A 72089-nucleotide genomic window follows, 5' to 3' on the forward strand; every position below is an offset into this window, starting at 1 on the left:
AATGGGTTTTACTGTTCCCCGGCAGGCAGATTATGAAATCCAGGTGTGTGGCTGTTGTAGCAGATGAAAAGATTTTGTCCATCTTCTTTCTTTTTGCTACCTGATCTTGCTTTGAAGTAATCCCACCCCACCATGATGTGTGGTCTTAGGGCAGGTGGCAAAGAGAACCAGGAAGACCCATGCTCTGTTTCTACCTCTGTGGCAGCCAGGCATGGCGTGTGGCTCACACTCTGTGCCCAGGGCTTTGACGCCAAAGCAGCGGCCCCGAGGATGGGGCAGTGGGTGGGGGTTGGGGGGGACATCCATCACTGTAGCCACTGTGCTGTGCTCCTGTCCACGGCACACCTGGCCACATAGCATTTCCCTAAGTCCTAGAGAGCCTGCTAACACGGTCTGATTTCTGTTTCCCATGCTTAGGGTCAGCTTCTGTCATTTTCACCAAGATTTCTGGTTGATACCAATGTGCATATTTAAGCAGTGTGCTGTAGTACTGTGTATCACCCACCCCATCCTCTTTCTGGGCTACATGATACACCAGAGGACTTGGGATAAGTCTTCACAGGGTGCCCCAAAGTTAATCTACATTAACAATTGGCCACATCAAGGAAGAAAAAACAAACAGTTGCACATAAGGAAGCAAGCTGTGCCTTGCATGGGGCAGGGCCAGGCTCCCAACACATTCCTGTTCATCTCAAAGAAACAGGGAAGTGCTCTGAAGCATTGTTCCCTCACTGCCAGGTAGAGCTTTTTGTCAAGGGCCATGACAATTGTTTGCTTTCTGAAATACACAGACTCATCCAGTGTGGGGTAGGCAAAGAAGAACACCAGGATGGCAGAAGTCCTGTTTCTGTGAATACAGTTTTATTCGATCGTAGCCACACCTCTATACTTAGCTGTTGTCCTTGACTGCCCTCCTGCTGTACAAGCAGAGCTGAGTCCAGGCGACACAGAGAGTATAGCTTGTGAAGCAGAAAATATTTACTGTCTGGCTCTTGATAGTAAAGAGCTAGATCCTTCAAAGAAAAGGATCACCAGCTCCCAACCAAGGGCAGAAATCCCTAAAATAGCCAAGAGAAAGGCTGTATTTATGAGTGTCCAGTTTCTAGGTTGTTCACAATTTCTTCCTGTTCATGTTTTGAAAAGATTTTATTTATTTGAGAAAGAGAGAGCAAAAGCTGAAGGAGGGGCAGAGAGAGGGAAAAGCAGACTCCCCACTGAGCAGGGAGTCTAATGTAGGGACTTGATCCCAGGACCCTGAGATCATGACTTCAGCTGAAGGGAGATGCTTCGTGGAATATTACACAGTCACAGAGAAGATTGAAATCTTACCATTTGTGACAACATGGGTGGAACGTGAGCCTATTACGTTAAGTAAAATATGCTGGAGAAAGACAAATACTATATTTCACTCCTATCTGAAATGTAAAAAAACCAAAATGAAACAAAATAAAAACCCAAGAAACCCAATCCAACAAAATTAATCTCAAAGATACAGAGAATAGATTAGTGGTTACCAGAGGAGAAGGGGGCAAAGGGTGTGAAGGAAGCCAACTGTATGGTGATGCTTGGTAACTAGACTTGTAATGGGGATCACACTGTAGTGTATATGGATGTTGAATTATACAGCTATACATATGGACCTTACACACACCAAGATATCTATATACATACATATATATGTATATGTGTGTGTGTGTGTATATATATATATATATATATATATATATATATATATATGAACAGAGGATGCCTTAGTGATGTTGAGCATGTTTTCTAGTGCCTTTGGCCATCTGTCTTCTTTGGAGAAATGTCTATTAGGTTTCCTACACATTTTTTAATCAGGTTGTTTGTCTTTTTGTTGTTGAGTTGTATGAGTTCCTTATGTATTTTGGATATTAACCCATTATCAGATATACGGTTTGCAAATGTCATCTCCCATTTGGTAGGTTGCCTTTTCTTGCTTATGACTGATGGTTTTCTTTGCTGGGCAGAAGCTTTTTGGTTTGATGGAGAAATATTTGTTTATTTTTGGTTTTGTTTCCTTTGCCTTTGGAGTCATACCTGCAAAAATGTCACTAAAGCACATGACAAGGAGTTTAATGCCTTGGTTTTCTCCTAGGAATTTTATGGTTTCAGGACTCACATTCAAGTCTTGATTCATTTTGAGTTACTTTTTGTGTGTGGTGTAAGACAGTGTTCCAGTTTCATTCTTTGCATGTGGCTCTCCAGTTTTCCCAACACCAGTTGTTAAAGAAACTATCTTTTTTTCCATTCTATGTTCTTGGTTCCTTTGTAATAGATGCATTGTTGATATATATGTGGGTCTTTTCTAGACTCTCAATCTGTTCTATTCATCTGTGTTTGTGTTAGTACCAGTAACATACTCTTTGACTATAGCTTTGTGATGTAGTTTGAAATAAGGGAGGGTGATACCTTTCCTTTTTATTCTTAAGATTGCTCTGGTGGTTTGGGGATCTTTTCTGATTCCATACAAATTTTAGAATTATTTCTTCTACTCTCTGAAATATGCCATTGGAATTTTGATAAGTATTGCACTGAATCAGTAGACTACTTTGGGTAGTGTGGACATTTTAACAATATTAATTCTTCTCATCCATGAGCACAACGTTTCATTCCATTTATTTGCGTGTTCACAAATAGAAGAGGATCCTTCCTATTTGCTTTGGTAGAAGGGGATCCTTTCTATTCTCTTTGGTGTGCACTTTGAGTACCTCTTATAGTCTTTTGAGGTTCCTCTCCAGGCAAATAAAACACTCCGGCAGGGTAAATCGCCTTTACACCCACTGTGAAACCAGGTGTTCCTCATTCTGCCAAGATGCCCTGATAGTCCCCTTCCAGCTCTTCATTTTGCTGCTGACCTTCGCTCCCACCTTTTCCAGGTGGGTCCACACAGAAAAAAACGATCCATCCTAACTCATCCCGGTACTGTCTTTGTGCCACATCTAGTCCTATTACACAGAACGAATAGTTGGGTGTTTGTGGAATGAATGAATGCACAAGAGGGACACAGATAAAATGGGTGATGAATTGTTTCCTGATTGATTCATTGGCATGCGCTCAAAAATGCATAAGGGAAGTAACAAATTGTGCTATCTGGTTTTCCTATTGAAGTTTATTTTTTCTAATTTATTTTACATTTGAAATTAGTTTTAAAGGCTTTTTGGTGGAACAGGGACCCATACATGCTGTTTACACAGGCTTTCCTCACGTACATTTTATGTCCAATTATTCCGTAATCCATTTCCTTAAGCCTTGTCAGGGATAATCTTGCCTTCTTCAGTTTCCAGCTGGACCTGAGCTTAAACAGGCTGCCCTCACAAAGAAACGGACAAAAACAGTGAAACTCGATTCAGGAAAACCTGTGCTTAACACATTAACAAGAAAGGGACTCTTGTTATTTCTTAGCAAATTGTTATTTTTAAAAATCAAGACTATGTCTCTTTGCTGCCCCAACTTGTGTACAAATCTGGCACTGAATAAAATAAACCCCCCCTCCATGAGGCCCCAATGTGGCTCAGTGGATGAAGCCTGTGCCTTAGGCTCAGGTCTTGAACACAGGGTCCTGGGATTGAGGCCAGAGCTCCCTGCTCATGCGGCTGAAGCCACCTTAGTCTTCCTTCTTCAGGAACAGAAAAAAACAACATGGAAAGATCCAGTCTTTTTTTTTTTTAAGAAGGTTTTTTTTAAGAAGGTTGGAGAAGTCATGCAAGGAATCCTGTGTCAGAGCACCAGCATCCCCCTTATTTCTACTCCCCAATGCCCTTCATTACACGTGCCTGTGTTAGATTGTGTTCTAGATCTGAGAAGTCTCTCATGCCATGAAGTCAGGGGGTGTTGAGTTTTCCAAAAGAGGAATGCAAGAGTCCACGTACCCTGAGTTTCAAAGGATACCTTCCTGCTTGGGGAAAGAGCTAACTGAATGAAAGAAACTGATGGAACACACTTAAATTAGACACGAAACACATTTATTAGATGCAACCCTCAGTTTTCCTGAAAACAATAATCAGCCACTGTTACATATCTTCATGGAAGCAACAGCTCTGCAAGCAGAACTAACCACAAACCAGCAAGTACCTCATCCTAGTGTCATGATTTGGAGCACAATGATAGAAAAGATCAGGATAGCTTGTTAAGAAAACATTTTCCCCAGGCACCTTGATTTGTTCTGGTTTTCTCTCAAAGAGCTCAGTGGACGGCTACCTCATAGGTTGATCCTCTTTCCTTTCACCAGCCGCACTCTAAATCTAAGCACATCCTGGAAATAAAACAAAGCACAGTCAGTTGATGGAACACAGGGGTCTGTTCAGCATGAGGCAAAGTAGATTTCTAGCATCTTTAAGCTCTAGCACAGTTAAATGGGAAAACTCTGCACAGTAGTCCTATCAACGGGTAAATCAACCATATTCTAAGACTCCAAATAATGTACTTGCCCACATCTAGAATAGTGTCGAACAAAGTAAGAGAGCAAGTCCCCAGAAGGTCAGCCTGTGTTATTTGGCGCTGCTGTTGACCACAGGTGTCTTCAACCGGCAGAGCTCAGTGTTTGGTCACAACAGTCCACACTGCCCCTTGTCCAGCGTTCCTTTAGACACTGCCCCATTTACACTGATCTGCTCCTAAGTGCAAATGATGGCATGAGTTATGGCTTGATTTGGGTTTTTTTTTTCTTTGTTCTTAATAAAACAATCCAGACTTTTTTTTTCTTGTTTATTTTTGAACAAATAGCTAGAGAAGGTGGAAAAACCGGTTTTGGAATTGGACCTGACTCCAAAATGTAGCTCTGTCACTTACATCACTCAGGGCAGCCTCTTGGACTTTTCACGTTCTCCCTAAGAGCACGGAGTGAGGGGTTCCTGGGTGGCTCAGTCAGTTAAGTGTCTGACTCAGGTCATGATCTCAGGGTGCTGGGTTTGGGCCCTGTCTCGGGCTCCTCATTCCGTGAGGAGTCTGTTGGAGATTCCCTCCCTTTCCTTCCTTTCTGCCCCCGCTTGTCTGCACTCTCTCTCTCTCTCAAATAAATAAAGAGGTCTTTTTAAAAAAAGTGAGAATGGAATCCATCAGAATCCTAGAGGAGAACATAGGCAGTAACCTCTTCGATATCAGACACAGCAACTACTTCCAAGATATGTCTCCAAAAGCAAAGGAAACAAAAGTGAAAATAAACTTTTGGGACTTTTTCAAGATCAAAAGCTTCTGCACAGCAAAGGAAACAGTCAACAAAATCCCACGAAATGGTTGAAGGTGAAAGTACAGACAAAAGGTTGATATCCAGGATCTATAAAGAACTCCTCAAACTCAACACACACAAAACAGATAATCATATCAAAAAATGGGCAGAAGATATGAACAGACACTTCTCCAACGAAGACATACAAATGGCTATCAGACACATGAAAAAATGTTCATCATCACTAGCCATCAGGGAGATTCAAATTAAAACCACATTGAGATACCACCTCACACCACCTAGAATGGCCAAAATTAGCAAGACAGGAAACAACATGTGTTGGAGAGGATGTGGAGAAAGGGGAACCCCCTTTACACTGTTGGTGGGAATGCAAGTTGGTGCAGCCGCTTTGGAGAACAGTGTGGAGATTCCTCAAGAAATTCAAAATAGAGCTTCCCTATGACCCTGCAATTGCACTACTGGGTATTTACCACAAAGATACAGATGGAGTGAAAAGAAGGGCCATCTGTACCCCAATGTTTATATCAGCAATGGCCACGGTCACCAAACTGTGGAAAGAACCAAGATGCCCTTCAACAGACGAATGCATAGGGGAGATGTGGTCCATATACACGATGGAGTATTATGCCTCCATCAGAAAGGATGAATACCCAACTTTTGTCACAACATGGATGGGACTGGAAGAGATTATGCTGAGTGACATAAGTCAAGCAGAGAGAGTCAAGTATCATATGGTTTCCCTTATTTGTGGAGCATAACAAAGAGGACATGGGGAGACGGAGAGGAGAAGGGAGTTGAGGGAAATTGGAAGGGGAGGTGAACAATGAGAGACTATGGACTCTGAAAAACAACCTGAGGGTCTAGAAGGGGATGGGGGGTGGGAGTTTGGGGGAACAAGGTGGTTGGTATTAGTGAGGGCACATGTTGCATGGAGTACTGGGTGTGGTGCAAAAACAATGAACACTGTTATGCTGAAAAGAAAAAAAATAAAGTGATATATGTTTAAAAAATACTTTTTTAGGACTTTGAGCAAACAATAAATTTCTATTATGGTTGAACATTAAAAAAAAGGGGAATGACTGATGCGCTGGGATTTGGTGAAGAAAGTAAGACTAGAGATATGAAAGAGCTCTCATTACTCACAAAGAACTATGTACCAGAAATTAATATCATTATTCTAAGTAAAGCGGAGGAACTATATCTGCAAGACTAAGATTTTCAAATAAATACAGGTGGGGCACTAGGGTGGCTCAGTCCATTAAGCATCATTCTTTGGCTCAGGTCATGATCTCAAAGTCCCGGGATCTAGCCCTTCATTACGTTCCCCACTCAGCAGGGAGGCTGCTTCTCCCTCTCCCTTTGCCTGCCGCCCTTCCTGCTCACCTTCTCACTCTCTCTCTCTCTCTCAAATAAATGAAATAAATACAGAAGGCAATCACTTACCACAACCTGACAAACCACAAACATAGTATATGCATTTTTTTCCTGCTTTAAAATTCAGAGTGTTGCACGGAAGACCCACTTGACAAAATATGATGCATTTTAAGCACTGGACCAAGGGAGAAGGACAAGATGGTCTACCAACTACAGTGTGAAATGAGAGCCTTTGCAGATATGGGATAGAGTCATAGATGCTAAAGGGAGAAGGGGCAAGGGAGAAGTCAGATTCTTAAGCTGGGAAGGAGTTTCAGAAGATGACTCCTCATGGCACAGTAGCTTAGTGCTGGTGTATGGTACTCTTCAGAGTACTGGAAGGCTCTGAAGTTATCATGACACTCAATCTCCTTGGGGGTCTCCCTCATAGGAAATGCATGCAATTATGATTAATGCAAATTAAAACATAGGATAAGCTTCTTGGCTCAGCAGCTAAAATGGACTCATTTACAAAGTCAAATGCTTATTTCTGCTTTGACTACAGTTTGTCTGTTGACCATCATCATCAGCTTTGAATGTTCTAGTTACAAAGAATTTACAAGTGATGTGTATTAAGTAGAAAGGGGTATGAAATAATGCCTCTATCCCCATTGATAAGCATCAGAGTCTTCTGAAGTCTGCTCCATGAAACTCCAGATGCCAACTGACCGAAATGAAATCTGCTTGGGAATGGCTTTCTGGGAGTCTCCTTGGATTTGTAGATATGTAAATACTCTGCCCTATGCAAATAAAGGAGGCCCTGAAAGCCCAAGACTCTAACTTTCCTTCTGTGCGATCAGAAGGTAGGCTTTGTCCTTCAATTGCTCTCCTCCAGATCTGTTTTCCATTTCCACCTGTCCATCCTGGAACAGAACAGCCCGCATACCACAGGGTGGCCAAAGACATAAAGAAGCATGGGGTGCTCAGATGCCGCAACTGGGGAAGCGCGTGCAAGCTGAAATTCACTGTCATTCTTATTGGGTCTCAGCAATGCTTCTGCAAGGCACCCTAAACAAAGCACATTATCCTTCTAAATTACAACAGGTATGAGAGTTGTTAAGCATCTGAAGAAAAGAAGACAAAAAAGTCTTAACCTATCATCTCAGAAAAACATACCTGCAGCCTGGTGTCATCTGGAATTCCATATAATGTTTTTCCTATCCGTAAAAAATCCCTTTCAGTGACTTCTTGACTGGTGCCTTTCACATCAATGTAGTGGCAGTCCGCACTGGCGAAATGGCAGGAAATTGCCTGTGCAGAGTGACAGGGTTAATACTGGAAAAAACCCATTCCATTAACACCAGCAACCAAACCGGAAGACTTCTTTTAGAAAATCAGCTATTTCACTCAGCATTTGATTTCTAGAATGTTCCATGCTGTCCTGTATTAGTCTCTTCAGGGTTCAGTATCTCTTTTTCCACATGTACAGTTTAAGTCTGACTGAGCTATACAAGAGGTTTTTACCTCCCTGCAATACTTGTTTCAAAAGGGGTGGGGAACATGAGGACATGAGTAAGAGGACTTTAACTTTTTAACATGTGATTTTTCTAGTGTGTGGATGTCCTCAAGTCCTAAACAGGCATGTGTTCCAGGGTTCTTCACCATTTTCTTAGTCAGGGAAGTTAGTTACTCAGTTGAGTTTGTGGTGGGTTGTCCTTTCAATGGCTACGGATCATGAAAACAAACAAACACCACCCACAAAAATACCTTGCAAAGGACAATAACATACACACTACCCCCTTTGAAATAAAATGGACACTTTGAGTCCAATAGCATCACATACGATCCCCATCTTGTTTCTGTCTGAAGGTAAGATGGAGGTTACTTGGTTCTCCCCATTCTTGAAAAAGTTACAAGCTAATCTAAACTTCAAACTCACTTTCCTATTTTCCAGTTAGTTCTCTTGAGGAGACTGTCTACTGAAGGGACAGCATGCTTTGCCCAGAACATTGAATTTCCATGCAGTAGAGTCACAAACTCCATTTCCCACAAAGCCCCCACATCATGCCAAGGAGGAGTGACATCTGAGGCCAAAGAGGAAAAGGGCACAGCCATATACAAGTGTTTTTGTATTTTTTTAAGGGTTCATAGTTTCCCATTTAACTAGTTGAAAAACTACTGAAAAATGTGCAACATTGGTGTATTAGCATTCATAATACTTGGGGTGTTTCATGTTATATAACTTTCATTTTCATACAGTACTCATTTCATACTCAACTTTTTAACATGGAATCTTTTAATATGTAGCTATCCTATCTCAGTTTATGATCCTGATCATGTAGCACATGTTATAAGTTTCTGACGCATGTAAACTCTCAGATTATTGTCTTGGCTTCTGTTTTTTATACACACACATAAACATAAATTTCCATTTTTCATTCCAAGTTGAATTTTGGTACTAAGGATACATGATAAAGGGCCCACATTAGGGGCACCTGGGTGGCTCAGTTGGTTAAGTGTCTGGCTTAGCTGGGGTCGTGATCCTAGGGTCCTGGGATTGAGCCCCTTATCGGGCTTCCTGCTCAGTGGGGAGCCTGCTTCTCCCTCTCCAGCTCTCCCCTTGTTTGTGTTCCCTCTCTTGCTATCTCTCTCTGTCATAAATAAAAAAAATCTTTTTTTTTAAAAAGGCCCAAATTAGTGAAACTCAGGAACACTCAAATTATTTATGTCACTGTGTCTATACCTCCTGCTTGCACACTTCTGAGGGCCATGTTGGTAGAGAGTCCATTCTAGTCTTTCTTTAAAATGCTGGCTTTGTGCCCATCATGCATATTTCTTTCTTTTCTTTTTTTTTTATTGTTATGTTGTTCACCTTCGAGTACATCATTAATTTTTGATGTAATGTTCCATGATTCATTGTTTGCGTATAACACCCAGTGCTCCAGGCAGTCTGTGCCCTCCTTAATACCCATCACCAGGCTCACCCGTCCACCCACCCAACCCTCTGCCCTTCTAAAACCCTCAGTTTGGTTCCAGGAGTCCCTAAACTCTCATGGTTCATCTCTCTCTCTGATGTCTCTCCCTTCATTTTCCCCTTCCTTCTCCTAATGTCTCCATGCTATTTCTTATGTTCCATAAATAAGTGAAACCGTATGATAATTGACTTTCTCTGTTTGACTTATTTCACTCAGCATAATCTCTTCCAGTCCCATCCATGTTGATGCAAATCCTTTCTGATGGTGGAGTAATATTCCATTGTGTATGTGGACCACATCTTCTTTATCCATTTGTCTGTTGGAGGCCATCTTGGCCCTTTCCACATTTTGGCAATTGTGGACATTAATGCTATGAATATTGGGATGCATGTGGCCCTTCTTTTCACTACATCTGTATCTCTCGGGTAAATACCTAGTAGTGCAATTGCTGAGTCATAGGGTAGCTCTATTTTTAATTTTTTGAGGAAACTCCACACTGTTTCCTAAGTGGTTGCACTCATCTGCATTCCCACCAACAGTGTACGAGTGTTCCCCTTTCTCTACAACTTCTCCAACATTCGTTGTTTCTTGCCTTGTCGATTTTTGCCATTCTAACTGGCAATCTTCTGGAGGATTTGGAGATACCACCTTACATCATGGATATTTTTTCAATTAGTTTTGATTTTCTACATACTGCCCTAATATTTCATTGAACTTGAATGCTGAGGGTGTTTTTTTTTTTCACCGTTCCCCCACCCTCATTAAATTTTGATCCAGAAGAGTATCTTCCTGCCTCATCTTCATCATGGCCCTGTCAACCTGATGGAAATATGAATAAATAGAAGATGAAAACTGGAAACTAACCCTTGACCTCAGGGAGACCGTGGTAGTTGGTGTGAAAAACTGGAAAGTTTCACTCAGCCCCCAACACTCCCCAGTATTTAGTATGGAGAGCCATGTTCTATGGGGAAATGTAAGTCCACAGTACTGTCAGATCTGCTGAATTTTTGAGAAGCGAGAAATCTGGGACTATGAGAAATTTTGTCAGTTTTAAATCATTAGGTGTTTCAAACATTCTGAAGCTAAAAACAACTTCTGGGACTCAGGGATGAAAAATATGGCTGCCTGTGAAATCCGATGCCTGGGCAATCAATTCAAAACGTTTGCTTAGATTTGACCATGGTTTTCCAAATAACAAAGCTATTATAAACCTTCCTCTTAGTGGTTACTATGAGCTATATACATTCCAAATTTTATGATTTTTATATGTCAGCCTTTGTTTCTGCCTCCAAAAGCACAGGCTATGGGCTCCCAAGTATGTTCTTCTTCTGAAGCAATTCTATGAATGTTCATAATTCATTATCAGCAGGATGAGGATCCTGAGCTCACCTGGCTTCTTACTGATATGAGCAAAAAAGCATGAGGTAGCAAATAGATTTCCTGGTAAATAAACCAGACTAAAGGCCAGTTTCGTTCAATGTCACAAATCTCATGAAGTTTCACATATCTTGACATTTTTGGTTCTAAGGTATTCGTTGCTGGAAACTACAGTGATGTGAATGCATACCTTCCGGTATCCTTGAGTTCTGTTCCAACCAGATCCATGGATGAGCAAAGGATGAAAGAAAACAGTGTCTCCCTTCTCCATCACAAGATGCACTCGGGGGCAGTTTTCATCATAGTCCTGAATCCCGTAGAACATTATGTTAACTCCTCCCTAGATCACATAAGAGAACCAAAACTATATTTGAGGAACCCAATGATTAAAAATTTTATCAATGACTCATTAGGAAAAGCAAAGATTTCCTAAGATTCTTTTTTTTTTAAAAAAAAAAAAGAAAAGATTCTTTTTTTTTCCCATTTTATTTTTTCAGCGTAACAGTATTCATTCTTTTTGCACAACACCCAGTGCTCCATGCAAAACGTGCCCTCCACATTACCCACCACCTCTTCCCCCAACCTCCCACCCCTGACCCTTCAAAACCCTCAGGTTGTTTTTCAGAGTCCATAGTCTCTTATGGTTCGCCTCCCCTTCCAAATTTTTTTTTTAATAAACATATAATGTATTTTTATCCCCAGGGGTACAGGTCTGTGAATCGCCAGGTTTACACACTTCACAGCACTCACCATAGCACTTACCCTCCCCAATGTCCATAGCCCCTTCCCCCTCTCCCAATCCCACCTCCCCCCAGCAACCCCCAGTTTGTTTTGTGAGATTAAGAGTCCTTTATGGTTTGTCTCCCTCCCAATCCCATCTTGTTTCATTTATTCTTCTCCTATCCCCCTAACCCCCCCATGTTGCTTCTCCATGTCCTCATATCAGGGAGATCATATGATAGTTGTCTTTCTCCGATTGACTTATTTCACTAAGCATGATACGCTCTAGTTCCACCCACGTCGTCGCAAAAGGCAATCCCTATCAAAATACCATCCATTTTTGTCAAAGAAATGGAACAAATAATCCTAAAATTTATATGGAACCAGAAAAGACCTCGAATAGCCAAAGGAATATTGAAAAAGAAAGCCAAAGTTGGTGGCATCACAATTCCGGACTTCAAGCTCTATTACAAAGCTGTCATCATCAAGACAACATGGTACTGGCACAAAAACAGACACATAGATCAGTGGAACAGAATAGAGAGCCCAGAAATGGACCCTCAACTCTATGGTCAACTAATCTTCGACAAAGCAGGAAAGAATGTCCAATGGAAAAAAGACAGCCTCTTCAATAAATGGTGCTGGGAAAATTGGACAGCCACATGCAGAAAAATGAAATTGGACCACTTCCTTACACCACACACGAAAATAGACTCCAAATGGATGAAGGACCTCAATGTGAGAAAGGAATCCATCAAAATCTTTGAGGAGAATGCAGGCAGCAACCTCTTCGACCTCAGCCGCAGGAACATCTTCCTAGGAACAATGGCAAAGGCAAGGGAAGCAAGGGCAAAAATGAACTATTGGGATTTCATCAAGATCAAAAGCTTTTGCACAGCCAAGGAAACAGTTAACAAAACCAAAAGACAACTGACAGAATGGGAGAAGATATTTGCAAACGACATATCAGATAAAGGGCTAGTATCCAAAATCTATAAGGAACTTAGCAAACTCAACACCCAAAGAACAAACAATCCAATCAAGAAATGGGCAGAGGACATGAACAGACATTTCTGCAAATAAGACATCCAGATGGCCAACAGACACATGAAAAAGTGCTCCACGTCACTCGGCATCAGGGAAATACAAATCAAAACCACAATGAGATATCACCTCACACCAGTCAGAATGGCTAAAATTAACAAGTCAGGAAATGAGAGATGCTGGCGAGGATGCGGAGAAAGGGGAACCCTCCTCCACTGTTGGTGGGAATGCAAGCTGGTGCAACCACTCTGGAAAACAGCATGGAGGTTCCTCAAAATGTTGAAAATAGAACTACCCTATGACCCAGCAATTGCACTACTGGGTATTTACCCTAAAGATACAAACATAGTGATCCGAAGGGGCACGTGTACCCGAATGTTTATAGCAGCAATGTCTACAATAGCCAAACTATGGAAAGAACCTAGATGTCCATCAACAAATGACTGGATAAAGAAGATGTGGTATATATACACAATGGAATACTATGCAGCCATCAAAAGAAATGAAAAGATTCTTTTTTTTTTAAAGATTTTATTTTTTTATTTGAAAGAGAAAGAGAGAGATTACAAGTAGGCAGAGGGGTAGGTGTGGGTGGTAGGGGAGCAGGCTTCCTACTGAGCAGAGAGCCCAATGTGGGTCTTGATCCCAGGACCCTGAGATCATGACCTAAGCCGACGGCAGAGGCTTAACCCACTGAGCTACCCAGGTGCCCCGAAATAAAAAATTATTAAAAAAAAAAAAGATTCTTAAAAGCAACTGTAAATATCCAAACCGTTGGGGCACCTGGGTGGCTCAGTGGTTTAAACCCTCTGCCTTCCGCTCAGGTCATGATCCCGGGATCCTGGGATCGAACCCCAGGTTTGGCTCTCTGCTCAGCAGGGAGCCTGCTTCTCCCTTTCCCTCTGCATGCCTCTGTGCCTGCTTGTGATCTCTCTGTGAAATAAATAAATAAAATCTTAAAATATATATATACAAAACTTCTCAGACATCTGGTTGTAAAAATCATGGATTTGGGGGACCAAATGAAGAATCTCAAATTTCTACTTATCCGTCATTACTGAATCATAAATAAAGATCTAGACCAACTTTGCATTTTGCAGTTAACATGGGAGATACCCTTTTCAGCATTAATCTGTAATCACACTTTCCCAACATGATATTCTTCTCCCCCATAACTTTGCCGAAATCATTCTTCTATTATTTAGGAGTACCTCTGGGAAGCAAACTGTTTTCTCAAGCCAGAAGAGACAAAATGTTCAAGTTTCCTCAGCTCATAAAGCACTCATGTCACAACCAGAGTAAAGAAAGAATAGTACATTACAACACTGTGCTTTTTTAGAACTACTTCCAATGTTAGTTATTGCTTTAAGTAATGGTTACGGGGGGACCACGGTATCCCAGTCCCCTTCATAAGACTGTCCCAAAATCTTCTGGAGGAAGGATTCTTTCCTGCTGGACTGTTGGGACTTTCATCCAGTGTACTTCTCTCCTGGCTAGGTGGATATGTAACCTCTGCTAAGTCAATCTGACCTCCCACTGTCATCACTTTGTATCTGAACAGAGGATCGATCAAAGGCATTGGTCATGGTCAAGGTTCAACTGCCCCCACCAGGTGCCCCATCCTGACTTCCCACTGTCACACTCCCACTTTCCTGCTTACCAGTGTCAGCCAGCCTTTCCATGGACTCAGCATGTGCCTGCGCCCCTCCAAGACACTCTCTTTGGCTTAAGTCAGCCACAGCCCACTTCTATTGCCTGCAACAAACTTTCCCTAAACCTCAACTCAGTTTTTCCATAAACCTCAACAGTTTATGAATCTCAAAATTTCAGATTTTGTATCAGAATGCAGACTCAAAGAATTTCAGTTGGCACCATTCCTCAGAGTAAGAATTCTAACTAACTGACACAGAAGTCCTGAAAGCCATATTCTTTACTTCCCACAAAAACCCACATGCATTCTTCCCACCTGAACAACACGGGCTCTTCTGTGGTTTTCAGACTTTATTGTCTGAGGCCTACAACACTCATCGTCTCCTCTCTGCCTTCTCTGCCTCTGGACTCCTCACTTCCAGTACCTCCTGCTCTAGATCTCAAGATTCTCATTCTTGAAGAGCCGATTTGATCTCACCATTCATGGGTTCAAATGCATTCAATAATTCAATCAATAAACCATGCAACATACTACTCATCCTTCCACAGAGCCATCGCTGGTCTCTCTAGCAGGGAGAAGATGATTCCTCCGTCGTCTTTATCCTGACATCTAGCAATCAGTGGGTAAGAATTGCTTGGCAGCTGATACATGCATCTGGTGTTGTGGGTGTTTATGTCTGACCTCTGCAATGAGGCTTGATGATTTTAGGTCCTAAACAGTGCCTACCAGAGATCCCCACACTGGTCAGCTTTCCAAAACTTGTTGAAAGAAAAATGATTATTCTACCTAACATCTTTGAATTTTCCCTGATCCTGGTTGCAAAACCTAAAACAATGTTTTGCTAAGAAAGGAAATGCCATCTCATTGTTAAAGTTCTGTATGGAATCTGATCTAAAATTTTTAAAAAAAAGGCAACTGGGTGGCTCAGTGGTTTAAGCCTCTGCCTTCAGCTCAGGTCATGATCTCAGGGTCCTTGGATCAAGCCAAACATTAGACTCTCTGCTCAGTGGGGAGCCTGCTTCCCTCTCTCTCTCTGTTGTCTCTCTGCCTACTTGTTACCTCTCTCTTTCTGTCAAATAAATAAATAAAATCTTTAAAATTAAATAAATAAAAATCAAAACAAATCAACAAACATTCTGGTAAAGATTTATCTTCTAGGGGCACCTCGTTGGCTCAGGGAGTCAGATATCAGACTCTGGATTTGGGGATCAGGTTATGATCTCAGGGTCACAAAATCAAGGTCCATGTTGAGTTAGTGCTCACCAGAATCTCCATGTCCGTGTTCCTCCCTTTCTGCCTCTCTCCACCCCCGCCACCTCTCACAAGTATCACGACCAAATATCATGAGCTGTCTCCCTTTATCCCTGTCTCTCTCTGTGTTTGACTCAAATAAATAAATAAATAAAATCCTAAAAAAGAAAAGGAGGGAGGACGGAAGGGAGAAAGGAAGGAAGGAAGGAAGGAAGGAAAAAGATAAGGAAGGAAGGAAGGAAGGAAGTGATTTATACCTCCCACTTGGGATAAGCATGGGGCTTCAGGTCGCCTTTGTGACTGCCCGGGAGCACACACAGGCAGCCATTGTTCCGGTCGATGTGCTCCATGGCTGTCCAAACACCAACTATGTTATTGCTGGGCCTGACGGGGAAATAGTGCAGATCCTGATGCAAGGGGTGGCGGGATGTCTTCTTGCCTGAAACAGAACCTGCTGTTAAACCACACTTGAACCTCAGAATTCATCTCCTCTGCCTGAAAACCAGATCAGTGACTATCCCTCCAAAACTCAAAGACGTAAAACCACAGTACAGACAATCAGCCTGGAGAGATAAGCACCAAACTGGAATATCAAATCAACAGGGTAACTCCAGATCCTACACTTTTTTTCTGGGTCTCTGACAGCCAGGGATTCACACCATTCTCTGGCAACTCATAACATGTTACGATCTCTATTGTGCTTTATTCCTTTGTAACTCTGGTTGGTGGACAACTAGTATGTTCCCAGAAAAGTTTGGTCAACTGAAGAGAATAACCAAATTTGAAGTTCCCCATTAGCCCTCTAAGTGGCTGACCCAAACACTATCAAGTAACTAAATTAATAAAAGGCTTCCAAGAAATTCTTCCCAGAACTAAGAGCACTTGCCGGACAGTCACTATGTAGAAACAGAGATCAAAGAACCACATTTACGTGGTTCCCTGTTTTGTACTCTGAACTTGGTACTGTTCCCCTATGCCCAACCCCAACCTCTCTATGCAAGACATCCAGGGTAGGGAGATTTCGTGGTGCTACACTATAACCTAGTCACATAAAGCTCTCCTGGCCTCTTTTTCTCCAGAAAAAGTGGAAAACATAAAGAATTCTGAAGGACCAATTTATTACTCCTACTAGAGTAGAATTTCTCAGCATGGACCAAGAGCTGTTGGCTTTAAAACTGCAGATATTTGGGGGTGCCTGGGTAGCTCAGTCAGTGAAGCATCTCTTGATTTCAGCTCAGGTCTTGATCTCAAGGTTTTGAGCTCAAGTCCCATGTTGGGCTCCATGCTGGGCATGTAGCCTATATAAAAAAAATTTTTTTTAGTGCACATATCTGGGCTTTAGCTTCCAAATCAATTTCTTTGGGAGTGAAATCTTAGGAGCTACATTTTAGCAAGCACAAGACATTTTAAGTCAAGTGATGTATGTGATTTATAAGAAAGCTTTAATTTGATAATAATAATATTTTCAATCAGGAAAACAGAATTCACACCATCATTGGTGAGAATAGTTAACAAAGCTTAGGGATGATAATTATAATAATAAGAGCCTATGGTATATGAGCAGTCATGTTTATAAAACCAAAATTTTGAGCAGCAAGCCAGTCAGTTGTCCAGAAATCTAACAATAACCCTACAGTTAACATCTGAAATTGCTATTCTAACTCACTATTCTTATGATGTATGCTATTTTGAGACAAATAAAAGGACATATATATTTAGTTATCCAAATTTAGCTGTTACATATACAGCTAGAGTTAGAACACCTTAAACTCTCTCATTTCCTCTTTTTTTAATTGTGGTTGGGGGGGGGTGCTTCTTCGTAACAAATAAGAGCCCTTTACCAGAATCTGGAGGTTTGTTTATCAGCATTGTATGCAGGGCCACAATATCAGGTCCAGTGAAGCACTCCACATATTTCAGGATCTAAGGGAAAGAAGAAAAAATTTGATGAGAAATCCAATGCACAATAGTGGCACAAAGTACAATTATCTGTACAAGAGCCAAGATGCCTTCATTCAACACCTGGTAGGAGTGCCTGGGTCGCTCAGTCAGTGAAGCTTCCAACTCTTGATTTCTACACAGTCACTGCACTGGGCCCTTTGTTCAGTGGGGAGTCGACTTGAAATTCTCTCCCTCTGCCCCTCCCCTCCAAACAAACAAACAAATAAATATATATATATATATATATATATATATTTTTAAAAACCACTTAGTATTTCACAACATTGCAAACAAAGCTTGAAAGCAGGAAAAAGTTGTAACAGCAAGTCTGCAACACTCTGAAATAAACAGGCTTTTCCAAGCCAGTGGAACCCTAACCAATTCAATGAAATAGATGGTATTGAATCTCCAATTCTCTCTGACTCCAAAAATGAAACATATTCTACTGCTTTCTCATTGTTTGATCCTGTGTAGAAGGAATATTGGCAACTTGAGCAGGAAATGCTTGAAATGAAACCAAAATCCTAGAAATCAGGCCTCCTATTTATTTGTTTGTAAAGCATGGTAACTTTTGCAGTTTTCTTCAGCAGTATTTTCTTTCTTTCTTTTTTAAATCCCTAATCCCACCATGGGGCTCGAACTCAGGACCTTGAGATCAAGGGTCTCTTGGTCCCACAGCTAAGCCAGCCAGTTGCCTCTGACCAGTATTTTCTCAACCTCAGTGATATTCATGAGCCATTTTACCATTTCTATCCTACTTTACAGAGGTGCCCAGTAGAGTTAGTCAATAATTTTTCCAAAATAACTTACATCTTATCCTGATTAATAATATTCCTGAGGTCATAGGTTGGTTGTGCTGTTTATTTTTTCCAATACACATGAAAATAAATACCTAACTACTAAAAGGATGATCTACTGCCTAAAAATCATTGCATGAACCAGCAAGAGCATGGTTCAGATTTTAGAGGGGGGGAAACCTGGATGTCAAAGTCCTGTGCTGCCTCTAACTTCAAGATTTTTCTCCTTGATGCATGCACACAACTTCCATTTCCAGAGCAGGACTTGAGGTTGGGAAGTCATATCCCCTCCTGTCCCCGGCCCAAGGGGTTGGACATCATAGTTGGCTTACCTGTACACAGTCTTTTTTATGAGGCAAATTTTCTTTCTTTTTTTAAATTATTTTAAATGTGTTTTATTTTTAAGATTTTATTTATTTGTCAGAGAGAGCAAGAAAGAAAGCAGTAGGTAGAGGGAGATGCGGGCTCCCTACTGATCAAGGAGCCTGATGTAGGACTCCATCCCAGGACTGAGGGATCCCGACCTGAGCCCAATGCTGATGCTTAACCAACTAAGCCACCCAGATGTCCCATTTTAAAAAAATTGTTTTTAAATTTATTTATTCATTTATTTGACAGACAGCGATCACAAGCAGGCACAGAGGCAGGCAGAGAGAGAGAGAGGTAGCAGGCTCCCTGCTGAGCAGATAGCCCAATGCGGGGCTCTATCCCACGATCCTGAGATCATGACCTGAGCTGAAGGCAGAAGCCTAACCCACCTAGCCACCCAGGCACCCCTAAAAAAAATTTTTTTTAAGTTATTAGTAACCTCCACAACCAGCCTGGGGTTCAAACTCACAACCCAGAGATCAAGAGCCACATTCTGGGCCACTTGGGTGGCTCAGTCGGCTAAGCAACTGAGTCTTGGTTTCAGCTCAGGCCATGATTTCAGGTCCAGATATCGATCCCTATGTCAGGTTTGTGCTCAGCAGGGAGTTTGCTTGAGATTTTCTCTCTCCCTCTCCCTCTGACACTCCCACTCCCCCACCCTCTCTCTCTCTAAAATAAACACATAAATCTTAAAGAAAAAAAAAGTAGCATGCTCTACCAATGGAGCCAGCCAGGAGCCCCCCCCCCCATGAGCAAATTCTCTAATAGCACTTGGGGATATAATTTCTAGCATGTACTATATGCAATATGTCCTTTAAAACCATTCTAAATAAATTGTTCATAAACTGTGATACATTGATGCAACACGATGTTATTTAATAGTGTATAACTATGATACAGATTAATGTATATGTGATATAGAAAGATGTGTAAGATCTACTATAAGTGTAGAAACTACACTTGTAAAGTGGACAACCAGTATGTTCCGACATGACACGAAAGGTGGGGGTGGACAGATGCACCTTCATAGCCACGAAAGACTTCTAGTTGAATACACCAGAAATCTTGGCGGTGAGTGGGGCTGTAGTGGGAGATTTCTTTTTCATCTCATGCCCTTCTGGACTATGAGGATGTCTTCAGAAATCTGAACTACTCTTAAAGAATATTGATTTTTTTAAAAATTAGTTAAAATCTGAACACAAACCTTAACCCCTACGGACCAGTTCATAAGACAAAAGAAACAGTAAACAGATGTCCAGTGAATAGGATCTGCAATGTCCCTCCTGTTGATTTGCCCATAGCCACAGTGAGAGAGGATCTGTCTCTAAGGCAGAATTCCTGCCCTTCGCAACCAAGAATAAGGACCAGACTCCAGAGGAGGGTTCTCCATCTGCCCACTACTGATATTTGGAGCTGGATAAGTCATCATTTGGGGGAGGGGACTATTCTGCACACTATAGGTTCCCTGGGCTCCATGAGCAGCTCACCCACCCACCATGCCCACCTCTACCTCGAGAGAAGCACACGGTCCCCACCCTGTGCCAACCCAACACGGGTCCAGGCACTGCCAAATGTCCACCTCCATTTGAGAACCACAGCTCACCAGCCACATAACAGAGGGGCCAGATAAAGTGTAAGCAATTCCAGAGGCAAGCATGTAGGTGCGTTAGTCACTAAAAAAGAAAATGCAGGAATGTTCTCGAACCTCAGGGAGAGTGCAGTATCTGAAGAGTTCCTTATCTTCTTGGAAATCTTGGATCTTTGAAACCATCTTTTCAGTTGGAGTAAATTCTGATTTTGCAATGGTTACATCTCTCATTATCATCATTCCCTCTGGTTTCACCTCCCCTTTGCAGATCCTTTCAAACTCATTCCTAGAGAATTAAATTGGCAGATGATGTCATTACTGCAGGTTCCAGGCACCTGTCTGGCCAGTTCTGGGGAAAGAGTCTCAGAGATTGAGGAGGGTGGTGTCTCTGGACCAGACTGACCTCCAGGTCAGGCTGAGTAGTTCTGAGGATGGAGAGGAGAAAATGACCAGCGCAGCAGCCCTTGTCTCCTCACTGTGAGGCCGGAGCTCACTGCGGGGACTCACTTATTCCTTAGCCTAGCAGAACAGTGAGGAACCGTCTGTGATGTGGTGTACCTGAGTAATAATGGCAAATAATTTCTCTCATGCTTACCATGGGCCAAGGCCCGGGGTTCAAGGCATCTGTGTGTACTTCACCTTATCCAGTCCTCACAACAACACTAGGGTGTAAATATGATTATCATCCCCATTTTACAGGTGTGAAAACAGAAGAGTAGAAAGTACATTGCTCCAGGACACACAACAGAAGAAGTCTGGCTAACATTAAAGCAGCCAGTCTGGCTCCAGATCTCATGTTCCTAACCGCTTCCCAATGAACCAGTCACTGAAAAATATCTGAACACACACGCTAATCTTACTCCCATTCCCACTGTAGACACAACATTTTTTTGTAAAACAACCAAGGGTTACTGTACCGAAAGCGTGCAATATCAGCATCAGACACCAAATTCTTAATGACAAGAAACCCATTTTCTTCATAAAATTTTCTCTGTTCTAAGCTTAGAACATTATTATCCCGAGTATACCTAAAGGAGAAAAAGGAATTACAAATAAGTGTAACTGAAAAATCATAACCCAACAACATGTATCAAGAGCCTGAGAAATGTTCATACTCTTCCACCCAGCATTTCTATTTTTTATTTACTCTCAGCAAATAGTCTGAACTTTTTTCTTTAAACAAGTCTAGGGGTGAGGGTTTATCTATTTTTTTTAAGTACTCTCTATACCCAATGTGGGGCTCGAACTCACAAACCAGAGGTCAAGAGTCACATGCTCTTCCCACTGAGCCAGCCAGGTCCCTAATCTGAACATTTTTTTTAAAAGTTTAAATCTAAAATGTTAACTAGTACTGTTACCAAAAAATAGAAGAATCATTAATTATATCCACTCAATGGGATAAGACTCGGGCCTTAGAAATGAAGAGGTTGGGACCCCTGGGTGGCTCAGTCAGTTAAGCATGGGCCGGTTATTTCAGCTCAGGTCATGACCTCATACGTCTGAGATCGAGCCCCCAAATGGTCTGTGGGCTCAGTGGGGAGACTGCTTGAGATTCTCTCCCTCAGCCTCTCCCCCAACTTGCAATGTGTGCATTTTCTCTATTAATTAATGAATCTATTAAGAAAATGAAGAACATATAATAGCATGTATAGTACTTATTATAATAAAATATACCTAGATTTGTGTAAAACCAAGACACAGGGTACCTGAGTAGCTCAGTGGGTCGAGCATCTGCCTTGGGTTAGGTCATGATCCCAGGTTCATGGGATCCCACATCGGACTCCTTGCTCAGCAGGGAATCTGCTTTTCCCACTGCCCCTCCCCCTGTTCCAGATCTCTCACGTGCACGCGGTCTCTCTCTCTCTCTCTCTCTCTCAATTAAATAAATATGATCTTAAAAAGGGTATTTGAAAAAAAGGCTAATAAATTAAAAAAACACATTTTTTAAGTGATTACTCTTATGTAATGGAATTGTGAGTGAATTTTCTTAATTCATCTTCTTCTCTTTCAAATTTGTTGGATAATGACTATGTATGGTTGTTCGGGTAGGAGACAAATTCAATAGATTTTATACTTTAAATTTTCTAGATCATATGCTCTCAGAAGAAATCAAAGGGACAAAATCCAAGTAAGTACATAGAATATGCACAAACTCAGATCACCCAGTCCATTCTTCTCAATTGGAAATGTGGCTCTATGAGAATACTCCATGGAGATTGATGTCTTCCCTTACAAAGGTAATTTAAGATAAACCAAAGACACTAGCTAAGATAGCAATAGGACCACAAGCCATAGGCTAACTTGAATGAGGTATAACATGTCTGGATTTGAACAAAATCTGATTATACACCTCTGATATTATTCCTCTTTCTGAACTTTAAAATACATATAGAATTAAAGTCGTCTTCAAATTTTTTGCTACTTCTAATTAGAATTTGTCCTGGCAACACATGATTTGTGTAATGAATTTTTGGTAAGAATTTATTTATTCTCTGTAGAGATAGGGAGAGAGAGAGAGGGCAGGGGCAGGGGCAGAAGGAGAGGGTGAAGCAGATTTCATGCTGAGCACAGAGTCTGACCCATGACGGATCCCACAGCCCACGAGATTCACGACCTAAGCCAAAATCAAGAGTTGGATGCTTAACCCAGTAGCCACCCAGGTGCCCCTGTGTAATGAATTTTCATCAGACAACATAAGATGTTGTATTTTATATCTTAATTACCACTAGGAAATGCTTTATACACATTGTATGGTTAAGAATGACAATTTGAGGGGCGCCTGGGTGGCTCAGTGGGTTAAAGCCTCTGCCTTCAGCTCAGGTCATGATCCCAGGGTCCTGGGATCGAGCCCCGCATCGGGCTCTCTGCTCAGCAGGGATCCTGCTTCCTCCCTCTCTCTGTCTGCCTCTCTGCCTACTTGTGATCTCTGTCTGTCAAATAAATGAATAAAATCTTTAAAAAAAAAAAAAGAATGACAATTTGACCTACTTACTGGAATTGTGGAGGATGGAAACTGTTAGGAGAAACAGCCCCTGAAGTGGAGTGGGCTACCTAGGTAGTGAATTAAGGCAAATAAAATGAAATTTAGGAGTCAACCTTTTCGAGAAACAACATTCTTCCCTGAATTAGCTCTCATCAGGGAAGACTGGGTTACACACACAGCTGCGGACAGGTACGCACAGTTGCTTACATCATCTCATTTCACTGAGCCCAGAGCAGGGTCTGGAAGTCCCAAGACCTTGATCACCTTTCCTGCTGCCCAGAACAGGTGAATAAGACTCACACGGCTCAGTAACTGGGTCCAAGATCATCCAGCAGAAAATGCCTCAGGCCAGACTCAACCCATACTCTTTACTTTATAGCTTTCACCAGTTTCTTCCACATACTATTCCTTCCACTAAACTGCCGAACAAATAAAAATTGTAAGGTTCAAATCTAACAGTAAGAAGAAATGTGATCTTCCAAAGAGAAATTGAATTTAGTGGGAATCCATTCTGAAATACAAGAAACCATTAGTCTTGTTACTCTTTAAAAAAAAAAAAGTCTATTAAATAGTGGTTAGGCTCTATGAAAAGTATGATCCACATAGTTTAGTATAATTTTAACTATCTTAAAGAGCTAGAAATTCTTTCTAGTTTTCATTCCAGGGAACGACAGAAAACTTACTTAGCTTCTTCTCAATTGTTTTCAATGTTTCTTTAGCTTAGGAGTGACTGTAAGAATGTCATAACTCATTTTTTCATGTTTTTGTCATGTCTTTATGTAACTGGGGACAGTATAATCCTGTTTCCCTAGGCAAAGAGTTAATGACCTTTGTCAGCTACTAGCAAGATGTGGTGGTCAAAAGGCAATATTTCAGTCCACAATTCTTCTCCTTACCATTGTGGGTTCTGGTGGTGGTGACTGCTTTCCTCGGAGAGTTTGTTTAATGATGTGGAAAAGTTTCACGTCCTAACTACATAATATTAGTAAACATGAAAAAATGGGTGCAAAAAGCTGTCTCTACAGGATGGCTGTAATTATGTAAATGCACAGAAAAGAAACACACCAAAACGTTGACTGATAATGGTCCGTGAGAGTTGGAATTACAGGTCATATTTGGTTTCTTCTCGATGCATCTCTGCATTTAAAAAATGCATTGTGTTTTATGCATTAAGACCACTGCCTTATGCCAGAACCCACATCTCTTTAGAACCAGGTAAGTCTGGGATGAGAAGGCCACATGATTTCCAGGATTGTTTTTCATTTATTTATTTTTTTAGATGTTTATTCCACAGAGAGAGAGCAAAGTAGGCAGAGAGGCAGGGAGAGAGAGAGGAAAGCAGGCTGCTTGCTGAGCAGAGAGCCCAATGTGGGGCTCGATCCCAGGACCCTGGGATCATGACCTGAGCCAAAGACAGAGGCTTTAACCCACTGAGCCACCCAGGCACCCCCAGGATTGTTTTTAAGCCCCAACCATATGCACGTTCACTGACTGTTTCAGCAGAGTTGTCCAATATCAGGGTCCCTGGCCTCATCTGTCTCTTTAAATTGAAGAGAATGAAGGAGCGCCTGGGTGGCTCAGTGGGTTAAAGCCGCTGCCTTTGGCTCAGGTCATGATCTGGGGTCCTGGGATCAAGACCTGCATTGGGTTCTCTACTCAGCAGGGAGCCTGAATCGTCCTATCTCTCTGCCTGCCTCCCAGCATACTTGTGATCTCTCCCAAATAATTAAATGAAATCTACAAAAAAAAAAAAAAGGAGAATGAAAAGGAAAATGCCCCTAGCCATATTTCAAGTGCTCAATGGACACATGGGGCTCGCAGCAATGGATCTGGATAGTGCTGGTGTAGAACATCTCCACCATTGCAGAAGGTTGATAGGATAGTGCTCTTCTAGGAAACACAGATGAAAAAGAAGCTCTAAACTCAACACTATTAGAGAAGCACCAGTAGGATCTGAATATTTTTTTAATTATTATTATTTTTTAAGTAGGCTCACTGCCCAGCATGGAGCCCAATGCCAGGCTTGAAGTCACAACCCTGAGATCAAGAGCTGAGCCAGAATCAAGAGAGGTCTCTGGGACTGAGCCACCCAGGCACCCCAGAATTTTCATAGTAGTCCCAGACTGGACCTGGAAATCTTCATTCTGGTTCCAGATACCCCCAGTCCCCATAGGTTGGTGGTTCTCTCCGGTGGGCATGTATCAGAAACAAGTGAGAACAGATTGCTGGGCCCCACTCCGGGGTATGTAGAGTCCACATGAGCCTGGGAATCCGCATGTCTAACCAGTTTCCAGGGGATGTTATTGTTGCTGCTCCTAGGAGCACACTTTGTCAATCACTGGTTTCGTTAATTAAATGTCTTTGGTCAAAAGTTTTAATGTCTCCTGGCCTGGGTTTCTGCGTTTCCACTGGTCAAATGAGATTACATATTCACCTTGATCTGGGACAGATTCCAGGTTGACAGTGGTTCTGCTACATCCTGGCTGGTAGTAAAAGTGAAATAAAAGTAACAAGAGACATTCGTAGAATCATTTTTAGGAAGGACGTCAGGATCCTGCACACAGCAACATAGAACCTAATCCCATCACTTACGGGGAAATCCCACGCAGTGTCCTCCTTGCACCCAAAGTACCCCCTGAAAGAGAACACTTAATCGGAGCAGGAGAAACAATTCATAAAGCATCTGACGTCCGTGTCCCCTAGTGACATTTTCCGGGATCCGACACGGATGGCGCACACATCGCCTCCCAGAGTAACACCAAAAGGCCAACCGGGAGAGATCTTATCCACTCCTGCAGGGTTCAGGGACACCCTGGTGTAGCAGCAGGCACAGCTCTCCTCAAGGAAGAGCCAGAGGGTGCCGGCCCTGCCTCCATCCCAACCCCCGCCAGAGTGCGCTGCTGCCTTAGGGTCCTCCCGCCCGCCTGCCCTGCGCTCCTGTTTAGGAGCAGCTGTGACTGTGCTTCCGTGCCTTGGGCTCTGGGCGGTCAAATCATGCAAATGCAGAAAAAGCCACACTAGCTGAGATCAGGCCCTCAGGAAGAACTTCCACCCTCCCTGGGCAAGGCAGGGAAACCGGGCTAGGTGGGCCGGGAACCCTGGGGCAGCGCCACATTAGCCCCTGAGGCCGGCATTGTCATGAGGCAGCCCCGCGGGCACGTCGGGTCCCCCGCTGGGAACTTGGGGCTCCCCGCGCTGGGAACCTTCTAGCTCAGGCTCCCCTGCCTCCCCGCCCCCGGGCGCCCAGAACTTCTGACACCAATACCTGACGCGGGCGCGGAGGAAGGGGGAAGAGACCTCTTGCAGCTGTGCCATGAGCCCTGGAGGCCACCACACTTGCAGCCCGAGACCCGCGCAGCCCAAAGGATACGCGGACGCTGGCGGAGCGCCGGCCCAGGTGTCCCAGCACCATCCGAAGGCGGGTGCCTGCGTGGGACTGGTTCATGGCTCCCGCGAGGATAGGAGTCAGCCAGGCCTCAGTCTTCACTCGGAATGGAGGGCGGGGCGACCAGCCAAAGGGGACTGGCCCAGCGCTAGGAACTCCTGGGATTCCGTCTTGTATGGGGATGCACGGGGCCTCCACGGTCCACGCACTGGGCCACCGTCCAGAGCGGACTTCGTGTTCGCGCGTCTAGCTCCTCCGCGATCACAGAGATCCTGCCGCAAAAAGTAGGGAAACTGATTTGGAGGGTTTAGCAACAGGGTTAAGGTCGCCCAATGAGAAATGAGCCAAAACATGACCCACATTTCCAAACTCTTCAGTCTAGTTTACCCCCACGTGTCTGTCTCTCTGCTGCTGAAGTAGCAATTCAGATGTTCAGCCCTATAAGTAATGTGCTGTTCAGAAAATGCGTTTAATGTATTGGGAATCCAGTGTGAAATATTAGAAACCTGTAAGGTGCTGTTCAAAAAAGGCGTTTAATTTGTTGGGAATCCAGGGTGAAATATTAGAAACACATTGGCTTTCATTGAAAAAGGAAAAAGGGTACATGAAATAAATGACTTTGTGAAACGCGTCTGATCCACATAGTCTAGTATTATTTCAAATTTCCTTAAGAATTACAAGTTCTAGGGATGACTGGGTGTCTCAGTGGGTTAAAGCCTCTGCCTTTGGGTTAAAGTCATGATCCCAGGGTCCTGGGATAGAGCCCTGCATCAGGCTCTCTGCTCTGCAGGGAGCCTGCTTCCTCTCTCTCTCTGCCTGCCTCTCTGCCTACTTGTGACCTCTGTCTCTCAAATGAATAAAATCTTTTAAAAACGGGGGAATAAAAAAGAACTACAAGTTCTTTTTCTTTCTTTCTTTTTTTCTAAGTTTATTTGAATAATCTCTACACCCAACTTGGTGTTGGAATTCATGATCCCAGCGTGAGGAGGTACCCTTTCCACCAACCAAGCCAACCAGAAACTCCTTCCTTCTTCCCTTCCTTTCTCCCTCCCTTTCTCTTTCTCCCCCTTCCTCGCTGCTTTCCTTCCTTTCCTCCATCTTCCCTCCTTTCCCTACCCCTTCTTCCTTCTTTGTCTCATTTATTCTCTTTTTCCTTTTTTTCTTTTCTTTCTTTCTTTCTTTCTTTCTTTCTTTCTTTCTTTCTTTCTCTTTCTCTGTCTCTTTTTCTTCTTTTTCCAACAGGTTAAATACTTCAGGGACATGTAACCAGGATTCCGGCCACCATCATCAAGGTCATACACATCCATCACCTCTCAAAGTTCCCTCCCACACTCTTGCCCTCATTATTTTGTGTGTATGTGGTAAGGACACAACCATAAGATCTACTCCCTTAGCAAATTTTCAGTAGATAATGCAGCATTGCGACCTAGGGACACTATACTCTATTGTAGATCCTCAGAACTATGTACTTAGCATACCTGAAACTTGGTAGCCTTAAACAATCCCATCTCCATTCTCCTCTCCCTTCACCCCTACTATCCACCATTTTCTCTGCTTCTAGGAGTTTGGCTCTTAAATTCCTCCTATAAGTGGTAGCGGGTAATATTAATCCTGTGATTGGCTTATTTTGCTTAGCATTGTGCCCTCAAGCTAAATCCATGTTGTCACAATGTCATTTGTTGTCACAAACTGCGGGGTCTCTTCCCTAATTAGGGTTGGATCACATTCCATTGTGTGTGCCTACCATATTTTCTTTATCTTTTCACTTGATGACAGAAGCTGAGGTTGTTGCCATATCTTGGCTCTTTTGAAAAGTGTTGCAATGAACATAGGAGTGCAGATATCTCTTTGAAATCTAAACTCAGTTCCTTTGGAACTGGAATCCAGTGGGATTCCTGGATCATATGATAGATCTATTTTTAATTTGTTGAGGACCTTCCATACTGTTGTCCATAATGGCTATAAGAACTAGAAATTCTTTCTGCAATATCTTTCCCATCCAGTCTCTGCAGGTGACTGACACGGCATGTCACTGTTTCTTTGCTCTCCCTCATTTTTCCCATTATTTCTTCATCTTAAAGAGTAACTTCCAGAATGTCTCACCTTATAAACATGTTATTTCTTTTTTTAAAGATTTTATATATTTATTTATTCATTTGAGAGAGAGAGAAAGCAGGGGGAGGAGCAGAGGGAGAGGAACTGGCAGACTCCCTGCTGAGTGCTGAGCCAGAGGCCAGGCTGTATCTCAAGACCCTAAGAACACCACCTGAGCTGAAATCAAGAGCCAGCCAGTTCACACATTGAGCCACCTGGATGCCCCTAAACATGTTAGAGTTTCTTAATGCATGTCTTTATGGAATGTGGTGAAACTGCCATACTCACGGACAAAAGCAGGCCAGGACTCAGAAGAGATTTTCTTAGCTGCTGCCTATTTCCTCTGAGTCAGGGTGGACAATCGTCAACACCCAGAGCAAGGCTAGCCCTTTGGCCTTCATCTTTGGGTTCTCTCTCCTTTTTCCATGATTCCTCCCCACCCAGACTCTCAGATTTGTTTAGGTTGACAGAAATGTCCTGGGCCTTCCCTCATTAGTGCTTCACCTCATCGCCCACAAATTGATCATCCCAGGGCTGGAACCTGATCCTGAACTCATTGACTGGACTGCCAGGGGTCTTCAGGAGAGGCGCTTATGTTTATCATAGTTTAAAGTGAAGTATCTGGCCTTTGGTAGGTAAAGGAAAGGGATTCTCTATCTTTCTGCTTCTGAGAAAAAGGACTCCTATACAGGGCATGGGTGAATCTGTGAGTCCTTACCGCCCTCGCCTGGTGGAAAGTGGGCACTGCAAATGTAAATTAAATTCAGGCCAACCCAGATTATTTAAAGGTCAAGGCATTTACCCACACAGGCCCTGAAAGTTATTGACTTCCCTGACCAATGGGAAAGACAGTGAGATGAGACTACCTACACCTGTAGTTTTAATGCCCGCCCCCACCAAATTCCTCGTTTTACAAGTGCGTATATCCCTTACCACTCTATTGTGAGCTGGTTTAAGTGGATGGTTTTTAAGAGAGATGAAGGAAATGGAATGCTTCCAATTGTTGTCTGCCTCTTTTAAATTAAAGGATGATGGGTTTAAAATGTCTCATTGAAGATCCCATGGGGGAATTAGAACAATAATTTCTCTGTAGGTAATTTGATGAATGTTCCCAGTTTTAAAAACAGTGATTTGGATTATGTGGAAATTCCTTAAGTTCACATCTTTAATCATTGTGCTATTAAAATAAAAATATCTGAGAACATTTGAAATGGAAACACTAATGAAACCAACATTATCACAAGAATGATCATTTCTTTCTCCTTCAGCATTTGGTATTTATTCTTATTAAAGTTGGAATTTTGAAGATCACTTCAAAACCTTTTCCCATCCTCTTCAAGCAATGTGCTACGTTTCCCCAAGCACCGAAAGTATCCTTGAAGACAAATATTGAAACACAACGGTTTTCAAAACCATCTGAGGAATACTTCTCCCCAGATGTGTAAGAAGTTAAAGATGATTTTTAAAGAATAGACTATTTGAGCAGTTAAAAAAAATTAGCAAAACCAAAGAAACTTGAATTAAATTGTTTAAGAGTTGGGCACACTTATGACCATTTTTTAAAGATTTTATTTTTAAGTAATCTCTGTACCCAGTTCAGGCCAAAGCTCAGATCCTCAGACCAAGCATTTCACGCCCCACCAACTGATCCAGCCAGGGGCCCCCAAACTCTTTCATTATATGAAGGAGAAATTGCAATCAATCCCAGATTCCAATATGCCATTCTTCCCTGAGAAGAAGAGATGATCGTATTCCAGTAATTCAGGACCAAGGTTTAAAGTTGGTCAGATTCATTCATACATCAAACAGAAGCCAGCATCTTGGCCATTACCTGCAGCTCTCCCCATCCTGGACTATCTCAGCTATGGGGGCAGTTCAGCGCTCCCAGCGAAGGCCAGCCCTCCCCTTGGGCAGTGACACCTATCTCCTGTCTTGACTATTCCAGAACCTTGTGCAAGCGATTCTCCTTTTCTTTTCCACCCTGTTGGATCCCCTCTTCCACCATTAGCATAGAAGCTTGCTGTCAGCTTCCCATCTCTTCGAGGCTCCCTGCCTTCAAGATACCATTTCCTCCATCTCTCACTCACACATTTCTCCATTCTTTCTGCAGCAAAGCTTGAAAAAATTGTGTACATTCCCTGTCTCCAGTTTCTCTCCTCTCCTTTTCATTGGAAGCCCATCCATCTCCCATTCTGCCCAAAGTGCCGGTCAAAGTGGACCAGCGATTACCATGTGGTGCACCCAAAGGGCGATTCTCATTTTGGAGCTTATTAGACCCCAAGCATCACAGGACCAAGCAAAACACACATGCAACTTCCCTCCCTGTTCCTTCTCAGCCTCCTTCACTGGGTCTCCCTCATGCCCAGGCTCCTTTGACAATTCTTTTCTATACACATCGCTTTCCCAGTAATCTCCATCTTGTGACTTTAATTTCCTTCTGTAACCTGATGATCCCCAAAGTTATATCTTTGGCCTGAACTCTCCAGAGGATTCCAGACCCTGCTTCCACATCGTCTAACAGACATCTCAAGACAGAATTCCCAAACTTCTCCCCTCAACAGTCATGCTCACCCACACAAAAAAAGGATGTTTATGTCCTACCCCCCAAAAAGGGGGAAAGTGACCTTGTTTGGAAAAAGTGTCTTTGTGGGTATTATTAAGGATCTCAAGATGAGATCATCCTGGATTATTTGGGTGAGCCCTCAATCCCAAGGAAAAAATCTCTCCAGGTAAGGACATCTGACCATCCCCACTCCCTTTCTGCTGAGCACCGCTGATCTCTCCTTTTTGTGATGAAACAGAGAGGGAGGAAAGAAGCAAAGAAAAATTGGAGGAAAGGAAGAAACACACACACACACACACACACACACACACACACACACACACGTACCCAAGCAAACACTCCACTCATTTCCATTCCTTTGGACTCGAATTACAGTTTTAGAATCTGTCCCATGAAGATCATGGTCTTTGCACAGTCCTTGAGCACCTCACTTGTGGACAGCCACCCTTCCTGTGAGCAGAGCATTCATGCCCTAGCTGGGGAGAAAGACAGTAAGATTCTCACAAGGGCAGGCATGCTGCAGGTGGAACTTCTTCCCCGGGCATGTGTGCGGCCAGAGGAGAGGGAGACACGCACCAGGAGACTCTGCTGGGGGAAGCAGGGTAAACGGTCCTGATGACAAATTGCCCAAGAATGAAGAGACCTGTCAGTCCTGCTGGAACATTCAGCCTTCCATGGCCCCTTGTGTATATTCCAGCACGGCATTTATAATTTTCATATATGTACACATGTTCGGGGGCGTCTGGGTGGCTCAGTCAGTTAAGCATCTGCCTTGGGCTCAGGTCGGGATCCTGGGGTTCCAGTGGGGAGTCGGCTTCTCCCTTTGTCTATTCCCCTCCACCCGCTTGTATTTTCTCTCACTCACTCTCAAATGAACAAATAAAACTTTAAAATATATATTTAAAAATATATATGTGTGTATATACATATATATATTTAAAGTCTGATGTTTTGTGATCAAATGTACATATGCATTGTAGAAAAATGGAAACTAGAGAAAGAATTTTTCTAAACTAATATTCACTCATGATCCTGCTCTCTGGGAGAAAACGTGTGTTAAAATCCCTTGTATTTTTCTCCTTTCGTATATAGTTGGAACAAGGAGCCTGACGAGGGACTGGATCCCAAGACACTGGGATCAAGCCCTGAGCTGAAGGTAGATGCTTAACTGCCTGAGACACCCAAGAATCCTAAATAGCTACTTTTAAAATCCTCAGATCTTGGGGCACCTGCCTGGCTCAGTCTAAGGAGCATGTGACTCTTTGTCTCGGGCTCATGAGTTCAAGCCCACGTGGGGTGTAGAGATTAATTACATAAACTTCAAAAAAAAAAATCCTCAAATCTTACTAGCTAGGGTATGGATGTACAATATTGAGGTTTTCAACATTCCTAGGATTAGTACTGAAAAAAACTTAAGGTAATGGACTGGAGACATTTGGGAATATCTTCAGTATTTATCTATATTTCAGCAACTGAGTATCCTGCAGCCATACAATGGAAAACCACAGGGGCGTCAGGGTGGCTGAGTGGGTTAAAGACTCTGCCTTCAGCTCAGGTCACCATCTCAGGGTCCTGGGATTGAGCCCCGCATCGGACTCTCTGTTCAGCATGGATCCTGCTTTCCTTCCTCTCTCTCTGGTTGCCTCTCTGACTACCTGTGAGATCTGTCTGTCAAATAAGTAAATAAATAAAATCATAAAAAAACACACCCTACATTAGTGTTAAAATGAATGTGAATATTTCTGTGATCTATGATTGGGAATTGTGATAGAAAATAATAGGAAGTTATGTCTAGGACATAGTAACTGAGAAGAAACACTTTGCCCAACAATATATATGTATACATTATGTAAAACTAATTATATATGTGCCTATATATATACATAATTACATGCCAATTTTTAAAAAAAGATTATTTTAGAAAGACAGATAACATGAGTGGGAAGGGAAAGAGGGAGAGGGAGGAGGAAAGCAGACCTCCTACAGAGCAGGGACCAGACTCAAGGCTCCATCTCAGGACCCTGAGATCAGGAGCTGAGCTGAACTCTTAGATGCCCAACCGAATGAGCCACCCAGGGGTTCCTATGCCAATTTTTTGAAAGCTGCACCTCTCATTTGGTATTTCTCTTAGTTTAGCTCACCTCAGTGATTCTTTTTAAGATTTTATTTATTTATTTGACCGACAGAGATCAAAGTAGGCAGAGAAGCAGGCAGAGAGAGAGGAGGAAGTAGGTGTGCCACCAGGCAGAGAGCCTGACAGGGGGCTTGATCCTAGGACCCTGGGATCATGACCGGAGCCAAAGGCAGAGGCTTTAACCCACTGAGCCCCCCAGGCGCTCCTTACCTCCGTGATTTTATAGCCGGAAGTTCTCGCATACTATAAAATCTGCCATGGTAATGCTGTAGCTAGATTCATGGCACTCTGATCACCTGAAATCATCTGATCATCTGGGGATGTCCCCACCCGCCACTTGACAGTGTCACTATGTCTTCAGTTTACTTATGACAGTGACCCTACCAAAACAACAAAGGAATGTTTACGTCTATGTCCATATGTGTGCGTGTCTGTGTGCATATGTTCTACATACGCAGGTGTGGTAAGATATCAGCAACTTAACATTTCTAGAGGTATCTGTTCTACTATTGTGTTAGTTTTTGCTTAAACTTGCTCAAAATAAAAAGTTGGGAAACAGAAAGAAATGTCATCTGGATTTTAAGCACCCCACAAACTTACTGGAAGGGGATTTACTAGACTGATTCGACTCTCTGAGGTGGATGATGGCTATTTAATTTTACTTTTAAAATTTTTAAGGATGTCTTCATTTCTTAGAGAGAGACTCTCATGCACCTGTGCAGGGGAGTAGGGGAGGGGGAGAAGGAGAGAATCCAAATAGACTTCCCGCTAAGTTCTGAGCCCAATGTGGGACTTGAACCCATGACCCTGAGGTCACAACCTAAATGGAAACCAAGAGTCAGATGCCCAACCAACAGAGCCACCAGGGTGCCCCTTTATTGATAACTTTCTAATATCCTGGTTAACAGTATCATATTAATACTTGAGAAATCTGTTATAGATGTAATTGATTCGTGTGTGTGTGTGTGTTTTAGATTTTATTTATTTATTTGACAGACAGAGATCACAAGGAGGCAGCAATGCAGACAGAGAGAGAGGAGGAAGCAGGCTCCCTGCTGAGCCGAGAGCCCAACACGGGGCTGGATCCCAGGACCCCGACATCATGACCTGAGCTGAAGGCAGAGGCTTAACCCACTGCGCCACCCAGGTGCCCTTGGACCTTATTTTTTATGATCTTCTTTGTTAAAGTGAAGTCTGAGTAGATGTCTCAACAAACAATAAGAACAAGAAAAAATTTAGCCAACACTCTTATTTCATTCCCTAACTACCCTCTTGTAGCTCCATCTTGTAAATGAAGGAACTGAGGTCTAAGATGTGGAGGGACAGGCACAGCGAGTAAATAACACAGCTGGGATATCACCTCTGGCCTGTCTGAGGAGGATTCCTAAGGGAATCTCCAAGAAAAGCTGAGGACTGTTCTGGTTTTGCTTTGGCTTCTTTGGTGCTGTTGCTGGTCTGGGACATCGTCAGGAAATGCAGGTTTTAGACCATGAGGAGAGACTCCAAGGCACCTGGTTAGGAGAAAAGTGTTTCTTCAGAGGGTGAGCCACCCCTGCAGGACTGAATCACAAAGCACCCGGAGTCTGTGCTGAACTGTGTGCAGAACAGACTGTTCTGCCTCTGCTCAGGACTGACTGGCACTACATGGCCCTAAAGGCAGGAGCACCCAGCTGTGGGCGGACTTCCTACGTGGCCTCTTTCGAAATCTTTGCAAGTGGGGAGAAGGCTTTGCCATCAGATAATTAGGGTGGGGTGTTGCAACGGTCCCTCAGAACCACGTATTACTTAAAATAGAACCCATGGGAAATTTTACTCGTTACCAAGGATGATTAGATATAGCCTTAAGAAAAACACATACTGGGGCACCTGGGTGGTGCAGTGGGTTAAAGCCTCTGCTTCCACTCAGGGCATTATCCCAGAGTCCTGGGATAGAGTCCCGTATTGGGCTCTCTGCTCAGTGGGGGGCTGCTTACTTCTCTCTCTTTCTCTCTCTCTCTCTCTGCCTGCCTCTGCCTGCCTGTGATCTCTGTCAACTAAATAAATAACATCTTTCTTTAAAAAAAAGAAGAAAAACACATAGTGGCAACAGGCCTTTGGGGGAGAGGACGATATACGGCCTTGAAGCTGAGCAGCGGGGGAAGCTTCATTTTCCCGTTATCTCCCCTTTTTCCCCGGAGAGCACCTGTGGCTACTTAGATAAGTCCTTTGAATGTGCTTGTTCAACTATAAACTTTCTACTGCTTGACCAGACATATTTTGCCTTCCTTCTTGTTTATCTACAAGGCTAAATTTGGCCTTCTTCAGCTCTTCTGTGGGTTACTGTTTCTATCAAATAAAAGAGGGACTGAGGAGTTGTTCAGGACAAGTCTTTTCTACTGCTGTCCCCTGCTCCCTTTCTTTGTGGCTGACTTGTTTGTGCCTCTTTCTTCTCCCGTGCACCGTCAGGAAGTGGCAGAGTGTATACTCCTTTCTAGTATCTTAGGACATTTGAGTGTTTTCTTTTTTCTGTATTAAAATTTTTTTATTTTGTTTTTTAAGATTTTGGTAAAATGCACATAATGGAGGAGTTACCATTACATTACCATTAAGTAAAAGTTACTATGAACGCCTCAACCGTTACACTTAGCCCTTTCTACACCCATCACCCCATTCACGTAGGCCTCCCTCCATTTTCCCAAACTGAAACTCGTGTCCCTATGAAACACTAACTCCCCATCCTCCCTGCCTCCAGTCCCTGGCCATTCTGCTGTCTCTATGAGCGTGACTGCTCTAGCTACCTCATAGAGATGGACTCATGCACTGTTTTTGCTTGTGAATGGCGTTTTTTTCTTTGGCATAAAGTCCTCTTGGTGCATCGACGTGGTCGCATGAGTCAGAATTTCCTCCCTTTTTAAGGCTGAATAATATTCCACTGTGTGTGTACTCATTGGTTTATCCACTCACCTCTTGATATACAGTTGCTCCTGCCTTTTGGCTACTCTAAGTAATGCTGCTGTGAACACAGGCATACAGACATCTCTTGGAGACTTTGTTTTCAGTTCCTTTAAATATCCACCGAGAAATGGAGCTGCTAGATCGGATCAGTGCCTTTTTTTTTAAAGATTTTATTTATTGATTTGAACATGAGAGAGAGAACACAGATGCAAGCATGAGTGGAGGGAGGGGCAGAGGCAGAGGGAGAAGCAGGCTCTCTGCTGACCAGGGAGTGTGTCGTGGGACTCGATCCCAAGACCCCAGGATCATGCCCTTAGCCAAAGGCAGAAACAACTGACTGAGCCACTAGGTACCTCCAGTGCATTTTTTTTCAGAGATTTTTTTCAGATTTTATTTACTGAGAGAGATCACAAGTAGGCAGAGAGACAGGCAGAGAGTGGGGGGAAACAAGCTTCCCACTAAGCAGAGAGCCCATTGCGTAGCTCGATCCCCAGACCCTGAGATCATGACCTGGGCCAAAGACAGAGGCTTAACCCACTGAGACTCCCAGGCACCCCACATTAGTTTTTAATGCAAGTTTCTTTCTTTCTTTCCTTTTTAAAAAAATTCAGTTAGTTAGTTAGTTAGTTAGTTTGCTTTTAGTAGTCTCTAATCCCAATGTAGGACTCAAAATCCCAACTCCAAGATCAAGAGTTGAATGCTCTTCCGATTGAACCAGCCAGGTACACCTGGATCAGTGCATTATTTTTTAATTTTTTTTCCATTTTATTTATTTTTTCAGCGTAACAGTATTCATTCTTTTTGCACAACACCCAGTGCTCCATGCAAAACGTGCCCTCCCCATTACCCACCACCTGTTCCCCCAACCTCTCACCCCTGACCCTTCAAAACCCTCAGGTGGTTTTTCAGAGTCCATAGTCTCTTATGGTTCGCCTCCCCTTCCAAATTTTTTTTTTTAATAAACATATAATGTATTTTTATCCCCAGGGGTACAGGTCTGTGAATCGCCAGGTTTACACACTTCACAGCACTCACGATAGCACTTACCCTCCCCAATGTCCATAGCCCCCTCCCCCTCTCCCAATCCCACCTCCCCCCAGCAACCCCCAGTTTGTTTTGTGAGATTAAGAGTCCTTTATGGTTTGTCTCCCTCCCAATCCCATCTTGTTTCATTTATTCTTCTCTTATCCCCCTACCCCCCCCATATTGCTTCTCCATATCCTCATATCAGGGAGATCATATGATAGTTGTCTTTCTCCGATTGACTTATTTCACTGAGCATGATACGCTCTAGTTCCATCCACGTCATCACAAATGGCAAGATTTCATTTCTTTTGATGGCTGCATAATATTCCATTGTGTATATATACCACATCTTCTTTATCCAGTCATCTGTTGATGGACATCTAGGTTCTTTCCATAGTTTGGCTATTGTAGACATTGCTGCTATAAACATTCGGGTACACGTGCCCCTTTGGATCACTATGTTTGTATCTTTAGGGTAAATACCCAGTAGTGCAATTGCTGGGTCATAGGGTAGTTCTATTTTCAACATTTTGAGGAACCTCCATGCTGTTTTCCAGAGTGGTTGCACCAGCTTGCATTCCCACCAACAATGGAGGAGGGTTCCCCTTTCTCCGCATCCTCGCCAGCATCTGTCATTTCCTGACTTGTTAATTTTAGCCATTCTGACTGGTGTGAGGTGATATCTCATTGTGGTTTTGATTTGTATTTCCCTGATGCCGAGTGACGTGGGGCACTTTTTCATGTGTCTGTTGGCCATCTGGATGTCTTCTTTGCAGAAATGTCTGTTCATGTCCTCTGCCCATTTCTTGATTGGATTGTTTGTTCTTTGGGTGTTGAGTTTGCTAAGCTCCTTATAGATTTTGGATACTAGCCCCTTATCTGATATGTCATTTGCAAATATCTTCTCCCATTCTGTCAGTTGTCTTTTGGTTTTGTTAACTGTTTCCTTGGCTGTGCAAAAGCTTTTGATCTTGATGAAATCCCAATAGTTCATTTTTGCCCTTGCTTCCCTTGCCTTTGCCGTTGTTCCTAGGAAGATGTTGCTACGGCTGAGGTCGAAGAGGTTGCTGCCTGCATTCTCCTCAAGGATTTTGATGGATTCCTTTCTCACATTGAGGTCCTTCATCCATTTGGAGTCTATTTTCATGTGTGGTGTAAGGAAGTGGTCCAATTTCATTTTTCTGCATGTGGCTGTCCAATTTTCCCAGCACCATTTATTGAAGAGGCTGTCTTTTCTCCATTGGACATTCTTTCCTGCTTTGTCGAAGATTAGTTGACCATAGAGTGGAGGGTCGATTTCTGGGCTCTCTATTCTGTTCCACTGATCTATGTGTCTGTTTTTGTGCCAGTACCATGCTGTCTTGATGATGACAGCTTTGTAATAGAGCTTGAAGTCCGGAATTGTGATGCCACCAACTTTGGCTTTCTTTTTCAATATTCCTTTGGCTATTCGAGGTCTTTTCTGGTTCCATATAAATTTTAGGATTATTTGTTCCATTTCTTTGAAAAAAATGGATGGTATTTTGATAGGGATTGCATTAAATGTGTAGATTGCTTTAGGTAGCATAGACATTTTCACAATATTTATTCTTCCAATCCAGGAGCATGGAACATTTTTCCATTTTTTGTGTCTTCCTCAATTTCTTTCATGAGTACTTTATAATTTTCTGTGTATAGATTCTTAGTCTCTTTGGTTAGGTTTATTCCTAGGTATCTTTTTTTTTTTTTCTCATTTTATTTATTTTTTCAGCGTAACAGTATTCATTCTTTTTGCACAACACCCAGTGCTCCATGCAAAACGTGCCCTCCCCATTACCCATCACCTGTTCCCCCAACCTCCCACCCCTGACCCTTCAAAACCCTCAGGTTGCCCCAACCTCCCACCCCTGACCCTTCAAAACCCTCAGGTTGTTTTTCAGAGTCCATAGTCTCTTATGGTTCGCTTCCCCTCCCCAATGTCCATAGCCCGCTCCCCCTCCCCCAATCCCACCTCCCCGCAGCAACCCCCAGTTTGTTTTGTGAGATTAAGAGTCATTTATGGTTTGTCTCCCTCCCAATCCCATCTTGTTTCATTTATTCTTCTCCTATCTCCTACCCCCCCATGTTGCTTCTCCATGTCCTCATATCAGGGAGATCATATGATAGTTGTCTTTCTCCGATTGACTTATTTCACTAAGCATGATACGCTCTAGTTCCATCCACGTCGTTGCAAATGGCAAGATTTCATTTCTTTTGATGGCTGCATAGTATTCCATTGTGTATATATACCACATCTTCTTTATCCATTCATCTGTTGATGGACATCTAGGTTCTTTCCATAGTCTGGCTATTGTAGACATTGCTGCTATAAACATTCGGGTACACGTGCCCCTTCGGATCACTATGTTTGTATCTTTAGGGTAAATACCCAGTAGTGCAATTGCTGGGTCATAGGGTAGTTCTATTTTCAACATTTTGAGGAACCTCCATGCTGTTTTCCAGAGTGGTTGCACCAGCTTGCATTCCCACCAACAGTGGAGGAGGGTTCCCCTTTCTCCACATCCTCTCCAGCATCTGTCATTTCCTGACTTGTTAATTTTAGCCATTCTGACTGGTGTGAGGTGATATCTCATTGTGGTTTTGATTTGTATTTCCCTGATGCCGAGTGACGTGGAGCACTTTTTCATGTGTCTGTTGGCCATCTGGATGTCTTCTTTGCAGAAATGTCTGTTCATGTCCTCTGCCCATTTCTTGATTGGATTGTTTGTTCTTTGGGTGTTGAGTTTGCTAAGTTCCTTATAGATTTTGGATACTAGCCCTTTATCTGATATGTCGTTTGCAAATATCTTCTCCCATTCTGTCAGTTGTCTTTTGGTTTTGTTAACTGTTTCCTTTGCTGTGCAAAAGCTTTTGATCTTGATGAAATCCCAACAGTTCATTTTTGCCCTTGCTTCCCTTGCCTTTGCCGTTGTTCCTAGGAAGATGTTGCTACGGCTGAGGTCGAAGAGGTTGCTGCCTCATTCTCCTCAAGGATTTTGATGGATTCCTTTCTCACATTGAGGTCCTTCATCCATTTGGAGTCTATTTTCGTGAGTGGTGTAAGGAAGTGGTCCAATTTCATTTTTCTGCATGTGGCTGTCCAATTTTCCCAGCACCATTTATTGAAGAGGCTGTCTTTTTTCCATTGGACATTCTTTCCTGCTTTGTCGAAGATTAGTTGACCATAGAGTTGAGGGTCGATTTCTGGGCTCTCTATTCTGTTCCACTGGTCTATGTGTCTGTTTTTGTGCCAGTACCATGCTGTCTTGATGATGACAGCTTTGTAATAGAGCTTGAAGTCCGGAATTGTGATGCCACCAACTTTGGCTTTGTTCTTCAATATTCCTTTGGCTATTCGAGGTCTTTTCTGGTTCCATATAAATTTGAGGATTATTTGTTCCATTTCTTTGAAAAAAATGGATGGTATTTTGATAGGGATTGCATTAAATGTGTAGATTGCTTTAGGTAGCATAGACATTTTCACAATATTTATTCTTCCAATCCAGGAGCATGGAACATTTTTCCATTTTTTTGTGTCTTCCTCAATTTCTTTCATGAGTACTTTATAATTTTCTGTGTATAGATTCTTAGTCTCTTTGGTTAGGTTGATTCCTAGGTATCTTATAGTTTTGGGTACAATTGTAAATGGGATTGACTCCTTAATTTCTCTTTCTTCTGTCTTGTTGTTGGTGTACAGAAATGCAACTGATTTCTGTGCATTGATTTTATATCCTGACACTTTACTGAATTCCTGAACAAGTTCTAGCAGTTTTGGAGTGGAGTCTTTTGGGTTTTCCACATATAGTATCATATCATCTGCGAAGAGTGATAGTTTGACTTCTTCTTTACCAATTTGGATGCCTTTAATTTCTTTTTGTTGTCTGATTGCTGAGGCTAGGACTTCTAGTACTATGTTGAATAGCAGTGGTGATAATGGACATCCCTGCCGTGTTCCTGACCTTAACGGAAAAGCTTTCAGTTTTTCTCCATTGAGAATGATATTTGCGGTGGGTTTTTCATAGATGGCTTTGATAATATTGAGGTATGTGCCCTCTATCCCCACACTTTGAAGAGTTTTGATCAGGAAGGGATGCTGTACTTTGTCAAATGCTTTTTCAGCATCTATTGAGAATATCATATGGTTCTTGTTCTTTCTTTTATTAATGTGTTCTATCACATTGATTGATTTGCGGATGTTGAACCAACCCTGCAGCCCTGGAATAAATCCCACTTGATCGTGGTGAATAATCCTTTTAATGTACTGTTGAATCCTATTGGCTAGTATTTTGGCGAGAATTTTTGCGTCTGTGTTCATCAAGGATATTGGTCTGTAGTTCTCTTTTTTGGTGGGATCCTTGTCTGGTTTTGGGATCAAGGTGATGCTGGCCTCATAAAATGAGTTTGGAAGTTTTCCTTCCATGTCTATTTTTTGGAACAGTTTCAGGAGAATAGGAATGAGTTCTTCTTTAAATGTTTGGTAGAATTCCCCTGGGAAGCCGTCTGGCCCTGGGCTTTTGTTTGTTTGGAGATTTTTGATGACTGTTTCAATCTCCTTACTGGTTATGGGCCTGTTCAGGTTTTCTATTTCTTCCTGGTTCAGTTGTGGTAGTTTATATGTCTCTAGGAATGCATCCATTTCTTCCAGATTGTCCAATTTGTTGGCGTAAAGTTGCTCATAGTATGTTCTTATAATTGTCTGTATTTCTTTGGTGTTAGTTGTGATCTCTCCTCTTTCATTCATGATTTTATTGATTTGGGTCCTTTCTCTTTTCTTTTTGATGAGTCTGGCCAGGGGTTTATCAATCTTATTGATTCTTTCAAAGAACCAGCTCCTAGTTTCATTGATTTTTTCTATTGTTTTTTTGGTTTCTATTTCATTGATTTCTGCTCTGATCTTTATGATTTCTCTTCTCCTGCTGGGTTTAGGGTTTCTTTCTTGTTCTTTCTCCAGCTCCTTTACGTGTAGGGTTAGGTTGTGTACTTGAGACCTTTCTTGTTTCTTGAGAAAGGCTTGTACCGCTATATATTTTCCTCTCAGGACTGCCTTTGCTGTGTCCCACAGATTTTGAACTGTTGTGTTTTCATTATCATTTGTTTCCATGAATTTTTTCAATTCTTCTTTAATTTCCTGGTTAACCCATTCATTCTTTAGAAGGATGCTGTTTAGTCTCCATGTATTTGGGTTCTTTCCAGCTTTCCTCTTGTGATTGAGTTCTAGCTTCAGAGCATTGTGGTCTGAAAATATGCAGGGAATGATCCTAATCTTTTGATACCGGTTGAGACCTGATTTGTGACCCAGGATGTGATCTATTCTGGAGAAGGTTCCATGTGCACTAGAGAAGAATGTGTATTCTGTTGCTTTGGGATGAAATGTTCTGAATATATCTGTGATGTCCATCTGGTCCAGTGTGTCATTTAAGGCCTTTATTTCCTTGTTGATCTTTTGCTTGGATGATCTGTCCATTTCAGTGAGGGGAGTGTTCAAGTCCCCTACTATTATTGTATTATTATTGATGTGTTTCTTTGATTTTGTTATTAATTGGTTGATATAGTTGGCTGCTCCCACGTTAGGGGCATAGATATTTAAAATGGTTAGATCTTCTTGTTGGACAGACCCTTTGAGTAGGATATAGTGTCCTTCCTCATCTCTTATTATAGTCTTTGGCTTAAAATCTAATTGATCTGATATAAGGATTGCCACTCCAGCTTTCTTCTGATGCCCATTAGCATGGTAAATTGTTTTCCACCCCCTCACTTTAAATCTGGAGGTGTCTTCGCGTCTAAAATGAGTTTCTTGTAGGCAACATACTGATGGGTTTTGTTTTTTTATCCATTCTGATACCCTGTGTCTTTTGATTGGGGCATTTAGCCCATTAACATTCAGGGTAACTATTGAGAGATATGAATTTAGTGCCATTATTAGCCTGTAAGGTGACTGTTACTGTATATTGTCTCTGTACCTTTCTGATCTACTACTTTTAGGCTCTCTCTTTGCTTAGAGGACCCCTTTCAATATTTCCTGTAGAGCTGGTTTGGTGTTTGCAAATTCTTTCAGTTTTTGTTTGTCCTGGAAGCTTTTGATCTCTCCTTCTATTTTCAATGATAGCCTAGCTGGATAGAGTATTCTTGGCTGCATGTTTTTCTCGTTGAGTGCTCTGAATATATCATGCCAGCTCTTTCTGGCCTGCCAGGTCTCTGTGGATAAGTCTGCCGCCAATCTAATATTTTTACCATTGTATGTTACAGACTTCTTTTCTCGGGCTGCTTTCAGGATTTTCTCTTTGTCACTAAGACTTGTAAATTTACTATTAGGTGACGGGGTGTGGATCTATTCTTGTTGACTTTGAGGGGGGTTCTCTGCATCTCCTGGATTTTGATGCTTGTTCCCTTTGCCATATTAGGGAAATTCTCTCCAATGATTCTCTCCAATAGACCTTCTGCTCCCCTCTCTGTTTCTTCTTCTTCTGGAATCCCAATTATTCTAATGTTGTTTCGTCTTATGGTGTCACTTATCTCTCGAATTCTCCCCTCATGGTCCAGTAGCTGTTTGTCCCTCTTTTGCTCGGCTTCCTTATTCTCTGTCATTTGGTCTTCTATATCACTAATTCTTTCTTCTGCCTCATTTATCCTAGCAGTGAGAGCCTCCATTTTTGATTGCACCTCATTAATAGCTTTTTTGATTTCAACTTGGTTAGATTTTAGTTCTTTAATTTCTCCAGAAAGGGCTTTAATATCTCCAGAGAGGGTTTCTCTAATATCTTCCATGCCTTTTTCGAGCCCGGCTAGAATGTTCAGAATCGTCATTCTGAACTCTTGATCTGACATATTACCCATGTCTGTGTTGATTAGGTCCCTAGCCTTCGGTACTGTCTCTTGTTCTTTTGTTTGTGGTGATTTTTTCCGCCTTGTCATTTTGTCCAGATAAGAGGATATGAAGGAGCAAATAAACTACTAAAAGGGTGGCAAAGACCCCGGAAAAATGCGCTGTAACCAAATGAGAAGAGACCCCAAATTGTGGGGGGGAGAAAGGGGATAAAACAGCTTCTGAAAAAAAAAGAAAAAAAAAAAAAGAAAGAAAAAAATTTAAAAAATAAAACAAATTAAAAAATACAAAAAAGAAAGAAAAAATATATATATTTAGATGAACTAGTCAAAAAATGTTAAAAAAGAAAAGGGTAAAAGTTTTAAAAAATTTAGCAGAAGAAGAAAAAAGAAAAAAGAAAAAAAAATTGAAAAAAGAAAAAAAAATTGAAAAAAGAAAAAAAAAATTGAAGTAGCCGCAAGACTAAAGAATCATGGGGAGAAAGCCATGAGTTCCGTGCTTTGCTTTCTCCTCCTCTGGAATTGCTCTGCTGTCTTAGGAATTGAATCTGCTTTCTCCTTGATAGATGAAATTCGTTCTGGCTGGATATTTTGTTGATCTTCTGGGGGAGGGGCCTGTTGTAGTGACTCTCAAGTGTCTTTGCCCGAGGCGGGATTGCACCGCCCTTACCGGCGGCCGGACTAAGTAATCGGCTCGGGTTCGCTTTTGGGAGCTTCTGTTCCCTGAACGCTTTCCGTAGAGTTCCGGAGGACGGGAATGAAAATGGCGGCCTCCCAGTCTCCGGCCCGGAGGAGCCGAGAGCCTGGGGCCCCACTCCTCAGTGCGCCCCCAGAGGACAGCACCCAATCACTCCCGTATCCCCAGCCTCTAGCCGCGCTCGGAGGTCACCCAGCCCGCGACCAGTTCAAGGTAACCCCGAGCTGAGAGTTCAGTCCTCGGCTCTGTCTTGGCAGCCGGCTTCTCCGTTCTAATAGCTGCGAGCTCTCCGACACTCCGACACCCCCGATCCTTCTGTGACCCTGCGGGGCCTGGGGCCACGCTGGCCCCGCGTGGGCTTCACCCCGGTTTAGCCCCTGGAGCAACGTCCCTCAGTGGAACAGACTTTTAAAAGTCCTGATTTTGTGCTCCGTTCCTCCGCCGCTTGCCGGGAGCCGGCCCCTCCCCCCGCGGTCTATCTTCCCGTCGTTTTAGATTCACTTCTCCGCCAATCCTACCTTTCAGAAAGTGGTTGATTTTCTGTTTCTAGAGTTGCTGTTCTTCTTCTCTTCGCTCTCCCGTTGGATTTGTAGGTGTTTGCAATGTTTAGATAAGCTATCGAGCTGATCTCCTGCTACCTGATGTAGTCTCAGGCTGCTACTTCTCCGCCATCTTGACTCCTCCTCTATTCCTAGGTATCTTATAGTTTTGGGTACAATTGTAAATGGGATTGACTCCTTAATTTCTCTTTCTTCAGTCTTGTTGTTGGTGTACAGAAATGCAACTGATTTCTGTGCATTGATTTTATATCCTGACACTTTACTGAATTCCTGTACAAGTTCTAGCAGTTTTGGAGTGGAGTCTTTTGGGTTTTCCACATATAGAATAATATCACCTGTGAAGACTGATAGTTTGACTTCTTCTTTACCAATTTGGATGCCTTTAATTTCTTTTTGTTGTCTGATTGCTGAGGCAAGGACTTCTAGTACTATGTTGAATAGCAGTGGTGATAATGGACATCCCTGCCGTGTTCCTGACCTTAGCGGAAAAGCTTTCAGTTTTTCTCCACTGAGAATGATATTTGCGGTGGGTTTTTCATAGATGGCTTTGATAATATTGAGGTATGTGCCCTCTATCCCTACACTTTGAAGAGTTTGATCAGGAAGGGATGCTGTACTTTGTCAAATGCTTTTTCAGCATCTATTGAGAGTATCATCTGGTTCTTGTTCTTTCTTTTATTAATGTGTTCTATCACATTGATTGATTTGCAGATGTTGAACCAACCCTGCAGCCCTGGAATAAATCCCACTTGATCGTGGTGAATAATCCTTTTAATGTACTGTTGAATCCTATTGGCTAGTATTTTGGCGAGAATTTTTGCGTCTGTGTTCATCAAGGATATTGGTCTGTAGTTCTCTTTTTTGGTGGGATCCTTGTCTGGTTTTGGGATCAAGGTGATGCTGGCCTCATAAAATGAGTTTGGAAGTTTTCCTTCCATGTCTATTTTTTGGAACAGTTTCAGGAGAATAGGAATGAGTTCTTCTTTAAATGTTTGGTAGAATTCCCCTGGGAAGCCGTCTGGCCCTGGGCTTTTGTTTGTTTGGAGATTTTTGATGACTGTTTCAATCTCCTTACTGGTTATGGGCCTGTTCAGGTTTTCTATTTCTTCCTGGTTCAGTTGTGGTAGTTTATATGTCTCTAGGAATGCATCCATTTCTTCCACATTGTCCAATTTGTTGGTGTAGAGTTGCTCATAGTATGTTCTTATAATTGTCTGTACTTCTTTGGTGTTAGTTGTGATCTCTCCTCTTTCATTCATGATTTTATTTATTTGGGTCCTTTCTCTTTTCTTTTTGATGAGTCTGGCCAGGGGTTTATCAATCTTATTGATTCTTTCAAAGAACCAGCTCCTAGTTTCATTGATTTGTTCTATTGTTTTTTTGGTTTCTATTTCATTGATTTCTGCTCTGATCTTTATGATTTCTCTTCTCCTGATGGGTTTAGGGTTTCTTTCTTGTTCTTTCTCCAGCTCCTTTATGTGTAGGGTTAGGTTGTGTACTTGAGACCTTTTTTGTTTCTCGAGAAAGGCTTGTACCGCTATATATTTTCCTCTCAGGACTGCCTTTGCTGTGTCCCACAGATTTTGAACTGTTGTGTTTTCATTATCATTTGTTTCCATGAATTTTTTCAATTCTTCTTTAATTTCCTGGTTAACCCATTCATTCTTTAGAAGGATGCTGTTTAGTCTCCATGTATTTGGGTTCTTTCCAGCTTTCCTCCTGTGATTGAGTTCTAGCTTCAGAGCATTGTGGTCTGAAAATATGCAGGGAATAATCCTAATCTTTTGATACCGGTTGAGACCTGATTTGTGACGCAGGATGTGATCTATTCTGGAGAAGGTTCCATGTGCACTAGAGAAGAATGTGTATTCTGTTGCTTTGGGATGAAATGTTCTGAATATATCTGTGATGTCCATCTGGTCCAGTGTGTCATTTAAGGCCTTTATTTCCTTGTTGATCTTTTGCTTGGATGATCTGTCCATTTCAGTGAGGGGAGTGTTAAAGTCCCCTACTATTATTGTATTATTATTGATGTGTTTCTTTGATTTTGTTATTAATTGGTTGATATAATTGGCTGCTCCCACGTTAGGGGCATAGATATTTAAAATTGTTAGATCTTCTTGTTGGACAGACCCTTTGAGTAGGATATAGTGTCCTTCCTCATCTCTTATTATAGTCTTTGGCTTGAAATCTAATTGATCTGATATAAGGATTGCCACCCCAGCTTTCTTCTGATGCCCGTTAGCATGGTAAATTGTTTTCCACCCCCTCACTTTAAATCTGGAGGTGTCTTCGTGTCTAAAATGAGTTTCTTGTAGGCAACATACTGATGGGTTTTGTTTTTTTATCCATTCTGATCCCCTGTGTCTTTTGATTGGGGCATTTAGCCCATTAACATTCAGGGTAACTATTGAGAGATATGAATTTAGTGCCATTATTAGCCTGTAAGGTGACTGTTACTGTATACTGTCTCTGTACCTTTCTGATCTACTACTTTTAGGCTCTCTCTTTGCTTAGAGGACCCCTTTCAATATTTCCTGTAGAGCTGGTTTGGTGTTTGCAAATTCTTTCAGTTTTTGTTTGTCCTGGAAGCTTTTGATCTCTCCTTCTATTTTCAATGATAGCCTAGCTGGATAGAGTATTCTTGGCTGCATGTTTTTCTCGTTGAGTGCTCTGAATATATCATGCCAGCTCTTTCTGGCCTGCCAGGTCTCTGTGGATAAGTCTGCCGCCAATCTAATATTTTTACCATTGTATGTTACAGACTTCTTTTCTCGGGCTGCTTTCAGGATTTTCTCTTTGTCACTAAGACTTGTAAATTTACTATTAGGTGACGGGGTGTGGATCTATTCTTGTTGACTTTGAGGGGGGTTCTCTGCATCTCCTGGATTTTGATGCTTGTTCCCTTTGCCATATTAGGGAAATTCTCTCCAATGATTCTCTCCAATAGACCTTCTGCTCCCCTCTCTGTTTCTTCTTCTTCTGGAATCCCAATTATTCTAATGTTGTTTCGTCTTATGGTGTCACTTATCTCTCGAATTCTCCCCTCATGGTCCAGTAGCTGTTTGTCCCTCTTTTGCTCGGCTTCCTTATTCTCTGTCATTTGGTCTTCTATATCACTAATTCTTTCTTCTGCCTCATTGATCCTAGCAGTGAGAGCCTCCATTTTTTATTGCACCTCCTTAATAGCTTTTTTTATTTCAACTTGGTTAGATTTTAGTTCTTTAATTTCTCCAGAAAGGGCTTTTATATCTCCAGAGAGGGTTTCTCTAATATCTTCCATGCCTTTTTCGAGCCCAGCTAGAATGTTCAGAATCGTCATTCTGAACTCTTGATCTGACATATTACCAATGTCTGTGTTGATTAGGTCCCTAGCCTTCGGTACTGCCTCTTGTTCTTTTGTTTGTGGTGATTTTTTCCGCCTTGTCATTTTGTCCAGATAAGAGGATATGAAGGAGCAAATAAACTACTAAAAGGGTGGCAAAGACCCCAGAAAAATGCGCTGTAACCAAATCAGAAGAGACCCCTAATTGTGAGGGGGGAGAAAGGGGATAAAAACAGGTTCTGAAAAAAAAAAGAAAAAAAAAAGGAAAAAAAAATTTAAAAAATAAGACAAATAAAAAAATATAAGAAGAAAGAAAAAATATATATATTTAGATGAACTAGTCAAGAAACGTTAAAAAAGAAAAGGGTAAAAGTTTTAAAAAATTTAGCAGAAGAAGAAAAAAGAAAAAAGAAAAAAAATTGAAAAAAGAAAAAAAAAATTGAAGTAGCCGCAAGACTAAAGAATCATGGGGAGAAAGCCATGAGTTCCGTGCTTTGCTTTCTCCTCCTCTGGAATTGCTCTGCTGTCTTAGGAATTGAACCTGCTTTCTCCTTGATAGATGAACTTCGTCCTGGCTGGATATTTTGTTGATCTTCTGGGGGAGGGGCCTGTTGTAGTGACTCTCAAGTGTCTTTGCCCGAGGCGGGATTGCACCGCCCTTACCGTTGGCTGGACTAAGTAATCGGCTCGGGTTCGCTTTGGGGAGCTTCTATTCCCTGAACGCTTTCCGTAGATTTCCGGAGGACGGGAATGAAAATGGCGGCCTCCCAGTCTCCGGCCCGGAGGAGCCGAGAGCCTGGGGCCCCACTCTTCAGTGCGTCCCCAGAGGACAGCACCCAATCACTCCCGTATCCCCAGCCTCTAGCCGCGCTCCGAGCTCACCCAGCCCGCGACCAGTTCAAGGTAACCCCAAGCTGAGAGTTCAGTCCTCGGCTCTGTCTCTGCAGCCGGCTTCTCCGTTCTAATACCTGCGAGCTCTCCGACACTCTGACACCCCCGATCCTTCTGGGACCCTGCGGGACCTGGGGCCACGCTGACCCCGCGTGGGCTTCACCCTGGTTTAACCTCTGGAGCAATGTCTCTCAGTGGGACAGACTTTTAAATGTCCTGATTTTGTGCTCCGTTCCTCCACCGCTTGCCGGGAGCCGGCCCCTCCCCCCACGGTCTATCTTCCCATCGTTTTAGATTCACTTCTCCGCCAGTCCTACCTTTCAGAAAGTGGTTGATTTTCTGTTTCTAGAGTTGCTGTTCTTCTTCTCTTCGCTCTCCCGTTGGATTTGTAGGTGTTTGCAATGTTTAGATAAGCTATCGAGCTGATCTCCTGCTACCTGATGTAGTCTCAGGCTGCTACTTCTCCGCCATCTTGACTCCTCCTCCTGGATCAGTGCATTTTTAATAGAGATGTGTTTCCTAGTGTACAGACTGTCCTAGCCACAGCTACATCGTCTGGTCAGCTTTTCTCCCTGCCTTTTGCTTCACCTAACCCATACCTCTTGTTCCTCAAACTTCATTACCCGCACCCTGACATGCTTGACTGGGACTACTATCTACTGCTAACATTATTTAAGGGAGAAGCTGATCATGCTGAGAAATCACTGGATCTGGGCAGGGCACCTGATCTAAAATGAGCCAGTGAGCTTATTTCCTAGGAATCTGGAGTTTCAGGTGCACAATACAGTGATTCAGCTATTCTGTACATCACTCGTGATGATCACAACAAGTTCATTACTTAAGCCCTTCACCTATTTTACCCATCCTCACCCTACCCCCCAGTAAGCAGCAGTTTGTTTTCTATAGCTAAGAATCTGTGTCCTGGTTTGTCTCTCTCTCTTTTTTTTTCTTTCAGTATTTGTTTCATTTCTTAAATTCCACATTTGAGTGAGATCCTGTGGTATTTGTTTTTCCCTGATGAACTGACTGTCTTAGCATTATACTCTAGCTCCATCCATGTCATTGCAAATGGCAAGATTTCATTCTTTTTTATACATATACATACATTATACATTGTGTATACATATCGCCTCTTCTTTATCCCTTGATCAATTGATGGACACTTGGGCTCCTTCCGTCATTTGGCTGATGTAAATAATGCTGCTATAAACAGAGGTGCATGTAACCCTTTTGAATACGTGTTTCTGTATTTGGGGGGTAAATGCCCCAGTAGTGTGATCGCTGGATCTTAGGGTAGTTCTATTTTTAACGTTTTGAGAAACTTCCATACTGTTTTCCAGAGTGGCTGTACCAGTTTTCATTCTCACCAATACTTGATTTTCCATGCGTTTTTTTATGTTAGCCATTCTGAAAGGTGTGAGGTGATGTTTCATTGCTGTTTTGATTTGCATATCCTTGAGGATAAGTGATGTTGAGCGTCTTTTTTTTTAAAGATTTTATTTTTGTTTATTTGACAGACAGAGATCACAAGTAGGCAGAGAGGCAGGCATGTGGGTGGGGTGGGGAGAAACAGGCTCCCTGCTGAGCAGAGAGCCCCATGTGGGGCTGGATCCCAGGACCCTGGGATGATGACCTGAGCCAAAAGCAGAGGCTTTAACCCACTGAGCCAGCCAGGCACCCTGTCGAGTGTCTTTTCATTCGTCTTATTGGCCATCTGTATGTCCTTGGAGAGTTGTCTGTTCATTTCTTCCCCCCATTTTTTTAGTTGGATCATTTGTTTTGGGGCTATCGACTTTCAGAAGTTCTTCATAGATTTAGGATACTAAACCTTAGTTGGATATGTCATTTGCAGATACCTTCTCCCATACCATATGTTGCCTTTTAGTTTTGTTGTGTTTCCTTTGCAATGCAGGAGCTTTTTATTTTGATGTAGTCACAATACTTTATTTTTGCTTTTATTTCCCTCGCCTCAGGAGACGTATGTAGAAAAATGTTGCTATGGCTGATGTCAGAGAAGTTACTGTCTGTGCACTCTGCAAGGATTTTAATGGTTTCCTGTCTCACATTTAGGTCTTTAATCCATTTCAAATTGACTTTTATAAATGATGTAAGAAAGTGGTCCAGTTTCATTCTTTTGCTTATAGCTGCTCAGTTTTCACAGCACCATTTGTTGAAGAGACTTTTTCCCATTGGATATTTGTTCATGCCTTATCCAAGATTAATTGACCATATGATTGTGGGCTTATTTCTGGGGTCTTTATTCTGTTCCATTGATCTGTGTGTCTTTTTGTGTGCAGTACTATACTGTTTTGACTACAGCTTTGTCATACAATGTAAAGCCTGGAATTGTGATACGTCCAGTTTTGTTTTTCTTTTTCAAAATTGTTTTGGCTACTTGTGGTCTTTTGTGATTCCATATAAATTTTAGGATGGTTTAAGTTTGGTGAAAATTCTGTTGGTATTTTGATAGGGATGGCAAAGAATCTGAAATTTAAACAGAGGTTTTTACTGTCTGACTACTCTGTTGGACTGGAGAGACATCAACTCAGCACTGTGGTGAATCCCATTTCTAGCATCGGCTGGGACCCAGGAGAAGCTAGCTTGTGGGGAGAGACTTGAAGCAGCTGCTGGAGAAGGGGAGACTTGGATTCCCTGAAGCACTATGTCCCTGGCCAGGGGGCCTGTGGTCCAACTCTCTCCATGTCATGGAGTGACCCAGGATCCTCATCATAAAGGTCCCCCTGTGCTCATACTGGTTCTGCAACCAAGGTTTGAACTTGCCCAACTCAAACAGATTCAGACTTAATGACTTGCTTCTGTATTGGTATCTGCTATTTTTGTAGGACAAAACAAAATAAAACAAAACAAAAAAAAATTCCTCAACCCCCCTTGCTTATTAGCCTAGTGAAATAAAACACATTGTGGTTTTACCACCAAGAGTCCATTTGCATGAACTTTAAAAATTAATTTTTAACTACTGGAATATATGAACATGTTCTCTTTATAGAAAGTAAATTATTATAGATGTTTCTATAGAACGGTTTGTATATAACAGTAAAGTACCATTAGGGGTTTTTAATTCTCCTTTCTTGGTTAACAATCAGTACATTGCAGACACATGTATGAGCCCAGAGACAACCACCCTCCCCACCACCCTTTGAGCTGAGGGCTCTCATAGCCCAGTGATGAGTTTCTTGAAGTCAGAAAGCATGTCCTAATCATCTTTATGTGATTCACATGCAGTGTATGCCTGCACACAGAGTGTGGATAATTGAATGAATGAATGAATGAAATCAGGAGATTGGACTACATGATCCTTAAGACCTTCTCTGTTATGTCTTATGTATTCTGATTCTGTAAACTATTCATTCCCCAGTATTTATCAATGGATTGCTTAACACGGTTTCTGTGCATTCAATAGGATCCCTTTACAATGCCGACCAACATAAACATGATCAATATCTATATTAAAGATTATCTTACTGTTTGCCACTGTTGCATTTCAAGAAATACAAGATGAATTGTAGAATAGCTGAAATTTTGGAAAAATTCGAGGTTCTCAACATTATATGGAGTAAAATCATTCACTGAAATTGTATAAATGATCATTTAATGTGTTATTCCAATGACCAAGTGGCAAGGACTCTGCAGCCCAGTTGTTGGGGTTCCAATCCTGGCCCCACCACTTGCTAGCTATGTGACCTTAGGCATGTTCCTTAACCTTTCTGTGCTGAGTTGTCTCCTTTGTAAAATAGGGATAATGATTGTGTTTCAACTGTAGAGTTGTGTCAAGAATTAAAAGCATCAATATGGGAAACATAGGTGGCTCAATCAGTTCAGTGCCCAAATCTTGACTTTGGGTCAGGTTATGATTTCAAGGTCACGAAATCAAGCCCTGCATCAGGCTGTGCACTGAGCATGGATCTTGTTTAAGATTCTCTCTCTCATTCCTTAGCCCCTCCTTCTGTTCTCTCATATATATATATATATATATATGTATATATATATATATATATATGATATGTATACATATTAATAAATACATGTATATAGTTTTAAGCATCAATACAAGTTCAGAGCTTACAACAGTGCTTGGTGCATAGTAAGGCATAATACAGGTGTTAGCTGCTGCTGCTTTTAGTTAAAGGAGAAGTTGAAATTATTCAAGCATAATCAACTGCCAAGGCATCCCATACATGGTACAGACTTGCCACAGAGGAACCTCAGCAGTTAACTTCCTTAGCAGTGCTTGGAGGGCCAGAAACACATCCCAAGAGCACAGGGCATCCATACTCTGATAGAAGGGTGAGACTCAGCAGTTCAATTGCTAAACTGCCTCCTCACTCTTCCTCCCACAGTAGTGACTCCAGGAAGCCTCTGTGTAAATGCCCTAGGATAAAGGAGCAGGCTGTTTGTGGTGACACCCTGGCCATTTGCCATGCACTCCATGCCACCAGGTGTCCCTGTCCCTCTTTCTGGTCTCCCGGGGCAGCATTCCCCACTTAAGGTTTAGGACATCTGCACGTGCCTGGGGGGCTCAGTTGGCTAAGCATCTGCCTTTGGCTCAGGTCATGATCCCAGGGTGCTGGTATCAAGTCCCTGGCGGGGGACTCTCTGCTCAGTGGAGAGCCTGCTTCTCCCTCCTCCGTCTGCCTGATGTTCCCTCTGCTTGTGCACTTCTGTCAAATAAATAAATAAAATCTTTAACAAGAGTTGGGATATCCACTTCTGCCTGCAGCCCTGAAGTTTAAGGAATTGTGACTAAGAGAGACATTTCCCATTGCATATTCTCCAAGCTTCACCAAGGAAAATAAACCACAGCCAATGGTTTTCTTTGGAATTGTGAGTAAAGAGCATCTGTAAGGGGATGCTTGGGTGGCTTAGTAGGTTATCGTCCACCTTTCTCTCAGGTCATTATCCTAGGGTCGGGGGATCAAGTCCTGCATCTGGTCCCTGCTCAGCTGGGAGCCTGCTTCTCCTGCTGCCTGCTGCTCCCCTGATTGTGCTCTCTCTGCTTCTCTCTCTTTGACAAATAAATAAAATCTTCAAAAGAAAATAAAACAGAAAACATTGCTTCCCTTACCTTAAGTATTGCTTTCTGATTACTTCTCTGTTTTCTCTTATTCATTCTGTTTTATTTTAAAGATTGTTTTCATTTGACAGAGATCACAAGCAGACAGAGAGAGAAGCAGGGAAAGCAGGCTCTCTGCTGAACAGAGAGCCTGATGTGGGGCCAATCCCAGAACCCTGGGATCATGACCTGAGCCAAAGGCAGAGGCATTAACCCACTGAGCCACGCAGGTGCCCCTCATTCTATTTTATTTTATAATTTTATTTCAAAATTGAGGTTATGGGGCACCTGAATGGTGCAGTCAGTTGAGCCTCTGACTGTTGATTTCAGCTCAGGTCACAGTCTCAAGGTTGTGAGATCCAGCCAGCATTGGGCTCTGCACTGGGCATTAAACTTGCTTGAGTCTCTCTCCTTCTCCCTCCCATCCCTATGCTTTCTTTCCTTCTCAAAGAAAAAAAAAAAAAAAACGGGGGTGTGACCTACTGCAGTATTGGCAGTGACTCCATACTGATTCATCACCGCAGCCCTAAGAATGCTGCAGCAGGCCAGAGCTCCCAGGGGCCATGGTGTGCTTCCCAGATGATCAGCGATGAGCCTGTATCGCTCGAGGACTGAGACAGGCACCTAGGACAGGCCTGAGAGGGCCAGTAGAGACACAGCCCTTCCCTTCATCAAGTTCACAGTGGGTTTTACTGTTCCCTGGCAGGCAGACTATGAAATCCAGATGTGTGGCTGTTGTAGCAGATGAAAACATTTTGTCCATCTTCTTTCTTTTTGCTACCTGATCTTGCTTTGAGGCAATCCCACCCCACCAAGAAGTGTGGTCTTAGGGCAGGTGGCAAACAGAACCAGGAAGGCCCATGCTCTGATTCTACCTCTGTGGCAGCCAGGCATGGCGTGTGGCTCACACTCTGTGCCCAGGGCTTTGACTCCAAGGCAGGGGCCCAAGGACAGGGCAGTCTATGGTGGGGGAGGACATCCTTCAGCATAGCCACTGTGCTGTGCTCCTGTCCATGGCACACCTGGCCACATAGCATTTCCCTAAGTCCTAGAGAGCCTGCTAACACAGTCTGATTTCTGTTTCCTACACTTAGGGTCAACTTCTGTCGTTTGCACCAAGATTTCTGGTGGATACCAATGTGCATATCTAAGCAGTGTCCGGGAGTACTGTGTATCACCCACCCCATTTCAGATCATCCTCCTTCTGGGCTACATGTTACACCAGAGGAATTGGGATAATTCTATACAGGGTGTCCCAAAGTTTATCTTCATTAACAATTGGCCACATCAGGGAAGAAAAAACAAACAGTTGTGCATCACATAAGGAAGCAAGCTGTGCCTTGCATGGGGCAGGGCCAGGCTCCCAACACCTTCCTGTTCATCTCAAAGACACAGGGAAGTACTCTGAAGCATTGTTCCCTCACTGCCAGGTAGAGCTTTTTGTCAAGGGCCATGACAATTGTTTGCTTTCCGAAATACACTGTCTCTTCCAGTGCGGGGTAGGCAAAGAAGAACACCAGGGTCACATCTGGCAGATGTCCTGTTTCTGTGAATAGAGTTTTATTGGATCTTAGCCTCACCTCTTTACTTAGCTGTTGTCTCTGACTGCCCTCCTGCTGTACAAGCAGAGCTGAGTCCTTGGGAAACAGAGAGTACAGATTGTGAAGCAGAAAATATTTACTATCTGGCTCTTGATAGTAAAGAGCCAGATCCTTCACAGAAAAGGATCACCAGCTCCCAACCAAGGGCAGAAATCCCTAAAATAGCCAAGAGAAAGGTTGTATTTCTGAGTGTCCAGTTTCTAGGTTGTTCACAGTTTCTTCCTTTACTTTTTTGTTGTTCTTAAGATTTTTTTTTTTATTTGAGAGAGAGAGAGAGAGAGCACAAGCTGGAGGAGGGCCAGAGAGAGAGGGAGGGAGAAGCAGACATAACATTTACGACAACATGGGTGGAACATGAGAGTATTACGTTAAGTAAAATACGTTGGAAAAAGACAAATACTATATTTCATAATACTATATTTCACAAATACTGTATTCCTAACCTGAAAACTAAAAATAAATAAATAAATAAATAAAACAAAATAAAGACCCAAGAAACCCAAACCAACCAAATTAATCTCAAAGATCCAGAGAATACATTAGTGGTTACCAGAGGAGAAGGGGGCAAATGGTATGAGGGAGGCATCTTGTTAGCAAGATGCTTGGTAACTAGACGTGTAATGGTGATCACACTGTAGTGTATATGGATGTTGAATTAAAGAGCTGTACATCTGGAACTTACACACACATAGATATCTATATACATATATATGTATATAAGTGAACAGGGAGACGTCTTAGTGATGTCAAGCATCTTTTCAAGTGCCTTTGGCCACCTGTCTCCTTTGGAGAAATGTCTGTTAGGTTTCCTACACATTTTTAAATCAGGTTGTTTGTCTTTTTGTAGTTGAGTTGTATGAGTACCATATGTATTTTAGATATTAACCCATCATCAGATATACGGTTTGCAAATGTCGTATCCCATTTGGTAGGTTGCCTTTTGATTTTGATGATGCTTTTCGTTGCTGGCAGAGCTTTTTGGTTTGATGGAGAACCATTTGTTTATTTTTGCTTTTCTTTTCCTCTTGCCTTTGGAGTCATACCCACAAAGATGTCACTAAAGCCCATGTCGAGGGGTTTACTGCCTTGGTTTTCTCCTAGGAATTTTATGGTTTCAGGACTTACTTTCAAGTCTTGATTCATTTTGAGTTACTTTTTGTGTGTGGTGTAAGACAGTATTCCAGGTTCATTCTTTTGCATGCGGCTCTCCAGTTTTCCCAACACCAGTTGTTGAAGGAACTATCTATTTTCCATTCTATATTCTTGGTTCATTTGTCATCATAGATGTCATCATAGATGATTGTTCATATATAGATGCATTGTTCATATATGTGTGGGTCTTTTCTAGACTCTCAATCTGTTCCATTCATCTGTGTTCGTGTTAGTATCAGTAACATATACTTTGACTATAGCTTTGTGATGTAGTTTGAAATCAGGGAGGGTGATACCTTTCCTTTTTATTCTTAAGATTGCTCTGGTAGTTTGGGGATCTTTTCTGATTCCAACCAAATTTTAGAATTATTTCTTCTACTCTGTGAAATATGCCAATGGAATTTTCGTAAGTATTGCACTGAATCAGTAGATTCCTTTGGGTAGTGTGGACATTTTAACAATATTAATTCTTCTCATCCATGAGCACAACATTTCATTCCATTTATTTGCGTGTTCACAAATAGAAGAGGATCCTTCCTATTTGCTTTGGTAGAAGGGGATCCTTTCTATTCGCTTTGGTGTGCACTTTGAGTACCTCCTATAGTCCTTTGAGGTTCCTCTCCAGGCAAATAAAACACTCCGGCAGGGTAAATCGCCTTTACACCCACTGTGAAACCAGGTGTTCCTCATTCTGCCAAGATGCCCTGATAGTCCCCTTCCAGCTCTTCATTTTGCTGCTGACCTTCGCTCCCACCTTTTCCAGGTGGGTCCACACAGACAAAACGATCCATCCTAACTCATCCTGGTGCTGTCTTTGTGCCACATCTAGTCCTATTACACAGAACGGATAGTTGGGTGTTTGTGGAATGAATGAATGCACAAGAGGGACACAGATAAAATGGGTGATGAATTGTTTCCTGATTGATTCATTGGCATGCGCTCAAAAATGCATGAGGGAAGTAACAAATTGTGCTATCTTGTTTTCCTATTGAAGTTCATTTTTTCTAATTTATTTTACATTTGAAATTCATTTTAAAGGCTTTTTGGTGGAACAGGGCTCCATACATGCTGTTTACACAGGCTTTCCTCACGTACATTTTATGTCCAATTATTCCGTAATCCATTTCCTTGAGCCCTGTCAGGGATAGTCTTGCCTTCTTCAGTTTCCAGCTGGAACTGAGCTTAAACAGGCTTCCCTCAAAGAAACGGACAAAAACAGTGAAACTTGATTCAGGAAAACCTGTCCTTAGCACATTAACAAGAAAGGGACTCTTGTTATTTCTTAGCAAATTATTATTTTTAAAAATCAGGACTATGTCTCTTTGCTGCCCCAACTTGTGTACAAATCTGGCACTGAATAAAATAAAACCCCCCTCCATGAGGCCCCAAGGTGGCTCAGTGGATTAAGCCTGTGCCTTGGGCTCAGGTCTTGATCACAGTGTCCTGGGATTGAACCCCTTGTGGGGCTCCCGGCTCATTAGGCTGTCTGCCTCTGCCTCTGCCCCTCCCCACTGCTCAAGCCTCTGTGTGTGTGTGTGTGTGTGTGTGTGTGTGTGTGTGTAGGTCTCTCTCAAAAATAAAGAAAGAAAGAAAGAAAGAAAGAAAGAAAGAAAATCTTCAAAATAAAATAAATTCTCCCAGTTCATGCCCATTAGAATCCTAAACGATCTAAAATTGTCCCTGTATTTTGAAAGAGTTTAGGTTTCGTTCATAAATGCTGAGGTTTTTCAGGTGCCTTACCCAATAAAAAAATACCAGATGAAGCCACCTTAATCTTCCTTCTTCAGGAACAGAGAAAAACGACTTGGAAAGATCCAGTCTTTTTTTTTTTTTAAGGAGGCTGCCTGCATTGGAGAAGTCATGCAAGGAATCCTGTGTCAGAGCACAATCATCCCCCTTATTTCTACTCCACAATGCCCTTCATTACACGTGCCTGTGTTAGATGGTGTTCTAGATCTGAGAAGTCTCTCATGCCATGAAGTCAGGGGGTGGTGGGTTTTCCAGAAGAGGGATGCAAGAATCCATGTACCTTGAGTTTCAAAGGATACCTTTCTGCTTGGGCAAAGAGCTAACCGAATGAAAGAAACTGAGGGAACACACTTAAATTAGACATGAAACACATTTATTAGCTGCAACCCTCAGTTTTCCTGAAAACAGTAATCAGCCACTGTTACATATCTTCCTCCATGGAAGCAACAGCTCTGCACGCAGAACTAACCACATACCAGCAAGTACCTCATCCTCGTGTCATGATTTGGAGAACAATGATAGAAAAGATTAGGATAGCCTGTTAAGAAAACATTTTCCCCAGGCACCTTGATTTGTTCTGGTTTTCTCTCATAGAGCTCAGCGGATGGCTACCTCATAGGTTGATCCTCTTTCCTTTCACCAGCCGCACTCTAAATCTAAGGACATCCTGGAAATAAAACCAAGCACAGTCAGTTGATGGAACACAGGGATCTGTTCAGCACATGACAAAGTAGATTTCTAGCATCTACCAACAGTTAAATGGAAAAACTCTGCACAGTAGTCCTATCAACGGGTAAATCAACGATATTCTAAGACTCCAAATAATGTACTTGCCCACATCTAGAACAGTGTTGACCAAACTAAGAGAGCAAGTCCTCAGATGGTCAGCCTGTGTTATTTGGCACTGCTGTTGACCACAGGTGTCTTCAACCGGCTGAACACAGTGTTTGGTCACAACATTCCACACTGCCCCTTGTCCTGCATTCCTTTAGACACTGCCCCATTTTTAGTGACCTACTCCTAAGTGCAAATGATGGCATGAGTCATGGCTTGATTTGGTTTTTTTTTTTTCCCTTTGTTCTTAATAAAACAATTCAGACTTTTTTTTTTCTTGTTTATTTTTGAGCCAATAGTTAGAGAAGGTGGAAGAAACGGTTTTGGAATTGGACCTGACTCCAAAATGTAGCTCTGTCACTTACATCACTCAGGCCAGCCTCTTGGACTTTTCATGTTCTCCCTAAGAGCATGGAGTGAGGGGTTCCTGGGTGGCTCAGTCAGTTAAGTGTCCGACTCAGGTCATGATCTCAGGGTGCTGGGTTCGAGGCCTGTCTTGGGCTCCTCGCTCCGTGAGGAGTCTGTTGGAGATTCCCTACCTTTCCCTCCTTTCTGCCCCCACTTGGGTGCACTCTCTCTCTCTCTCTCAAATAAATAGATCTTTTTTAAAAAAGTGAGAGTGGAATCCATCAGAATCCTAGAGGAGAACATAGGCAGTAACCTCTTCGATATCAGCCACAGCAACTACTTCCAAGTTATGTCTCCAAAAGCAAAGGAAACAAAAGTGAAAATAAACTTTTGGGACTTCATCAAGATCAAAAGCTTCTGCACAGCAAAGGAAACAGTCAACAAAATCCCACGAAATGGTTGAAGATATTTTCAAATGAAAGTACAGACAAAAGGTTGATATCCTGGATCTATAAAGAACTCCTCAAACTCAACACACACAAAACAGATAATCATATCAAAAAATGGGCAGAAGATATGAACAGACACTTCTCCAATGAAGACATACAAATGGCTATCAGACACATGAAAAAATGTTCATCATCACTAGCCATCAGGGAGATTCAAATTAAAACCACATTGAGATACCACCTCACACCACCTAGAATGGCCAAAATTAGCAAGACAGGAAACAACATGTGTTGGAGAGGATGTGGAGAAAGGGGAACCCCCTTTACACTGTTGGTGGGAATGCAAGTTGGTGCAGCCGCTTTGGAGAACAGTGTGGAGATTCCTCAAGAAATTCAAAATAGAGCTTCCCTATGACCCTGCAATTGCACTACTGGGTATTTACCCCAAAGATACAGATGGAGTGAAAAGAAGGGCCATCTGTACCCCAATGTTTATAGCAGCAATGGCCATGGTCGCCAAACTGTTGAAAGAATCAAGATGCCCTTCGACAGACGAATGCATAAGGAAGAGGTGGTCCATATACATGATGGTGTATTATGCCTCCATCAGAAAAGATGAATAACCAACTTTTGTAGCAACATGGACGGGACTGGAAGAGATTATGCTGAGTGAAATAAGTCAAACCGAGAGAGTCAAGTATCATATGGTTTCACTTATTTGTGGAGCATAACAAAGAACACAGAGGAAATGGGCAGATGGAGAGGAGAAGGGAGTTGAGGGAAATTGGAAGGGGAGGTGCACCATGAGAGACTATGGACTCTGAAAAACAACCTGAGGGTCTAAGGGGATGGGGGTGTGGGAGTTCGGGGGAACAAGGTGGTGGGTATTAGTGAGGGCACATATTGCATGGAGCACTGGGTGTGGTGCAAAAGCAATGAACACTTTTATGCTGAAGAGAAAAAAAATAAAGTGATATATGTTTAAAAAATACTTTTTTAGGACTTTGAGCAAACAATAAATTTCTATTATGGTTGAACATTAAAAAAAAGTGAGAATGACTGATGTGCTGGGATTTGGTGAAGAAAGACTAGAGATATGAAGAGTTCTCATTACTCACAAAGAACTATGTAACAGATATTAATATTATTCTAAGTAAGGCTGAGAAACTATATCTGCAAGACTAACTTTTTCAAATAAATACAGGCGGGGCAGTAGAGTGGCTCACTCCATTAAACATCATTCTTTGGCTCATGTCATGATCTCAAGGTTCTGGGATGCAGCCACTCATTACATTCCCCACTCAGCAGGGAGTCTGCTTCTCCCTCTCCCTTTGCCTGCCGCCCTTCCTGCTCGCCCTCTTGCTCTCTCTCTCTCTCAAATAAATGAAATAAATACAGAAGGCAATCACTTACCACAACCTGACAAACCACAAACATGATATATGCATTTTTTCCTGCTTTAAAATTCAGAGTGTTGCACGGAAGCCCCACTTGACAAAATATGATGCATTTTAAGCACTGGACCAAGGGAGAAGGACAAGATGGTCTACCAACTACAGTGTGAAATAAGAGCCTTTGCAGATATGGGATAGAGTCATAGATGCTAAAGGGAGAAGGGGCAAGGGAGAAGTCAGATTCTTAAGCTGGGAAGGAGTTTCAGAAGATGACTCTTCATGGCACAGTAGCTTAGTGCTGGTGTATGGTACTCTTCAGAGTACTGGAAGGCTCTGAAGTTATCATGACACTCAATCTCCTTGGGGGTCTCCCTCATAGGAAATGCATGCAATTATGATTAATGCAAATTAAAACATAGGATAAGCTTCTTGGCTCAGCAGCTAAAATGGACTCATTTACAATGTCAAATGCTTATTTTTGTTTTGACTACAGTTTGTCTGTTGACCATCATCATCAGCTTTGAATGTTCTAGTTACAAAGAATTTACAAGTGATGTGTATTAAGTAGAAAGGGGTATGAAATAATGCCTCTATCCCCATTGATAAGCATCAGAGTCTTCTGAAGTCTGCTCCGTGAAACTCCAGATGCCAACTGACCCAAACAAAACCTGCTTAGGAATGGCTTTCTGGGAGTCTTCTTGGATTTGTAGATATGTAAATACTCTGCTCTATACAAATAAAGGAGGCCTATGGGTGAGAGCCCAAGACTGTAACTTTCCTTCTGTGCGTTCAGAAGGTAGCCTTTGTCCTTCACTTGCTCTCCTCCAGATCTTTTTTCTGTTTCCACCTGTCCATCCTAAAACAGAACAGCCTGCATACCACAGGGTGGCCAAAGACATAAAAAAGCATGGGGTGTTCAGATGCCCCAGCTGGAGAAGCGCGTGCAAGCTGAAATTCACTGTCATTCTTATTGTGTCTCAGTAATGCTTCTGCAAGGCGCCCTAAACAAAGCAATTATCCTTCTAAATTACAACAGGTATGAGAGTTATTAAACATCTGAAGAAAAGAAGACAAAAATGTCTTAAACTGTCATCTCAGAAAAACATACCTGCAGCCTGGTGTCATCTGGAATTCCATATAATGTTTTTGCCATCTCTGAAATATCCCTCTCAATGACTTCTTGACTGGTGCCTTTCACAATAATGTAGTGGCAGTCCGCACTGGCATAATGGCAGGAAATTGCCTGTGCAGAGTGACAGGGTTAATACTGGAAAAAACCCATTCCATTAACACCAGCAACGGAACAGGGAGACTTCTTTTAGAAAGTCAGCTCTTTCACTCAGTGTTTGATTTCTAGAATGTTCCATGCTGTCCTGTATTAGTCTCTTCAGGGTTCAGTATCTTTTTTTCCCCAGGTACACTTTGAATCTGACTGAGAAATACAAGAAGTTTTTAGCTCCCTGCGATACTTGTTTGTAAAAGGGGTGGGGAACATAATGACATGAGTAAGAGGACTTTGTAACTTTTTAACATGTGATTTTTCTAGTGTGTGGATGTCCTCAAGTCCTAAACAGGCATGTGTTCCAGGGTTCTTCACTATTTTCTTAGTCAGGGAAGTTAGTTACTCAGTTGAGTTTGTGGTGGGTTGTCCTTTCAATGGCTACGGATCATGAAAACAAACGAACACCACCCACAAAAATACCTTGCAAAGGACAATAATATACACACTATCCCCTTTGAAATAAAATGGACACTTTGAGTCCAATAGCATCACATACGATCCCCATCTTGTTTCTGTCTGAAGGTAAGATGGAGGTTACTTGGTTCTCCCCATTCTTGAAAAAGTTACAAGCTAATCTAAACTTAAAACTCATTGTCCAAGTTTCAGGTTAGCTCTCTTGAGGTGACTGCCTACTGGACTGCCTGCTTTACCCAGAACATTGAATTTCCATGCAGTGGAGTCAGAAACTCCATTTCCCACAGAAGCCCCCACGCCATGCCAAGGAGGAATGACACCAGAGGACAAAGAGGGAAAGGGCACACCCATATACAAGTGTTTTTTGTATTTCTTTTAGGGTTCATAGTTTCCCAAATATTTAACTAGTTGAAAAACTATTGAAAAATTGCAAAGTTGGGATTTTATCATTCAAAATACTTGGGGTGTTTTACATTATATAAGTTTATTTTCATACAATAATTATTTCATACTCAATTTTTTAACATGGAATCCTTCAATATGTAGTTATCCTATCTCAGTTTAAGATCCTGATCATGTAGCACGTGTTATAATGTTCTGACTCATGTAAACTCTCAGATTATTGTCTCAGCTTCCTCTTTTTATACACACACATACAGATAAATTTTCATTTTTCATTCCAAGTTGAATTTGGGGGCTAAGGATACATGATAAAAGGCACAAATTAGGGGCATCTGTGTGGCTCAGTTGGTTAAGTGTCTGCCTTCAGCTCAGGTCGTGATCCCAGGGTCCTGGGATTGAGCCCCATATCGGGCTCCCAGCTCAGTGAGGAGCCTGCCTTTCCCTCTCCAGCTCCCCCCTTGCTTGTGTTCCCTCTCTCGCTCTCTCTCTCTCTCTGTCATAAATAAATAAAATCTTTTTTTTTTGAAAAGGCCCAAATTGGGGCACCTGGGTGATTCAGCGGATTAAAGCCTCTGCCTTCAGCTCAGGTCATGATCCCAGGGTCCTGGGATCGAGCCCCGCATTGGGCTCTCTGTTTGGCTGGGAGACTGCTTCCTCCTCTCTCTCTCTCTCTGCCTGCCTCTCTGCCTACTTGTGATCTCTATCTGTCAAATAAATAAATCTTTAAAAAAAAAAAAAGGCCCAAATTAGTGAAACTCAGGAACACTCATATTATTTATGTCACTGTGGCTATACCGCCTGCTTACACACTTCTGAGGGCTATGCTGGTGGAGAGTCCGATCTAGTTTTTATTTACAACCCTGGCATTGTGCCCATCATGGATATTTTTTCTTTCCTTTGCTTTTTTTAATTGTTATGTTGGTCAACATCATGTACATCATTAGTTTTTGATGTATTGTGCCATGATTCATTGTTTGCATATAACAACCAGTGCTCCAGGCAATTTGTGCCCTCCTTAATACCCATCACCAGGTCCACCCAATCGCCCCACCCCACCCCCTGCCCTTCTAAAACCCTCAGTTTGTTTCCTGGAGTCCCTAGTCTCTCATGATTCATCTCCCTCTCTGATTTCTCTCCCTTCATTTTTCCCTTCTCCTAATGTCTCCATGCTATTCCTTATGTTCCATAAATAAGTGAAACGGTATGATAATTGACTTTCTCTGTTTGACTTATTTCACTCAACATAATCTTCTCCAGTCCCGTCTATGTTGATGCAAATGGTGGGTATTCATTCTTTCTCAAGGCTGAGTGATATTCCATTGTGTATATGGACCCCATCTTCTTTATCCATTCGTCTGTTGGAGGCCATCTTGGCCCTTTCCACATTTTGGCAATTGTGGACATTGCTGCTATGAACATTGGGGTGCATGTGGCCCTTCTTTTCACTACATCTGTATCATTGGGGTAAATACCCAGTAGTGCAATTGCTGAGTCATAGGGTAGCTCTATCGTTAATTTTTTGAGGAAACTCCACACTGTTTTCCAAAGTGGTTGCACCCATGTGCATTCCCACCAACAGAGTATGAGTGTTCCCCTTTCTCTGCAACTTCTCCAAAATTTGTTGTTTCTTGCCTTGTCGATTTTTGCCATTCTAAATGGTGTAAGATTCTGGAGGATTCAGAGATACCACCTTACATCATGGATATTTTTTCAATTAATTTTGATTTTCTAAATAATGTCCTAAAATTTCATTGAACTTGAATGCTGAGGGGTTGGATTTGTTTTGTTTTGTTTTCTTGCACCTTTCTCCCACCCCCATTACATTTTGATCCAGAAGAGTGTCTTCTTGCCTCAACTTCATCATGGCCCTGTCAACCTGATAGAAATATGAAGGAATAGAAGATGAAACCTGGAAACTAACCCTTGACCTCAGGGAGACAGTGGTAGTTGGTGTGAAAAACTAGAAGGTTTCACTCAGCCCCCCAAAACCCCCCAATATTGAGTATGGAGAGCCATGTTATATGCGGAAATGTAAGTCCACAGTACTGTCAGATCTGTTGAATTTTTGAGACGTGAGAAACCTGGGACTATGACAAATTTTGTCAGTTTTAAATCATTAGGTGTTTAAAACATTCAGAAGCTAAAAACAAATTGTGGTTCTCAGGCATGAAATATATGGCTGCCTGTGAAATATGAGGTCTGGGCAGTCAATTCAGAACATTTGCATAGAGTTGATAATGGTTTTCCAAATAACAAAGCTATTATAAACCTTCCTCTTAGTGGTTACTATGAGCCATATACATTCCAAATTTTATGATTTGTATATGCCAGTCATTGTTTCAGCCTCCAAAAACACAGGCTATGGGCTCCCAAGTATGTTCTTCCTCTGAAGCAATTCTATGAATGTTCATAATTCATTATCAGCAGGATTACGATCCTGAGCTCACCTGGCTTCTAACTGACATGAGCAAAAATGCATGAGGTAGCAAATAGATTTCCTGCTAAATAAACCAGACTAAATGCCAGTTTCATTCAATGTCACAAATCTCATAAAGTTTCACATATCTTGACATTTTTGTTTCTAATGTATTCATCGTTGGAAACTACAGTGATATGAATGCATACCTTCCGGTATCATTGAGTTCTGTTCCAACCAAATCCATGGATGAGCAAAGGATGAAAGGAAACAGTGTCTCCCTTCTCCATCACAAGATGCACTCGGGGGCAGTTTTCATCATAGTCCTGAATCCCGTAGAACATTATGTTAACTCCTCCCTAGAACACATAAGAGAACCAAGACTATATTTGAGGAGCCCAATGATTAAGAATTTTATCAATGACTCATTAGGAAAATCAGAGGTTTCCTAAATTCTGCCAAGAGAAAGACACAAAAAGATTCTTAAAATCAACTGCGAATATACAAAAACTTCTCAGACACCTGGTTGTAAAAATCATGGATTTGGGGGACCAAATGAAAAATATGAAATTTCTACTTATACTTCATTACCAAATTATAAATGAAGATCTAGACCAACTTTGCATTTTGCAGTTAACATGGGAGATCCCCTTTCCAGCATGAATCTGTAATCACACTTTCCCAACATGATCTTCTTCTCCCCCGGAACTTTGCCTAAATCATTCTTCTATTATTCAGGAGTACCTCTGGGAAGCAAACTATTTTCTCAAGCCAGAAGAGAGAAAATGTTCAAGTTTCCTCAGCTCAGAAAGCACTCATGAGTAAAGAAAGAATAAAGAAAGAGTAGTAAAGAGAGTAAAGAAAGAATAGTAAATTACAACACTGTACTTTCTTAGAACTACTTCCAATGTCAGTTATTGCTTTAAGTAATGGTTACGGGGGCATCACAGTATCCCAGTCCCCTTCATAAGACTGTCCCACATTCTTCTGAGGGAAGGATTCTTTCCTGCTGGACTGTGTTGGGACTTTCATCCAGTGTATTTCTCTCCTGGCTAGGTGGATATGTAACCTATGCTAAGTCAATCTGACCTCCCACTGTCATCACTGTGTATCTGAACAGAGGATCGATCAAAGGCATTGGTCATGGTCAAGGTTCAACTGCCCCTACCAAGTGCCCCATCCTGACTTCCCACTGACACACTCCCACTTTCCTTCTTACCAGAGTCAGCCAGCCTTTCCATAGACTCAGCGTGTGCCTCTGACCATCCAAGACACACTCCTTGGCTTAAGTCAGCCACAGCCCACTTCCATTGCCTGCAACAAACTTTCCCTAAACCTCAACTCACTTTTTCCATAAACCTCAACAGTTTATGAATCTCACAATTTCAGATTTTGTATCAGAATCCAGACTCAAAAGATTTTCAATTGGCACTAATCCTCAGTGTAAGACTTCTAACTAATTGAGACAGAAGTCCTGAAAGCCATATTCTTTACTTCCTACAAAAAACCCACATGCATTCTTCCCACCTGAACAACACATGCTCTTCTGGGGTTTTCAGATCTTATTAGCTTTTTTTTAAAGATTTTATTTATTTATTTGACAGACAGAGATCACAAGTAGGCAGAGATTCAGGCAGAGAGTGAGGAAGAAGCAGGCTCCCCGCTAAGCAGAGAGTCCGATGCAGGGCTCAGTCCCAGGATCCCAGGACCGTGACCTGAGCCAAAGGCAGAGGCATTAACCCACTGAGCCATGCAGGCACCCTGAGACTTTATTGTCTGAGCCTACAACACTCATCGTCTCCTCTCTGGTTTCTCTGCCTCTGGACTCCTCACCTCCAGTATCTCCTGCTCTTGATCTCAAGGTGATCATTCTTGAAGAGCCGATTTGATCTCACCATTCATGGGTTCAAAAGCGTTCAATAGTTCAATCAGTAAACCATGCAACAGGCAGGCAATGGAATGCTACTCATCCTTTCCCAGAGTCTTTGCTGGTCTCTCTAGCAGGGAGGAGATGATTCCTCCGTCGTCTCTATCCTAAGATCTAGCAATCAGTGGGTAAGGATTACTTGGCAGCTGATACAGCCATCTGGTGTTGTGGGTGTTTATGTCTGACCTCTGCAATGAAGCTTGATGATTTTTAGATCCTATACAGCGCCTACCAGAGATCCCCACAGTGGTCAGCTTTCCAAAACTTGTTGAAAGAAAAATAATTATTCTACCTGACATCTTTGAATTTTCCCTGATCCTGGTTCGAAAACCTAAAACACGGTTTTGCTAAGAAAGGAAACGCCATCTCATTGTTAAAGTTCTGTACTTAATTTGATTGAAAATCAAAACAATAAATATTCTGGTTGCGATTTATCTTCTAGGGGCACCTATGTGTCTCAGAGAGTCGGGTATCAGATTCTGGATTTTGGGATCAGGATATGATTTCAGGGTCACAAAATCAAGCTGCATGTTGAGCTAGTGCTCACCAGAGGCTACATGTCTGTGTTCTTCCCCGTCTGCCTCTCTTGGCCCACGCCACCTCTCACAAGTATCATGACCAAATAACACGAGTTGTCTCCCTTGATCCCTGTCTCTTTCTGTGATTGACTCAAATAAATAAATGAATAAAATCCTAAAAAACAAAGGAGCAAAGAAAGGGAAGAACGAAGGGAGGGAAAGAAGGAAAGAAGGAAGCAAGGAAAAAGAAAGGAAAGGAAGGAAGGGATTTATACCTCCCACTTGGGATAAGCATGTGGCTTCAGGTCGCCTTTGTGACTGCCTGGGAGCACACACAGGCAGCCATTGTTCCGGTCGATGTGCTCCATGGCTGTCCAAACACCAACTATGTTATTGCTGGGCCTGATGGGGACATAGTACAGATCCTGATGCAATGGGTGGCGGGATGTCTTCTTGCCTGAAACAGAACCTGCTGTTAAACCACACTTGAACCTCAGAATTCATCTCCTCTGCCTGAAAACCAGATCAGTGACTATCCCTCCAAAACTCAAAGACATGAAACCACACTACAGACAATCAGCCTGGAGAGATAAGCACCAAATTGGAATATCAAATCAACAGGGTGACTCTAGATCCTACACTTTTTTCTGGATTTCTGACAGCCAGGGATTCACACCATTCTCTAGCAACTCATAACATGTTACGATCTCTATTGGGCTTTATTCCTTTGTAACTCTGGTTTGTGCACAGAGCCTAGTACTCAAAGAAAAGTTTCGTCAACTGAAGAGAGTAACCAAATTTGAGGTGCCCTCTTAGCCCTCTAAGTGGCTGATACAAACACTATCAAGTGAAGAAATTAATAAAAGGCTTCCAAGAAGTTCTTCCCAGAACTAAGAGCACTTGGTGGACAGTCACTTTGTAGAATCAGAGATCACAGAACCACATTTATGTGGTTCCCTCTTTTGCACTCTGAACTTGGTACTGTTCCCCTATGCCCAACCCTGACGTCTCTAAGCAAGACATCCAGGGTAGGAGAGATTTCATGGTGCTACACTATACGCTAGTCACAGAAAGCTCTCCTGGCCTCTTTTTCTCCAAAAAAAGTGGAAAACAATAAAGAATTCTGAAGGACCAATTTATTACTGCTACTAGAGTAGAATTTCTCAGCGTGGACCAAGAGCTGTTGGCTTTAAAAATGCAGAATATTGGGGGTGCCTGGGTAGCTCAGTCAATTAAGCATCTCTTGATTTCAGCTCAGGTCTTGATCTCAGGGTTATGAGTTCAAGTCCCGTGTTGGGCAACGCATGTTGCCTACCTAAAAAAATTGTTTTTAGTGCAGATTCCTGGGTTTTAGCTTCCAAATCAGTTTCTCTGGGAGTGCGATCTTAGGAGCTACATTTTACCAAGCACAAGACATTTTAAGTCAAGTGATGTATGTGATTTATAAGAAAGCTTTAATTTTGATAATAATAATAATATCTTCAATCAGCAAAACAGATTTCACACCATCATTGATGAGAATAGATAACAAAGCTTAGGGATGATAATTATAATAATAGGAGTCTATAGTATATGAACAGTCATGCTTATTAAACCAATCTTGTGAGCAGCAAGCCAGTCAGTCATCCGTAAATCCAACAATATCCCTACAGTTAACATCTGAAATCGCTATTCTACCTCACTATTGTTATGATGTATGCTATTTTAAGATAAATAAAAGGTCATATATATTTAGTTATCCAAATTGAGCAGTTACACACACAGCTAGAGTTAGAACACCTTAAACTCTCTCTTTTCCTCTCTTTTTTTTGGGGGGGTGAGGCTTCTCCAAAACAAATAAGAGCCCTTTACCAGAATCTGGAGGTTTGTTTATCAGCATTGTATGCAGGGCCACAATATCAGGTCCAGTGAAGCACTCCACATATTTCAGAATCTAAGGGAAAAGAGGAAAAAAGTTTGACGAGAAATCCAATGCACAAAAGTGGCACAAAGTACAATTATCTGTACAAGAGCCAAGATGCCTTTATTCAACACCTGCTAGGAGCGTCTGGGTCGCTCAGTCAGTGAAGCTTCCAACTCTTGATTTCTGCTCAGGTCATGATCGCACAGTCACAGGATCAAGCCCTGGACTACTGGGCCCTTTGTTCAGTGGGGAGTCGACTTGAGATTCTCTCCCTCTGTCCCTCCCCTCCAAACAAACTAATATATATATATATATACACACCACTTTGTATTTCAGAACATTGCAAACAAAGCTTGAAAGCATGAAAACGTTGTAACAGCAAGTGTGTAAAACTCTGAATTAAACAGGCCTTTCCAAGCCAGTTGGAACCCTAACCACTTTTTCTACAAGAGAGGCATGTGCGGGCGCCTGGGTAGATCAGGTCATGATCCCAGGGTCCTTGGATTGAGCCCTGCATCAGACACTCTGCTAGTGGGAAGCCTGCTTCTCTTCCTCTCTCTGCATGCTTCTCTGCCTACTTGTGATCTCTGTCTGTAAAATAAATAAAATCTTAAAAAAGGGGGAAAGGGGCGCCTGGGTGGCTCAGTGGATTAAGCCGCTGCCTTCGGCTCAGGTCATGATCTCAGGGTTCTGGGATCGAGCCCCGCATCGGACTCTCTGCTCTGCAGGGAGCCTGCTTCCTCTTCTCTCTCTGCCTGCCTCTCTGCCTACTTGTGATCTCTCTCTCTGTCAAATAAATAAACAAAATCTTTAAAAAAAGGGGGGGGGGGAGGAAATACAAGTTCCTTTTCTTTCTTTCTTTTTTTCTAAGTTTATTTGAATAATCTCTACACCCAACATGTTGGTCGAATTCATGACTCCA

At 42.2% G+C, this 72089-nt stretch overlaps 2 protein-coding genes across 2 annotated transcripts; both read right to left on the reverse strand.

Annotated features, from left to right (window-relative positions):
• Positions 1-4109: 4109 nt before the first annotated feature.
• LOC123945847 (phytanoyl-CoA dioxygenase, peroxisomal-like) lies at positions 4110-26748 on the reverse strand. Its single transcript, XM_046010792.1, has 9 exons — positions 26629-26748; positions 23268-23326; positions 21193-21303; positions 20393-20561; positions 17422-17503; positions 15838-16019; positions 11105-11254; positions 7739-7873; positions 4110-4276 (listed from the first exon to the last, which is right to left on the reverse strand). Exons 1-9 carry the CDS (start codon positions 26701-26703, stop codon positions 4223-4225), a joined length of 1017 nt encoding a protein of 338 aa, XP_045866748.1. The 5' UTR covers positions 26704-26748; the 3' UTR covers positions 4110-4222.
• Positions 26749-67037: 40289 nt separating this feature from the next.
• On the reverse strand, positions 67038-71199 carry LOC123946498 (phytanoyl-CoA dioxygenase, peroxisomal-like). The gene is made up of 3 exons (XM_046011862.1): positions 71116-71199; positions 69540-69721; positions 67038-67178 (listed from the first exon to the last, which is right to left on the reverse strand). The coding sequence occupies exons 1-3, from the start codon at positions 71141-71143 to the stop codon at positions 67038-67040; spliced, it is 351 nt and encodes a 116-aa protein (XP_045867818.1). The 5' UTR covers positions 71144-71199.
• Positions 71200-72089: the final 890 nt, after the last annotated feature.

The sequence above is a fragment of the Meles meles genome, chromosome 7 (assembly GCF_922984935.1).
Source record: "Meles meles chromosome 7, mMelMel3.1 paternal haplotype, whole genome shotgun sequence".
In the NCBI taxonomy this organism is placed as follows: Eukaryota; Metazoa; Chordata; class Mammalia; order Carnivora; family Mustelidae; genus Meles; species Meles meles.

Coding starts and splice junctions, on each gene's coding strand:
- LOC123945847 (XM_046010792.1), bottom strand. CDS start 26,703: ATGAACCAGTCCCACGCAGGCACCCGCCTTCGGATGGTGCTGGGACAC. Junction 21,304..23,267: donor TTCCATCCTCCACAATTCCA/GTAAGTAGGTCA, acceptor TTTCTCCTTTAG/GTATACTCGGGATAATAATG. Junction 7,874..11,104: donor GAACTCAAGGATACCGGAAG/GTATGCATTCAC, acceptor CACTCTGCACAG/GCAATTTCCTGCCATTTCGC.
- LOC123946498 (XM_046011862.1), bottom strand. CDS start 71,143: ATGCTGATAAACAAACCTCCAGATTCTG. Junction 69,722..71,115: donor AAACAAACCTCCAGATTCTG/GTAAAGGGCTCT, acceptor GTTCTGTTTCAG/GCAAGAAGACATCCCGCCAC. Junction 67,179..69,539: donor ATGCTTATCCCAAGTGGGAG/GTATAAATCCCT, acceptor TATGTGTTCTAG/GGAGGAGTTAACATAATGTT.